General features: G+C 38.5%; 1 protein-coding gene across 6 annotated transcripts; it reads right to left on the bottom strand.

The window, feature by feature from the left end:
• Nucleotides 1-20,134: 20,134 nt before the first annotated feature.
• On the bottom strand, nt 20,135-71,886 carry C3H1orf141 (chromosome 3 C1orf141 homolog). Of its 6 annotated transcripts, none has more exons than XM_019957301.2 (8): nt 71,636-71,886; nt 57,767-57,858; nt 53,873-54,030; nt 42,433-42,545; nt 31,140-31,207; nt 28,326-28,462; nt 23,389-23,542; nt 20,135-21,164 (listed from the first exon to the last, which is right to left on the bottom strand). In XM_019957301.2, the coding sequence occupies exons 2-8, from the start codon at nt 57,839-57,841 to the stop codon at nt 20,577-20,579; spliced, it is 1,293 nt and encodes a 430-aa protein (XP_019812860.2). In that variant the 5' UTR covers nt 57,842-57,858; nt 71,636-71,886; the 3' UTR covers nt 20,135-20,576. The 6 variants fall into 6 exon arrangements, with proteins under 6 accessions (XP_019812860.2, XP_070642452.1, XP_070642453.1 ...); XM_070786351.1 differs by lacking the exon at nt 71,636-71,886 and adding an exon at nt 65,015-65,326; XM_070786352.1 differs by lacking the exon at nt 71,636-71,886 and adding an exon at nt 58,960-59,237.
• Between the last annotated feature and the right edge of the window lie 203 nt (nt 71,887-72,089).

Below are 72,089 nucleotides of genomic sequence, written 5' to 3'. Positions count from 1 at the left end.
AGAAGGCTTTCTTATATCTCCTTGCTATTCTCTGGAACTCTGCATTCAGTTGGGCCAATATTTCCTTTTTTCTTTGCCTTTTGCTTCTCTTATTTTCTCAGCTATTTGTAAGGCTTCCTCAGATAACCACTTTGCCTTCTTGTGTTTCTTTTTCTTTGCAATTGTTTTGGTCACTGCCTTGTGTACAATGTTACGAACGTCTGTCCACAGTTCTTCAGACATTCTGTCTACCAGATCTAATCCTTTGAATCTATTCATCATCTCCACTGTATAATCATAAGGGATTTGATTTAGGTCATACCTGAATGGTCTAGTGGTTTTCCCTACTTTCTTCAATTTAAGCCTAAATTTTGTGATTAGGAGCTGATGATCTGAGCCACAGTCAGCTCCAAGTCTTGGTTTTGCTGACTGTATAGAGCTTCTCCATTTTCTCCTGCAAAGAATATAATCAGTCTGATTTCAGTGTTGACCATTGGGTGATCACATGGATCACAGCCTTGTGTAACTCAGTGAAGCTATGAATAATGCCATGCAGGTCCACCCAAGATGGACAGGTCATTGTAGAGAGTTCTAACAAAACGTGGTCCACTGGAGAAGGGAATGGCAAACCACTCCAGTATTCTTGCCTCAAGAACTCCATGAAAAGTATGAAAAAGCAAAAAGATATGATACTGGAAGGTGAGACCGTAGATTGATAGGTGCCCAATATGCTACTGGGGAAGAGCAGAGAAACAGTTCCAGGAAGAATAGAGGTGAGGCCAAAGTGGAAATGATGCTCAGTTGTGGATGTGTCTGGTGGTGAAAGTTGTCTGAAGCTGTAAAGAACAATATTGCATAGAAACCTGGAATATTAGGTTCATGAATCAAGGTAAATTGGACATGACCAAGCAGGATCTGGCCAAGAGTGAATATCGACATTTTAGCAAGCAGTGAACTAAAATGGGCAGGAATGGGCAAATTTAATTCAGATGACCATTGTATCTGCTACTGTTGTTGCAGAAACTAGTACTCAAGAAACCAAGCACCACACTCAGAGAGTTGGAGAACTCAGGTTTATTATGCCAGCGGGCCCAGAGGAATTAACACTCCAACCTCCGAGCCCTGAACAAAGGGGTTACAGAGCTTTTATACATGGACAGGCATCATTATGTGGGTTTGCAGGGGCTAGGGTTATTGCAAAGAGTAGGACAAGGGTAAGTGAGATAAGCTCCAGTTTTGAGTATCGTGAGTCCCCACTTTCTGAGACCTACGTGATCTAGACTTTGCAAGGAGCAAGCTGAGTTACAGAGGCAGAAAGAGCAGGAGGTTATTTAAAAATTTTAACTTTTCCTCTTCACTGTGGGCAAGAATCCCTTAGAAGAAATGGAGTAGCCATCATAGTCAACAAAAGAGTCCGAAATGCAGTAGTTGGATGCAATCTCGAAAACCGACAGAATGATCTTGGTTCATTTCCAAACAAACCATTCAACATCACAGTAGTCCAAGTTTATGCCCCAATCACTAATGCCAAAGCTGAAGTTGAACGGTTCTATGAAGACCTACAAGACTTTCTAGAGCTAACACAAAGAAAATATGTCCTTTTCATCATAAGGGATTGGAATGCAAAAGTTAAGAGATACCTGGAGTAACAGGCAAGTTTGGCCTTGGAGTACAAAATGAAGTAGGGCAAAGGCTAATCGAGTTTTGCCAAGAGAATACACTAGTCATAGCAAACACCCTCTTCCAACAACACAAGAGACAACTCTACACATGAACATCAACAGATGGTCAATACCAAAACCAGTCGGTTTTTATAGGGGTGGGTAATTTCATACTAATGATTGGGAGGACTATTCCAGCTATTTTGGGGAAGGGGTAGGGATTGCCAGTAATTGGGCCACTGGCCACTTTTTGACCTTTATGGTAGGACTTGGAACTCTCACGGAGCCTGTGAGTGTGTCACTTAGCTTGCTGGTGTGTTACAAAGAGCATACACTGAGGCTCAGGGTCTGGTGGAAGTTGACTCATCTGCCATCTTGGACCTATTTGGTTTGAATCAGTTTACGTTGTGTCCTCAGGCCATTCCATTCTTTTAAACATTGTGCCCTGCCCCCTTCCCTCCTGTTTCAGAGTTGCTCACCCAATGGAATGATTGAGTCGGCAGAATGCACACATTCACCCAATTTATTGCTCAGTTCCCTAGTGTTCACAGTCTTTTAACAGATTGGTTCTATGCAGCCAAGACACTTGAACTAATTGCTAATACCTCTAATGAGGCTTCTCATTCCTCCTCAGTAGAGAAAAGTGGGGTAGTGGGTAGGGCAGGAAACCGTGGGTATTACCAGAGAGAAGTCCCCAAGGGAACAAGAAGAGCAGGGAAACAAGTGTTCCTGTCTAACTTTCCCTTGCCTTTTGAATTTAATCATTAAGTTGTGTTTAATCAGGGGTGTGTCTAGCACCCTTTAGAGAGGATTCAGCTATCAGTGAAGTCCTGCTCCTATATTTATGAGATTGCTCCAACAGTATACTTTTTTTTGGATTCTCCTGGGAATATCTCTTAATAGTGTTAATTTTGTGTTCAGAAGGCTCTAAAATATACAGTAATCATTACATAACAGAGAAGAACAAACTGATTCAATATTGGATCTCTTCCTTTAGCTCCAACCTTTGCTCTCTGTTGCCTGTGCTTAGTCATGCTGGCTCTGCACCTTTGAACAGGTTATATATAACCTGTTACCTATAACCTGAAGTATACAGGATAACCCATTCTCAAGGCTCTGCCCCCTTGACCTTTAAAGGTGTAACACCTTTCATTCATATAAAGTTGCAAAACAGAGAATAGCAGTTGTCTTGTTGGAGGTTTATAGGAACTTCATGACCAGACCTGCCCAGACAGCTGCAAGAGCAAAGGTTTATCACATCTTCTCAGTTTGCAACAAGCAGTCACATCTCCTCCCTTTTTAGTATAAAAGAAACCTGAGTTCTAACTCAGATAAGAAGCAGTTTGGGACATTAGTCTGCCACCTTCTCAGCCTGCTGACTTTCAGAATAAAGTCATTATTCATTGCCCCAACACTTTGTTTCTCAGTTTATTGACCTGTCATGCAGTGAGCAATACAAGCTTGGACTCAGTAACAACTACATTCCTTAAATTAATTCCGAGACCATGATGTGTCAAGATTAAAATTTTCATTTTCTATTTTATTTCCCATCTCAAATTATGGCCAGCCCACTGCCCAGTATAAGTCAACAGAGGTACTGTTATGAGAGTAATACACTTTACTAAGGAAATACTAACACAGAAATCCCCAATTTTGAATACATCACCCCCACTCTAAAATTTCTTCTGAGAAATTAAATTCAAAGATTAAAGTCCCAAAGAGACTGCAATAGCTTGACCTTGTTATAGAAACAATTTTACCTTGTGTTTAATCAGGTGACCAACAATATCAAAAACTTATTTCTTGATCATGTTACATGAGGGCTATGGGTTGGCTGAGGCTCTTCTGGCCTTTGTAGGATTCAACTTGCCTTGTTTCCAGATGTCTTCTCATAGTGGACCCAGATTCAAGGCGTGACCACTACTTGAGATATGCTGTTCTCATGGTGGAGGACAGGAGCAAGAAGAGCAAAGCTGAATTTTCTGAGTCACATCTGCTAACATTCTACTGGTTAAAGTAAGTCCCACGACCAAGCCCACATCAGTGGAGTAGGGAAATACACTTCAACTACGGTAATCCAAGTTATGCCCTGATCAGTAATGCTGAAGAAGCTGAATTTGAATGGTTATACGAAGAACTACAAGACCTTCTAGAAATAACACCCCAAAAAGATGTCCTTTTCATTATAGGGGACTGGAATGCAAAAGTAGGAAGTCAAGAGACACCTGGAGTAACAGGCAAATTTGGCCTTGGAGTACAGAATGAAGCAGGGCAAAGGCTAAGAGAGTTCTGCCAAGAGAACACACTGGTCATAGCAAACACCCTCTTCCAACAACAAAGAGAAGACTCTACACATGGACATCACCAGATGGTCAACACCGAAATCAGACTGATTATATTCTTTGCAGCCAAAGATAGAGAAGCTCTATACAGTTAGCAAAAACAAGACCAGGAGGTGACTGTGGCTCAGATCATGAACTCTTTATTGCCAAATTCAGATTGAAATTGAAGAAAGTGGATAAAACTATTAGGCCATTCAGATATGACCTAAATCAAATCCTTTATGACTATACAGTAGAAGTGAGAAATAGATTTAAGGGACTAGATCTGATAGACAGAGTGCCTGATGAACTATGGATGGAAGTTCATGACATTGGATAGGAGACAGGAATCAAGACCATCCCCAAGAAAAAGACGCAAAAAACAAAATGGCTGTCTGGGGAGGCCTTACAAATAGCTGTGAAAAGACAGGAAGCAAAAAGCAAAGGAGAAAAGGAAAGATACACCCATTTGAATGCAGAGTTCCAAAGAACAGCAAGGAGAGATAAGAAAACCTTCCTCAGCGATCAATGCAAAGAAATAGAGGAAAACAATAGAATGGGAAAGACTAGAAATCTATTCAAGAAAATTAGATGCCAAGGGAACATTTCATGCAAAGATGGGCTCAATAAAGGACAGAAATGGTAGGGACCTAACAGAAGCAGAAGATATTAAGAAGAGGTGACAAGAATACACAGAAGAACTGTACAAAAAAGATCTTCATGACCCAGATAATCACAATGGTGTGATCACTCACCTAGAGCCAGACATCATGGAATGAATTCAAGTGGGCCTTAGGAAGCATCACTATGAACAAAGCTAGTGGAGGTGATGGAATTCCAGTTAAGCTATTTCAAATCCTGAAAGATGACGCTGTGAAAGTGCTGCACTCAATATGCCAACAAATTTGGAAAACTCAGCAGTGGCCACAGGACTGGAAAAGGTCAGTTTTCATTCCAATCCCAAAGAAAGGCAATGCCAAAGAATGCTCAAACTATCTCTCAGTTGCACTCATCTCACACGCTAGTAAAGTAATGCTCAAAATTCTCCAAGCCAGGCTTCAGCAATTTGTGAACCGTGAACTTCCAGATGTTCAAGCTGGTTTTAGAAAAGGCAGAGGAACCAGAGATCAAATTGCCAACATCCGCTGGATCATGGAAAAAGCAAGAGAGTTCCAGAAAAACATCTCTTTCTGCTTTATTGACTATGCCAAAGCCTTTGACTGTGTGGATCACAATAAACTGTGGAAAATTCTTCAAGAGATGGGAATACCAGACCACCTGATCTGCCTCTTGAGAAACCTGTATGCAGGCCAGGAAGCAACAGTTAGAACTGGACATGGAACAACAGACTAGTTCCAAATAGGAAAAGGAATACGTCAAGGTTGTGTATTGTCACCCTGCTTATTTAACTTATGTGCAGAGTACATCATGAGAAACGCTGGGCTGGAGGAAGCACAAGCTGGAATCAGGATTGCTGGGAGAAATATCAATAACCTCAGATAATGCAGACGACACCACCCTTATGGCAGAAAGTGAAGAAGAACTAAGAACCTCTTGATGAAAGTGAAAGAGGAGAGTGAAAAAGTTGGCTTAAAGCTCAACATTCAGAAAACTAAGAAAATGGCATCCGGTCCCATCACTTCATGGCAAATAGATGGGGAAACAGTGGACACAGTGGCTGACTTTATTTTTCTGGGATCCAAAATCACTGCAGATGGTGATTGCAGCCATGAAATTAAAAGATGCTTACTCCTTGGAAGGAAAGTTATGACCAACCTAGACAGCATATTAAATAGCAGAGACGTTACTTTGCCAACAAAAGTCCATCTAGTCAAGGCTATGGTTTTTCCAGTGGTCATGTATGGATGTGAGAGTTGGACTATAAAGAAGGCTGAGTGCCGAATAATTGATGCTTTTGAACTGTGGTGTTGGAGAAGACTCTTGAGAGTCCCTTGGACTGCAAGGAGATCCAACCAGTCCATCCTAAAGGAGACCAGTCCTGGGTGTTCTTTGGAAGGACTCATGTTGAAGCTGAAGCTCCAATACTTTGGCCACTTGATGAGAAGAGGTGACTCATTTGCAAAGACTGTGATGCTGGGAAAGATTGAGGGCAAGAGGAGAAGGGGATGACAGAGGATGAGATGGTTGGATGGCATCACTGACTCGATGTACATGGGTTTGAGTGGGCTCCAGGAGGTGGTGATGGACAGGGAGGCCTGGTGTGCTGTGGTTCATGGGGTCGCAAAGAGTCAGACATGACTGAGCGACTGAACTGAACTGATGAAGATATATGGGAAAAGTTAGGAGGAAATCAATAACTGTGAACCAATTGGAAATATTGTAAACAAGTGTTTAAAATTTTTGCCTTTATGAATTAAAATCTCCAAGCTCTACTTCTCTCCCATCTTTCTTACCTTCTCTTCTGCCCCATCTCTCTGACTTCTGCACTCCTCTGCTTTTAAGGGATCATGTGATTATATTAAGCCCACCAATAATTCTAAATAATCTCCATATTTGAGGTCAGATGGTTAATAACCTTAAATCTGCCTTCAAAGTCCTTTCACAGTTGTATCTAGTTAGTGTTTGAAAAACATAGGTTGGGAATCTTGGGGAGACATGTTTGAAATTCTACTTACCACACTGGCTTCAATAGTGAAGTAAGAAAAGTTATTTGTGAACTCATCTAGTCCTGGGGCATGTCACTGCCTTCTAGGAAATTAGTGTATTCAAATTATCCATTTCTAGAGGTCAATTCTGAGCATTTCTTTTTTGATAGGAAATCAATCCACTTTTATTTTTTAGATTTTCAAATGTGTTGGCATAAATCTGCATGTACTATTTCTTATAATTCTTTTGCTTGCTCCTATATTTATGGTTATAGGATCATAAACTAATCAGACTGATCACATGGGCCACAGCCTTGTCTAACTCAATGAAGCTATGAGCCATTCTCTGTACGGCCACCCAAGACAGACGGGTCATGGTGGAGAGTTCTGATAAAACAAGGTCCACTGGTGAAGGGAATGGCAAACCACTTCAGTATTCTTGCCTTGAGAACCCCATGAACAGCATGAAAAGGCAAAAAGAAAGGACACTTAAAGATGAACTCCCCAGGTCGGTAGAGGCCCAATATGCTACTGGAGAAGACTGGAGAAACAATTCCACTTATTTCTGGAGAAAGAATGAAGAGATGTAGCCAAAATGAAAACAACACCCAGTTGTTGATGTGACTGGTGATGGAAGTAGAGTCTGATGCTGTAAAGAACAATATTGCATAGGAACCTGGAATATTAGGTCTACGCATCAAGGTAAACTGGAAGTGGTCAAACAGGAGATGGTAAGAGCGGACATCAACATTTTAGGAATCAGTGAATTAAAATGGAATGGAATTGGCAAATTTAATTCAGATGACCATTATATCTACTACTGTGGGCAAGAATCCTTTAGAAGAAATGGATTAGCCCTCATAGTCAACAAAAGAGTCCTAAATGCAGTACTTGGGTGCAGTCTCAAAAATGGCAAAATGATCTCTGTTTCCAAGGCAAAGCATTCAATATCACAGTAACCCAAGTCTATGCTCCAACCACTAATATCAAAGAAGCTGAAACTGAACGGTTCTATGAAGACCTACAAGACCTTCCAGAAGTAACACCCAAAAAAGATGTTCTTTTCATCATAGGGGACTGGAAAGTAAAAATAGGAAGTCAAGAGATACCTGGACAGGCAAGTTTGGGCCTTGGAGTACAAAATGAAGCAGGGCAAAAGCTAACAGAGTTTTGCCAAGAGAATACACTGGTCATGGAAAACACTCTCTTCCAGCAATACCAGAGATGACTCTACAGATGGACATAACCAGATGGTCAATACAGAAATCAGATTGATTATATTCTTTGCAGCCAAAGATGGAGAAGCTCTAAACAGTCAGCAAAAACAAGACCGGGAGCTGACTACGGCTCAGATGAACTCCTTATTGCAAAATTCAGACTTAAATTGAAGAAAGTATGGAAAACCCCTAGACCATCCAGGTATGACTTAAATCAAATTCCTTATGATTACACAGTGGAAGTGACAAATAGACTCAAGGGTTTAGATCTGATAGAGTGCCTGAAGAGCTATGGATGGAGGTTCATGGCATTCATTGTACAGGAGGCAGTGATCAAGACCATCCCAAGAAAAAAAATGCAAAAAGGCAAAATGGTTATCTGAGGAGGCCTTACAAATAGCTGAGAAAAGAAGAAAAGCAAAAGGCAAAGGATAAAAGGAAAGATATATCCATTTGAATGCAGAGTTTCAAAGAATAGCAAGGAGAGATAAGGAAGCCTTCCTCAGTGATCAATGCAAAGTAGAGGAAAACAATAGAATGGGAAAGACTAGCAGTCTCTTTAAGAAAATTAGAGATACCAAGGGAATATTTCATGCAAAGGACAGAAATGGTATGGACCTTTCAGAATCAGAAGATATTGAGAAAAGATGGTAAGCATACACAAAAGAACTATACAAAAAAGATCTTCATGACCCAGATAACCACAATGGTGTGATCACTCACCTAGAGCCAGAAAAACTGGAATGCAAAGTCAAGTGGGCCTTACAAAGCATCACTACAAATAATGCTAGTGGTAGTGATGGAATTCCAGCTGAGCTATTTCAAATCCTAAAAGATGGTGCTGTGAAAGTGCTGCACTCAATATGCCAGCAAATTTGGAAAACTCAGCAGTGGCCACGGGACTGGAAAAGGTCAGTTTTCATTCCAATCCCAAAGAAAGGCAATGCCAAAGAGTGTTCAAACTACCACACAATTGCACTCATCTCACAAGCTAACAAAGTAATTCTCAAAATTCTCCAAGTCAGGCCTCAATGGTATGTGAACCAAGACCTTCCAGATGTTCAATCTGGTTTTAGAAAAGGCAGAGGAACCAGAGATCAAATTGCCAACATCCATTGGATCATAGAAAAAGCAAGAGAGTTCCAGAAAAACATCTATTCTGCTTTACCAAATATGCCAAAGCCTTTGGCTGTGTGGATCACAACAAACTGTGAAAAATTCTTAAAGTGATGATTCCCATCACTTTAAGAGGTCCCATACCAGACCTCCTGACCTGCCTCCTGAGAAATCTGTATGCAGGCCAAGAAGCAACAGTTAGAACTGGACATCAAACAATGGACTGGTTCCAAAATGGGAAGGGAGTTTGTCAAGGATGTATATTCTCATCCTACTTATTTAACCTATACACAGATTACATCAAGTGAAATGCCTGGCTGGATGAGGCACAAGCCGGAATCTATATTGAAGGGAGAAATATCAAAATAACCTCAGATATGCAGATGACACCACCCTTATGTAAGAAAGCAAAGAGGAACTGAAGAGCCTCTTGATGAAAGTGAAAGTGGAGAGTGAAAAAGGTGGCTTAAAACTCAAGATTCAAAAAACTAAGATTGTTGAGGTCCTTTAATAGACCAGAACCTGGTGGTCTGGAGTCGATGATAAGAAAGTAAAAGAGAGAGCGAAAGAGGCTGATATTCCTTGGTTTACACAGAAAACCAATAAAGCCCTTTGACACGGGGCTTGCACTGCTACACGTAGGCATTAGGTGCCCTCTCGAGGTGGGTGAAGGCAGAGTGTGCCTTCCGAGAGGGTCTTAGAAGCCTGGGCAAGAAAGTGAGCTCAGTGGGCCTCTGTGCTCCAAAGAGTTAGCCTGAAAGAGCAGAGAAAGAAAGAAAGACACAGGGACCCAAGCTCTGGTGGAGTGAAGGTGTTTTATTCAACATAGTGTGGGTATATATACTGTCTTGCTGCTGCTACTGCTAAGTTGCTTCAGTCATGTCCAAGTCTGTGCGACCCCATAGACAGCACCCCACCAGGCTGCCCTGTCCCTGGGATTCTCCAGGCACGAACACTGGAGTGGGTTGCCATTTCCTTCTCCAGTGCATGAAAGCGAAAAGTGAAAGTGAAGTCGCTTAGTCATGTCTGACTCTTAGCGACCCCATGGACTGCAGCCCACCAGGCTCCTCCGTCCATGGGATTTTCCAGGCAAGAGTACTGGAGTGGGGTGCCATTGCCTTCTCCATATACTGTCTTACAAGTTAGCTATTTTCAGCAGAGATAAAAATCAAAAGTCCAGACTTACAAATTATCATAAGGCAATCCATATCAAAGAGAGAGTTGTAAATAATCACTTTTACCATATGGTTCATAAAAAGCAAGAGGGTTGTAAATAGTTATTTATCACTGTATGCAAAAACTAACGAAGGAAATGCATACATTCTTCCGCTCCTGGGAGTAGTTTGCTACTCCACTTAATTCCTGAATATTCAGGAATTAATAAGGGACAGAGGATTCACGACAGATCCAAAACAGCACACAGGAAGCCTCCTGTTAAATGCTTCCTCACATAAGATCATGGCATCCAGTCCCATCACTTTATGCAAATAGATGGGGAAACATGAAAACTGTGGCAGACTTAGTTTTCTTGGGCTCCAAAATCACTGCAGATAGTGACTGTAGCCATGAAAGTAAAAGATGCTTGCTCCTTGGAAGAAAAGCTATGACCAACCTAGACAGCATATTAAAAAGCAGAGACTTTACTTTGCCAACAAAGGTCTGTCTAGTCAAAGCTGTGGTTTTTCCAGTAGTCATGTATGGATGTGAGAGTTGGACCGTAAGGAAAGCTGAGCGCCAAAGAATTGATGCTTTTGAACTGTGGTGTTGGAGAAGACTCTTGAGAGTCCCTTGCTCTGCAAGGAGATCCAACCAGTCCATCCTAAAGGAGATCAGTCCTGGGTGTTCACTGGAAGGACTGATGAAGCTGAAGCTCCAACACTTTGACCACCTGATGTGAAGAACTGACTCATTTGAAAAGACCCTGATGCTGGGAAAGATTGAAGGCAGGAGGAGAAGGGGACGACAGAGGATGAGGTAGCTGGATGGCATCACCAACTTGTTGGACATGAGTTTGAGCAAGCTCCAGGAGTTCATAATGAACAGGGAGGCCTGGTGTGCTGCATTCCATAGGGTCACAAAGAGTCGGACATGTCTGAGTGACTGAACTGAATCTCTATCGTTATTTCTTTTCTCATTCATAATTATATTCCTTTTTTTGCTCCTTTCTCTTAAATCAGGTTTGAGAATAGCTTATCTGTTTTAGTGTATTTTATTTTTTAAAACAGTAGAAATTATTTATTTATGTATCCTTCATTTACGGCTGTGCTGGCTTTTCGTTGCTGTGTGGGCTTTCCCTAGTTGTGGTAAAGGGGGATACTCTCTAGTTGTGGTGCAGAGGCATTTCATCGCAGTGGCTTCTCTTGTGAAGTACGGGCTCTGGGCACTCAGGCTCAGGAGTCGCCACTCCCTCATAGCCTCAGTAGTTGTGGTACAGGGGCTTAGCTTCTCCATGGCAGGCACAATCCTCCTGGATCAGGGATGGAACCCATGTCTCCTGTATTAGCAGGCAGATTCTTTACCGCTGAGTCACCAGAAAAGTCTCATTTTAGTGTATTTTAAAAACAAACACACAAAACAATAACTTTTGCTCTTATTTACCCTTTTATATATATATATATATATATATATTTTTTTTAATGTGTTTTCTATTTTCCAAAATAAGAACCTTGGGATCCTTTTCATTGAAATCTTTTCATTAAGAAAAAGGATGTAAAAAGGAAGAAAGAAGAAAAATAATAAAAGGAAGAAGAAGAAAGGAGGAGATGAGAGAGGAAAGAAAAACAAGAAATGTAACTTTTGTTTTAAGCTATTCTGCCATAAAGTTTGAAAGGAAGTGGCTTCTTTTTCATTATTTTTTACTTTATAGTTTGAGTTTTGTTTTCTTCTTTTTCCTTTATTTTTAAAGCAGTTAATATATTTGGATTCTGTTTCATTTTGATTGTTTTTTATTGAGTTTTTTTTTTTTAAGTTCTCTACATTCATTAAAAAGAAAAAAAAAAAAGTGTTTCTGTGTAGCCCTGCACATAATCATTTTCTATGGACAAGCTCAAAAATTTCTCTGTTTCAGAAAAACAAAGAAACCAGAGTCTATATACATTACATTAATTTTATTAATTGCATTATATAATTACTCTGTATCCATACTTTTTTTGTTTTACCTGTTTAACTCTTAAAGAAGTGAATTTATGTCTTCCACAATAATTTTATTTTTATTACATTCTCCTGAGATTTCTAATAGCTTTTGTTTTCTATAACTAGCTGTTTTGTCGTTTAGTACATATATAGTGCACCAAAGATGCTGTTATATCTTTTACAGATAGTGTGTTTCTATTATTACATAAGGTATAAGGTCCTTCTTTGTCACATTTATCATTTCTAATCTTAAATTTTAACGTGATATTAATAATTCCACTGCAGCTTCTCTTTGTTTCATTAGTCTGGTATCTCTGTCTCCATTCCTTTATTTTAAAGCTTCTTTTTATTGCTTTAACTATATTTCTTATAAACAGAATATATTCATCCCTTTGTATCAAGGGGATTAGTTTCAGGACCTCCTATGGATACCAAAACCTATGGATGCTCAACTTCCTTATATAAAATGGGGTAGTATTTGTGTAAAACCTATGTACATCCTCTCATACACATTAAATCATCTCTAGATTACTTACAAAGAGAAGGCAATGGCACCCCACTCCAGTACTCTTGCCTGGAAAATCCCATGGACAGAGGAGCCTGGTGGGCTGCAGTGCATGGGGTCACTAACGGTCGGACACGACTGAGCGACTTCACTTTCACTTTTCACTTTCATACTTTGGAGAAGGCAATGGCAACCCACTCCAGTATTCTTGCCTGGAGAATCCCAGGGACGGGGGAGCCTGGTGGGCTACCATCTATGGGGTTGCACAGAGTCGGACACGACTGAAGCGACTTAGCAGCAGCAGCAGCAGCAGATTACTTACAATACCTAATACAATGTAAATGCTTTGAAAATATTTGTAAGTAAATATTTGTAAGTATAATGTAAATGCTGTGTAAATAGCTGCTAATGCTAGGCAAATTCAAGTTTTGATTTTTGGAACTTTTCAGAATTTTTTTAAAATAAGACTTTCTACTTGTGGTTGGTTGAATTCACATATGTAGAACCCATGTATACATAGAGCTGATTGTATAATTAAGTGTTATTTTTTTATTTTTTATTTTTTATTTTTTTATGAAATATTTTAATCAACTAAAGGTTATCCCATTTATGCATGAAGTCACTATAAGGGCTGCAGGGACATGTGGAGGTCTCTTGAACATGAGAACAAATATTTCTTTTTTTTTTTTTTTTCAGTATTCATCCCACTTGCATAATATCTAAGACAGAACTATGTCATACCATATTCTTTTTTTTTTTTTCTGAAAAATTTCACAATATAATGTTGATAGTTTACCATGAAGAAATTAAGAAAAGAGAATAGTTTCTAATGTTTATCCATGTATTGACTGTTCATAGTGCTCTTTACTCCTTCCTGTATTTCCAAGTTTTGTTTTGATATTATCATCATTCATAAAGGACTTTATCATTTTTTATAGCTCGTGCATGCTTCCTTAGCTTTCATTTCTCTGAAGGTGTTTTCACCCCCATTTCAAAAGATACTTTCAATGAATATCTATTACAGAATTGACAGCTTTAATTTTTCAGCACTTTATTATTTTTTTTATTTGATAAATTTAACGCCTTTTATTGCCATACCTCATTTTACTGTGCTTTGCTTTAGTGAACTTTATAGATACATGTTTGTTTTTTTTTTTTTTCCTTGTTAATTTTCTGTTTAGTTGATCTATCCATAAGTGTGAGTGGGGTATTAAAGTCTCCCACTATTATTGTGTTATTGTTAATTTCTCCTTTCATACTTGTTAGGATTTGTCTTACATACTGCGGTGCTCCCATGTTGGGTGGATATATATTTATAATTGTTATATCTTCTTCTTGGATTGATCCTTTGATCATTATGTAGTGACCTTCTTTGTCTCTTTTCACAGCCTTTGTTTTAAAGTCTAATTTATCTGATACGAGTATTGTGACTCCTGCTTTCTTTTGGTCCCAATTTGCATGGAAAATCTTTTTCCAGCCCTTCACTTTCAGTCTGTATGTGTCCCCTGTTTTGAGGTGGGTCTCTTGTAGACAACATATGTAGGGGTCTTGTTTTTGTATCCATTCAGCCAGTCTTTGTCTTTTGGTTGGGGCATTCAACCCATTTACGTTTAAGGTAATTACTAATAAGTATGATCCCGTTGCCATTTACTTTATTGTTTTGGGTTCGAGTTTATACACCATTTTTGTGTTTCCTGTCTAGAGAATATCCTTTAGTATTTGTTGGAGAGCTGGTTTGGTGGTGCAGAATTCTCTCAGCTTTTGCTTGTCTGAAAAGCTTTTGATTTCTCCTTCATACTTGAATGAGATCCTTGCTGGGTACAATAATCTGGGCTGTAGGTTATTTTCTTTCATCATTTTAAGTATGTCTTGCCATTCCCTCCTGGCTTGAAGAGTTTCTATTGAAAGATCAGCTGTTATCCTTATGGGAATTCCCTTGTGTGTTATTTGTTGTTTTTCCCTTGCTGCTTTTAATATTTGTTCTTTGTGTTTGATCTTTGTTAATTTGATTAATATGTGTCTTGGGGTATTTCTCCTTGGGTTTATCCTGTTTGGGACTCTCTGGGTTTCTTGGACTTGGGTGATTATTTCCTTCCCCATTTTAGGGAAGTTTTCAACTATTATCTCCTCAAGTATTTTCTCGGTCTTTCTTTTTGTCTTCTTCTTCTGGAACCCCTATGATTCGAATGTTGTAGCGTTTAATATTGTCCTGGAGGTCTCTGAGATTGTCCTCATTTCTTTTAATTCGTTTTTCTTTTATCCTCTCTGATTCATTTATTTCTACCATTCTATCTTCTAATTCACTAATCCTATCTTCTGCCTCTGTTATTCTACTATTTGTTGCCTCCAGAGTGTTTTTAATTTCATTTATTGCATTATTCATTATATATTGACTCTTTTTTATTTCTTCTAGGTCCTTGTTAAACCTTTCTTGCATCTTCTCAATCCTTGTCTCCAGGCTATTTATCTGTGATTCCATCTTAATTTCAAGATTTTGGATCAATTTCACTATCATTATTTGGAATTCTTTATCAGGTAGATTCCCTATCTCTTCCTCTTTTGTTTGGTTTGGTGGGCATTTATCCTGTTCCTTTATCTGCTGGGTATTCCTCTGTCTCTTCATCTTGTTTAAATTGCTGAGTTTGGGAGTCCTTTCTGTATTCTGGCAGTTTGTGGAGTTCTCTTTATTGTGGCGTTTCCTCGCTGTGTGTGGGTATGTAGAGGTGGCTTGTCAAGGTTTCCTGGTTAGGGAAGCTTGTGTCGGTGTTCTGGTGGGTGGAGCTGTATTTCTCCTCTTTGTTCAGTCGCGCTATGGGGAGGGAGGGAGGGATGCTGCAAACAAATGACACTGGCGTGCACTCGCAGTGCCTCAGCCACACTGGGTCTGCCCCCGCTCACGGCGCGTGTAGCCTCCCTGCCCACACTGCTCAGGCTCTAGGTTGTTCCGCCGGGAACAATCCGAGGCTGGCCCTGGGTTGCATGCACCTCCCAGGTCCAAGCCGCTCAGGTTCAGGCACTCAGGTAGTCCTCAGAGGCGCAGACTCAGTTGGGGCTGCGTTTTGTGCTCTTCCCAGGTCCGAGCAGCTCAGGTGATGAGGTGTTTGGCGAGCGCCAATGCTGCGACTTATCGCCTCCCCGCCACTTGGTTATCTGGGTGTAAAACCGGCGCACCTTCTCAGGCAGATGTTGACCGTCCAGACCCCCAATATGTTTTAGTTAGCAAAGAAGCCAGTTTTATAGATAATGTCTCTCTGGGGCTGCGATTGCCCCCTTCCGGCTCTGGCTGCCTGTCACCGGAGGGGGAAGGTTTGCAGCCGGCTACCTCTGTTTAGTCCTTTGTTCCGTGCGCGGGCTGGCGGTGTCTTAGGTTAGGGCTGGCTTTTCGCATGGTAGATATCCCACAGTCTGGTTTGCTAGCCCAAATTATTTCGCTCAGATAGTGCTCAGGGTATTCAGGCCAGATTCTTACTCTCAGCGATGCAGCCCGTGCCGCGCCTCCCTGCCCAGCCCCCGCTTGCTAATGGCGGATGCAGGCGTCTGCGCTGCTTCTCCGCTGGAGGAGTTACCGTAGGGCTCGCAATCTGCGAGTTTTAATTGTTTATTTATTTTTTCTCCCTGTTATGTTGTCCTCTGTGCTTCCAAAGCTCGGCACAGATTCGGCAGTGAGAAGGTTTCCTGGTGTTTGGAAACTTCTCTCTTTTTAAGACTCCCTTCCCGGGACAGAACTCCGTCCCTCCCTCTTTTGTCTCTTTTATTGTTTTTAATATTTTTTCCTACCTCCTTTCGAGGAGTTGGGTTGCTTTTCTGGGTGCCTGATGTCCTCTGCCGGCATTCAGAAGTTGTTTTGTGGAATTTACTCGACGTTTAAATGCTCTTTTGATGAATTTGTGGGGGAGAAAGTGTTTTCCCCGTCCTACTCCTCCGCCATCTTGGCGCCTTCCCCTAAGTGTTATTTTTTTAAACTCAGTCTGAGAGTCTCTGTTTTTTAAAGGGAAAATTCAGGCATTCCCCTGGTGGTACAGTGGATAAGAATCTGTCTGCCAATGCAGGGGACATGGGTTCGATCCCTGTTCTGGGAAGATTCCACGTGCTTCAGAGCAACTAAGCCCATGTGCCACAACTACTGAGCCCACACAGAGCAACTACAGAAATCTGAGTGCCTAGAGTTAGGGCTCCACAACAAGAGAAGCCAACCGCAGTGAAGCCTTCACACCTCAATGAAGAGTAGCCCCTGCTCGCTGCAACTAGTGTAGCCAAAAATAAAAGAGTAAATTTTTAAAAAATAAAGGGAAAATTCAAGCAATTCAAATGTAGTATGACAGATATTTGATACCAATATTTTATGATTTTATATCATGTTCTTTTTCATTTTTCTTATATTTTATAAATTGCATTTCCCCTTATTTTGGAAGCTTTCTTATATTTTCTACTCAATTAATAGTTACCTATTCTATCAATTCAGATTGTGATTGAGAGTCATACACACAACCAGTATTTTGTGTGTGTGTGTGATATACTTGAATCTTCTTTAGTGCTTTTTATTATTTTTTTAAATCAAGTTATCCCTGTCTCCTCCAGAATCTTAATCTGTTCTACTTATTTTATAGCTGATTGCTAAATGAGCTAGACTTGGCAGGATAAGCAAACAGGAAAAAAACTTCTTTTTTTTCAAATTTTTTCTCACTGCTAATCCCACAAAATTACTATGTTTGTTTAATACTCTCCATCCCTAGGTTAAACCTCTGTCAGTTCTCAGGCCCTTTTCCGTGTTATGTCCTGCCTGGATGGCCACTATCTGCTTGCTGTGACCCTTTAGATGGGTTGCTATTTTTCTTATATGGCTCTCAGAAGCTTAAGTCTGTTTATGGCAGCATTTAGTGACCACAACTGTGTAAATGGTAGAAGGTAAAGTCCTTCTTATTATGTGCTGGTACTATAAAAGCAAGCAGAATATGGTCCTCTGCTGAGGCATCTCAAGGAAAAATTCTCTGAGTTCCAGATTTTTTCATAGGTTTAGTGTTTTCTTCTTAGTCTCCTGGGGACCAACGAGACCAGGAACACTTACAGAGAACCAGAGACAATCTTTCCCTGGGGTAATCTACAGATTTCAACTGCCAGCCAGTCCCTAGACACAGCACAATTTCCATTATTGCCTTCTAACTCAGAGACTGGTCTCCAGAGCCATATTCAGATCTCAGCATTAGAACAGAAACCTTGTCTAAACTTGCACCCCACTTCTTGCAGATCCCAGCATCTGTTTGGCTAAGGAGATAATAGATTAAAGCTGAGAGTAGAAGAGAAAGGTGGTGAGCTTATATCACCATCTTCCCACAACCCACTGCTCCCAGCTGTCTAGCTATTTCAATGGCCAATGCTCGGTGAGATGGAATTTTTAAATTAAGTTAGTGCCCTTCTAAAAAATAAAACTCACATGCTGCGGCAGAAACTTCCAAAAATAACATACAAAATCCTCAGTTCTAATTTAAGTCTACTTTGGGCTAAAGTCTGAAGACTGACTGTAGTTAGGTTTAGCCTCTAATTTAGAAAAGGTTGTAGTAAGAGACCGTTGGGAATATCTTTTAAGAAGTTATTCTTAAATTAAGAGCAGGGGAAAGGATGAGCTTCCCTGGTGGCTCAGATGGTAAAGAATCTGCCTGCAATGCAGGAGACCAGGGTTTGATCCCTGGGTTGGGAAGATCCGCTGGAGAAGGGAATGGCAATTCACTCCAGTATTCTTGCCTGGAAAATTCTAAGGATAGAGGAGCCTGGTGGGCCATGGTCCACGGGGTCACAAAGATTCGGGCACAACTGAGCAACTAGCACACACACTTACATTAAGAATAGGAGAAAGGATGGGAATAAAAGGGGAATTATAAATAAATGTTTACCATACTCAAGAGACTCCACATTGTTTATTTAATCTTTAAAACGAAAGTGAAAGTGAAAGTCATTTTTTGGTATCTGACTCTTTGTGATCCCGTGGACCATACAGTTCATCGAATTCTCCAGGCCAGAATGCTAGAGTGGATAGCCTTTCTCTTCTCCGGGGGATCTTCCCAACCCAGTGATCAAACCCAGGTGGATTCTTTACCAGCCGAGCCACAAGGGAAGCCCAGTCTTTAAAATAATCATACTGTAAATCAAGGTATTGTTGTCCTCATCTTAAGGCAGGAATATAGAAAAGTGAGACTCAGATAGTTGACATTATTTGTCCAAGTTGACTCATAACTGCCCAGATTCAGGGTCTACACCTGTTTCTCTCGTACTGAATATCAGGAAACCCTACCATCATTACTTGTGCTATTACTAGGTATATTTTCTATTTCTTGTCATTTTTACTGTTAGTGGCTAAGAGTCTGTGTTTTCTCTTCTGAGACCGCAGGGTAATTAGGGAAACTATTTTGCTTTGCTGTAAGCCGTCGGGATTACTTCAGTGACTATGGTGGTGGGGTGGAGATAGGAGAAGAATGGATAAAGCAAGCAAAGAGATTAAGGTCAATCTCTGTTTTCTGAAAAGAAAGGTGACTTAATGACTTTGAGCTGCAGCTGCTGCTGCTTCTCCTCTCCACCAGTAATCAAAAGAAAGGTAATTAGCCAAAAAAATTTGTGTGTTCCCACTCTATTACTACCCACTCCAGTGTTCTTGCCTGGAGAATCCCAGGGATGGGGGAGGCTGGTGGGCTGTGGGTCTATGGGGTCGCACAGAGTCGGACACAACTGAAGCGACTTAGCAGCAGCAGCAGCAGCAGCTCTATTACTTCTTACATAACTGAACCCACCACCTTATCTTGAATCTTTATTCTCTTGTTCTTCTCTCATTTACAGAGTCTCCAGTTAACATTCTCTTTCCTCCATCTTCATTTTCTCTCCTTGTCATCCTATTTGAGAACCAAAATCTGCTTCTACTCATGAAGAGATGCCCAAGAGTAGCATTGATGCCACACAATACAGTGGAAACAGAGGCAGTACAGTGGAAACCCGCACAAGTTCACTTCCTCATTCTTGAAAGTTTCCGCTGCTTCTGCTGCTGCTGCTCAGTCGCTTCAGTTGTGTCCGACTCTATGCGACCCCATAGACGGCAGCCCACCAGGCTCCTCTGTCCCTGGGATTCTCCAGGCAAGAGTACTGGAGTGGGGTGCCGTTGCCTTCTCCGGAAAGTTTCCGAAAGACCTCCAAAACCTTCCTTTAACTGAAATGCTTCTAATTAACCCACTTCTCCTCCAGTGCTAACAGTTAGGACTTTAAAAAAGAAAAGTCCTTAAACAAGTAGATTACCAATGAACTCCTGAAATGCGACTTGTTTCTGAGTTCTGCTTTTTTACTGTTTGAGTTAATGAGAAGTTAATGAATAAATAGAATAGCAACTGATTTAAAATTTTCAATCTTTCATAGGATTTACTACCAAAATTATTTAGTTACTAAGGATCAGTTGTGCTTTTAAATTGTTTAACAATTCAGAAAAAAGTCAAAGTCACACTTGATAAAGGCATTATATATAGTAAAGAAGTTTCAACATTTACTAACAAAAAGATATTTGAAATTTTGAAAAGCCTTTTAATTTCATGAATTGCTAATATAATATTGTAATAGTTTCCATCAATTATCTAAAATGCTTTTATACAATTAATTCCACATCTATCAAGTTAATGGTATATTGTTTTATTTGATATCCAGTTATGGAACAAAGTTTTTGATGTTATTTGGCTTCCAATAGCAAATATCCAGAGTCAGTCTATACCATTCTTGGTCTTGAATCATACTTAACTGTAGGAATGCTGATGACTGAGTAATCTAATTGAGATAAGAGAAATTTCAGAACTAGTTCCTCTTGGTGATCATTATTTCCTAATTTTATCCTCTTATTTACTAAAAATATTATATCACTGTTGGTTTGTAATTTCAACTTCTACGCTTTGTTCTCTTCTACCATCCACTAGAATATTACCATTTAGACAAGAATTTCTTCTGTGATCTTCTAACTTTGTTATTTGCTTCTTGTTACCCCCAAAATGCGGAATAAACAATATTTTATGAGGTGCTTATTTTTTACTTGACAAGTTTAACAAATCATCCAATGGTGTTACATTATTTATTTTATGGACTTTGAGTATATTTCTTGAAGGCTTTGAGTAATATTTGAAAGGTGAGGCACTGAATTCGCTCACTGGTTTTACTGTAGAAAACATTTTTTCAAATTTTCCAGTTTTAGCACTCATTTCTTGAATAACAGTTTTATCAAGGAAACCCACAAATTTTTTTGTTAAGCTAGAAAATGTCTGTGAAAAATTATAGAGTTTATCCCAAGATATGTTTTCGAATGTCTGCTTCCTAGTTTTCTTCCTTAGTTTATCATCTACAACCCTATCGCTGACTTTAAAAGATATTGCTGGTATGTCTTTCTTCTGTGTTGTAGGCAGAGTTCTTTGGGTTTTGGAAGGAGTAATAGATTGATCTCTAGCTACAGATTTAAGCATTTCACAATTTCTTTGTAAAACAACATTTGATCTTTCATATGGGCTGCCATTTCCATTTTTCATAAAATGGGGAGGAAGCCTATTTTTTGTCAAAAGTAACATTTGTACATATCCAGCCTCATGGAACATTATGGGATTTGTATCATTTTTCCCCTGTGGATTAAGGAAAAGAGTCTTTGTTATCTGTCTATTGAGGCAAGAAGGCTAAGTAGTTTAAAACATAAAATAAAATGGCAAAATATTCTAAAAGTAACTACATAGAAGTTTTTACTATAAGCAATAATAGTATTTAAACCTAACAAAAAGATGTCCTTGTGTGTTATACACTTCCTTCTCTTAGTACTCTGTTGCAATGTTAGGGGTAAAATCTGAACTTATGGCCTCCTAAAATTCTTTCTGAAATAGCATGAGATGTAAAGAAATGTTTGGTGCTGTCACTGGGTAATATGACATTTGGTAGCATGGAACATTGTCCTGGCATTTCTTAGGTTTCCATGCCCAGAAATAAGCAGCATACCAAACAATAGATTGAGTCAAAGATCAAAAGAAACTGATTACATAACTGATTATAAGCCAAAATTACAAAGTCTGAATATTCTAATAAATTCAGAAAGTGTAAAATTTTCTTTAAAAGACTTACATTCGTTATTGTATCCCAACATATAGCACAATTTAACACAATAAAAAGTGCTCAATATATTACATCTGTGAAATAAAAGAGCCAAAGTAGTAGATTGACTTAAAAATAGACTATTTTTATCACACAGTAGTAGCAAAATCTGTATGTATGATCTACTCACTGAACTCTCTTACACATTTCCATTGTAAGATAAAAAAATTAAATCCACAGATTACTCATCAAATATAAATATTACCAGTATTTAGTTTGTAAACTTTAAGTCAATGATTGCTACTTTTCTTTTAGAAATATAATTAACAAAGTAAGAAATTAATGATCATCTAATTGTATATTAATGACCTAAGTGTGAAAGGCATATTAATACTTATGATTACTGAAAAAAATGACAAAAGATCTAGTTTTTTAATCCACCAGTGATGCCAATGTTACCTATTTAGCCACAGTAGTAGAGGTTTGTCAAATTTTTGGTCTGTCCAGTACCTTAGGGAATGTACCCTTGCATACATGTTCAGTCCCTGAGTCTGTCTGACTCTTTGTGACCCCAAGGACTGCAATCTGCCAGGTTCCTCTGTCCATGGGATTTCCGGGGGAAGAATATTGGAGTGGGTTGCCATTTCCTTCTCCAGGGGATCTTCCTGACCCAGGGATCGAACTCTCATTTCCTGTATTGCAGGCAGATTCTTTACCACTGAGCCACCAGGGAAGCCCAATGTACCCTTGCTGCTGCTGCTAAGTCGCTTCAGTCGTGTCCGACTCTGTGCTACTCCTTAGACGGAAGCCCACCAGGCTCCCCCGTCCCTGGGATTCTCCAGGCAAGAATACTGGAGTGGGTTGCCATTTCCTTCTTCAATGCATGAAAGTGAAAAGTGAAAGGGAAGTCTCTCAGTCGTGTCCGACTCTTAGCGACCCCATGGACTACAGCCCACCAGGCTCCTCCATCCATGGGATTTTCCAGGCAAGAGTACTGGAGTGGGGTGCCATTGCCTTCTCCGAATGTACCCTTAGGTAGAGGCAAAAACTCGCTTTATCAGCTTCCCTTAAGATTAGGGCATAGGCATGTGGCCTAGGCTCTGCCACTTGGATACACTTAAGACAGTCTTCAGTTCAGAAAAAGCAAGCACTGTGAAAAGCAGGCATTGCGAAAACTGTTCTAGTGAGGCTGGTGATAGATACAGCTAGCTGAAAGGCAGCAGTGGGCAAAGTTCTTAGAAGCAGTGTCTACTGCCCAGCATCAGAATTGTAAACTTCTTTTGTCTGTGACAAGAGCATGGGCCCCAGTAGAGCAAGCTGTGGCTGTAATAGGGTGAGTCCTGATTGAATAGCTTTCCAGCCATATTGTCTGTCCAGCATTCCTAGAGACTCTGAGCTACCAAATCACCTTTAATAAAAGCTTCTTCTGGTTGAAATAGAATAGATTGATAGAGAAGTGAAACATAATCAACTCATTAAAAAAAAAACACCATCTTTGTTTTATATTTCTTTTATAATCAAGAAAATTTGATAAATCCTTCATAAAAGGAAAACACAAATTTTTCAGCTGGTGCCAAGGAATCCTCTGGTTGGGAATGGAGGTTCTAAAAAGAATATTAAGAATCCATGTTGTTGTCACTTCAGAATATGAAGCCAAAAGGTAAGAAGAATTTATCAAAGATTCTGGTCACTAGGATACGATATGCCTACAAGTAGTAATAATACATAAGTTTACTGAACAGTAGTATAAATAGATGTTTTTATTACCGTGTGAGAAGTTACTGTCTTTACCAGACCAATGTCGATTATCTTGGCATCTGGCTTTATCAGTTCATCCTCAAAGCACAATGGGAGCAGGCTTTTCTGTCTTACTGAATACTCATTTAGTTGATCATTTCTGATGGATTCATTTTCTTTTGTACTAAAATAATTGAAATCAGAAGATTTTATTCTGTAAATGAGTAGAAGTTCAGCATAAATGTTTATAGGACTGGTTTCAGCGTATCCCTTCTTGTCTATCTAATCCATTCCTCAAAATAACTGCTGCTAATATCTCCCTCAGATCCCCTGCCATACTTTCAACCTGATAAGACCATCATTTGCTGCTTGGTTTGTGTTAGAAAAAAGCAAAAGCAGGGGTGGAAGCAAGGCAGTAATACGTGTGTCTGTTTGGTTTTTGAGTGGGGAGGAAGTACATTATGTAGGTTGAGGAGACCAGCAAAGGAAGACAGGTATATGTGCCACATCTTGTTGAGATTCTGGGACAATAGTTCTTTTCCGGGAGCTTCCTGCCAACACAGGGTCACCTTAGCTTTATTATCAGGATGAAATGATGTGGTCAGGCAGAATAGCTTTCATTCCAGATCTCCATGGGTCCAGAAGTGACATGAACACCCGGATTAGGCTTGCCAACAAGCTTACTATCACAGGGGTAAGCCGCAGCAAAGGCTTCCCTTGGGTGAGGTATAAACAGACAGTCTAAGAACAGATGAAGACACAACAGGAACTCACTGAGTTCTACTGTTCTAATGATACCTGAGAGTGGACCCTATCCAAGTTCAGAGAGAATAGGCTGTAAGTTCATGAACCACAAGTGTCAGTAGCCACAGAACATCTAGAAATGAGGCCAGCAGTCCAAAGGCACTGACCAAGATCGTTGGCCAAATACCTTTTTCTCAATGTCACAAAGTCCAGTGAGTCCCTCGCTCAGATACCATCATAGAAAGAAACAGAAGAGCTGTTTTAAACCTAAAGTGGCTGTGAATTTTTGCTCCAATAACATAATCTTCTGAGTGACCAAACAATTCAAGTGATTCCCTAGGTTTTTTGTTTTTTTTTTTCCCAGTTTGAGCTGAAATTTTAAAAGATTTTCATAAGAGGTACATATGTATTATGGTATTTACAAAATATTTTGTATAAAATATTTTACATTGAAAAATAACATACAAAGTACTTGGTTTCATGCTTGATCTGTAGCAGCTGTTTAGTAAAAACAAATAAACAAAATAGAACTGGAAAAGACTGAGATCAAGAATCTAATGTTTGGCTAAGACAGATCAAACATAAAACAGGTCTTGGAGATTTTTGTTGCAGAAAGGCATTCCCAAATTTGCAAATCTCTCTAATATGTAAACTCATCATTAGTCAGTGAAAGTGAAAGCTGCTCAGTCGGGTCCAACTCTTTGCGACCCCATGGACTATACAGTCCATGGAATTCTCCAGGCCAGAATACTGGAGTGGGTAGCCGTTCCTTTCCTCAGGGGATCTTCCCAATGCAGGGATTGAACCCAGGTATCCCTCATTGCAGGCTGATTCTTTACCAGTTGAGCCACCAGGGAAAGCCCAGTAGGAAGCCTCAGATGGTTAAATACTTGGCACAGAGAGAGGTCATTTAGCATATGCAAATGGTCAGTTAGGTCTTGCCACTTGGCATGAATAAAGTGTCCAAGATTGAACTCTTCCAAATATGACTGCTGGCCACTCCAGCATTTCTCTACTTTCTTAAATATGTTCCCAGACACACATGTTGTAAGCAGTAAATTCAGCTTTTTCTCTTGCTCTCAAGTAGTTTGTATTCTATGCAATGTTTCCCTTTTTCCCACATAGTGACATTTTAGTTAGTATTCTTTGTTCAGTATACCAGGATAAACACTTGAGGACACTCATAGCCTGGCTACCATACAGCCGCCTGAGCAATCTTTAAGTGCCTAAAAGATTTCAGCACACCTATAACTCTCTGAGCACAACAAATTGCCACGGTATATTAAAGTCAGTTCATTCAGTCTGTTCTGTTTTCTTCTTTACACCAATTATCTCCATGTTGGATATCTTTTCTCTTCTGTTAATATACTATCTTGTCTAATCCAATCATATTTTTATCCTTTCATATTGCATTGCATGCGATTTTCCTAAACTTGCTCTTTAGATCCTCAGTTTGGCTTACTCCATGTTTATTCTACTCCACTACTTTTAATATATCTGTCAGTTCTGCATCATCACTACTTACTTCCTTAAAAATATTGTTAACTCTGATAGCACCATTTCATCCTCAGCAATTATCTTTTGTATTTTCAAATCTTATTTCATAGGATCTTTATTTTCTTTGATTTCTTGAGCACATGAAGCAATTATTGTCTAACTTTTCTCCTATTTCATGGGTTACACATTTAGTCAAAATGTAGCCATTAGCCATATTTTAAATTATTTCCTTTGTTGTAGAATTGTTGATAGGGGCCATGTTTTGTTTTTATTTTTTTCATCTACTTACCTTTGAATCAGGACACGTTAATCTGGCCTTGATATTATCCCCCAAATAATAGGGGTATATTTTCTTGGGATGTTCTCTCTGTTTACCTGAATATTATTAAATTCTCTCCTTAAAAATTAACAGGTAAATCCAGATATTTTTACTTTACATTATCAGTGTGGGCATTCAGCTATCTGAGTTAACTGGTAAAGGAGGTGGAGCCCTGAAAAATCATGAGGAAATTTTCCTGTGCACTGAATGTTTTGTGAAACCTCTTCAATGACTCTAATTTGGTAGTAGTGGTGGGTTCTCTGTCCATTTACAGGTGAGTTGCCACTGAGATCCAGTTTTTTACCTCTCTCTTGGGGTAAGCAACTCAGTCTGGTGAGGAATTCAATCAAAGAATGACTGCATGGCTCTTGGACTGTTGGATGGGGGCATTTTTTTTTTTTTTTTTAAACAGTATCTAGGTGGCTATTACTCACACTTGCAAAGATGATTCCTAAAAAATTGCATCTGGTCTCTTCTGTTACCAATTCTCCTTTTAAGACCTTGTTCCTCCAAGTTAGGAGGTTTTCTCCCTAACTGAGAACATCCAAAGCAATCTTAAAAATATTGCTAACACAGACTTGGAATGCTGTGATTTACAGTGAGGAAAGGGATCCCAAAGGGGAAGATTTTCCATATTCATATGATTCATCATTGTTTATAAACCTTTTTCTTTGAGTGTGTGAGTGTGTTTGTGGTGGGAGTCGGGGCTGGGTAGGGAAATGGTGCTTAACAGAAGTATTTTCAGAATATTTTCTACTGGCTCCTTCAATATTCCCCCCCTCCTTTTTTATAGAACAGGAATTGTGCATTGACTTCTGTAGTCTTTTCAGACTTTCATATGTAATACATAGCAGATTTTCTTTGAGTTTGAGATAAACTGTTCTAGTTTCAAGTAAATGAATTTTTCTTCTCTATTTTTCTTCTTTTTGTTACTTACTTTAGCCAGGATAAACCTGTATGCAGGTTGTCAACTTTCCCAAAAGTCTTAATTTGGAACTTTGATAAAAGAATACAACACTTCTTCTGTAGAGAGACTCAAGAAATTTTATAAAGAGAAATTTGCTTTCCTGAAAGAGTAGAACAGTTTGCCACTGCTGTTAAGGAATACTTCAGAGAGAATGTGATATCTCAGTAGAATCTTAAAGGATAAGTGGTAAACAGAGGGTTGCCTACTTAAGACTCCCCCCACCCACTTTTTTTTTTTTTGCTAACAGAACTCTGATCCTATTCATTTTTCTCCAAGGGAGGTTGGGCTCCTTCCTAAATCAAGGGACTGAATCTTGAATGCGCTAAGGCTGTGCTTTTCAAAATGTGACCTACAACCCATCAGTTCAGATACTAAATCAATTTAGCATCTCCTGACCAACATCTTAAAAAGCAGAAGAGAGTGTGTCACATAGATCCTTAGTAGTAACTATTCAAAGCACTAAAATACTGCAATCAATTTCAACTAGTAGAAAGACAAATAGTTAGGGATCTATGAATCTGAATCTTCTGCTCCATAGATAAAGACATCAATCTTTGTAATATAAAAAGTATTAATATTTCATACTGTGGATCATATTAAAAGCAGATAATCATTTATTGGTTTTTAATTTTTATTTTTAAAACCTTTTTATTTTGTATTGGGGTATAGCTAATTAACTATGTTGTGATGGTTTCAGGTGAGCAGTGAAGGGGCTCAGCCACACATATACATGTATCCATTCTCCCTCAAACTCCCTCATTTTAGGTATGGGTGCATGAAGCTTTTCTAGCCAAGGAGACACCAGAGGAGGTCTTTAGATGGCGTTGGAGAGCATTTTCCTCATTTTTACCAAAGAGTCAAAGAGCTTATCTCTTTTTCATTGGGTGTTTCCAGTTTTGTTGAATAGTAGTCACCATCTTATATGGCAAGGCTGTAGGACATTTTATAAGATAAAGACACCTTATCTAGCAAGGCTAGAAGGACAAACTACTTGGTGAGACAGTTGAGGAGGACTGAGAAGCTGCATATGCGATGACATCACTAAATACCTGAGTTAACCTGGAGCTGCCTTACTGATGGACTTCTTGCTATCTGAGACGATTCAAGATAAATAGGAATCTATCAGGTGGAGAAGTATGTTCTAAGCATAGAGAATAGATTGGGTCAAATCACATAGCCATTGGAACAGACTATTTATTCATTGTGATTAGAATCAGTAAAGGACAGAATACACGGCCGGAAAGATATTATATGCCATACTCAGGAATCTAGACTTTACCATTTTTGGAATAGAGTCTTCAGATGTTATTAAGCAGCAAAATAACATGTCATATGATTAGACACTGCTATTTCTTGGTTAAAGGTTTCTGAATGTTTATATCTTAAAGTTAGATGCAGTTAAGTTTCAGTTATTTCAATATAAACACACAATATCTATACCTGTAAATAGAGTCTTCTTTCTTGTATGCATGAGACTGATTGCTGGGTACAGAAGAAAAGACCGTAGAACACAATGTTCTTCTACATTGGTGTCTATGCTGTGAATATAATTCCTGGAAGGGCTTAGCATATTCTGTCTACACATGAAGAAAAGGAGAAACTATTTTAGAAATTATTTTTCCATGTCTATATTGATAAATACTTTTTACTTGAGTATTCACATTTGGTATATCTAACTATGATAACAAATAGCTGTATGCACTAAGTTGCTTCAGTCTGTCCAACTCTTTGTAACCCCACGGACTGTAGCCAGCCATGCTCCTCTGTCTATGGAGTTTTTCAGGCAAGAACACTGGAGTGGGTTGCCATTTCCTACTCCAGGGGATGTTCCCGACTCAGAGATCAAACTTGTGTCTTCTAAGTCTTCTGCATTAGCAGGCGGATTCTTTATCACTGAGCCACCTGGGATATATATACATATTTGAATAGTGCTGGGCACTCTCAAGTACTATATAGATTTTTACTATTATTATCATTTGCCACAAGAAAAAAGAAAGGCAACTAGGAATTCCAGAAAAAGTACACAAGACAGTCAAGGTCTAAACATGAAGGAAACTAATGGCATTATTTTTTAGTAACTTATGGAGAATAATGTACCCAATGAGAAGAAACACAATTCTAGCACATTACTTTATTCTACAATAAACAGTTTAAAAAATATAATAATAAGTTCTGATTATAGTATTTTTAGTTTTAGAATTAACCTACAGGCAAAATATAAAGGCTTAATCAGAGTTGAAAAATGAATATAATCATTAACCTCAAAATATAAGAATAAATATACACTTGACCTAGGGAAGATGATGTGGAGGAAAGGCTAAACGTGCTAAGATCTTTCATGTGATGTACAAGAGAAATCAGGAGTTATTGGTTACAGTTAATAGGAAAGAAGAACGTATTTAGATATACTATTTCAAGGTACAAAAGTTAAAATAGAAGAAGCAGAAAAGCAACTATCATAGATCCAGAAGAGGAAAGAGGGAGAGAGGTGAGATGTAGAGCAGTATAAACAAGCTAATTCAAATTTTTGTCTTTGATTATGTAGTAAACACTGCTTAAAGTGAAGTTGCTCAGTCGTGTCTGACTCTTTGTGACCCCATGGACTGTAGCCTACCAGGCTTCTCCATCCATGGGATTTTCCAGGCAAGGGTACTGGAGTGGATTGCCATTTCCTTCTCCAGGGGATCTTTCCGACACAGGAATCGGACCCAGGTCTCCTGCATTGCAGGCAGATGCTTTACCCTCTGAGCCACCAGGGAAGCCCCAATACTGCTTAAAATTGATAAATAAAAAAAATAGCAGTAGAAGCTCATTCTTTAGAATCATAGTTAATCATAAAAGGAATTGAAACTGCCAAAGATTAAACTTGATTGCTTCTGCAAAGAGGAAATTAGAACAGGAAGAATGGGTGGAAGGACTTAGTGCTCTTATTAGCCACATGTCAATAGGATAAAACTAATAATCCAGACACTGTATTTTATCAATATTTTTTAAAATTATAAAAAGCAGTAACTATCCAACAAAATGATAATTTGTTATTAATTATGGTGCAAAGTATGTATTTCTTCATGTTTCATTCTCCATATTTGCAATAAACTGTGTTAATAATAATTAACACCTAAGAGACTCTTTTTGAATTTCCTTTGATGATTCTCTGTATTAATTTCTTTTTCTAATAAAACCTGAATGATTTCCAGTCATGTTCAATGGTCAATGCTGGTTGGGCACTTTACAGGATGCCTGTGTACCTCTGCTCAAGCAGTCAGCGAGAGTCAGTAGTGTTGTTACTACAGACATAGAGAACACACTTGGGGCTGCGTAGAGGGAGAGGTGTTGGGGAGGGATGAATTGGGAGTTTGGGCTTAGCAGATGCAAACTATTATATGTAGAATAGGGCTTCCTAGGTGGTTCAGGGGGTAAAGAATCTGTCTGCGATACAGGAGAGGTGGGTTCCATCCCTGGATCAGGAAGATCCCCTTGAAGAGGGAATGGCAACCCACTCCAGTATTCTTGCCTGGAGAATCCCGTGGACAGAGGAGCCTGGCAGGCTACAGTGCATAGGGTCACAAAGTGTCAGCCACAACTGAAGCAAATAAGCATGCAAGCACCACATATGTAGAATGGATGAACACCAAGGTCCTACTGTGTGGCAAGAGAACCATATTCAATATCTGTGGTAAACCATAATGCAAAAGAATATGAAAAAGAATGTATATGTATGTATAACTGAATCACTTGGTTATACAGCACCAATTAACACAACATTGAAAACAAGCTATACTTCAGTAAAACAAATTAAAAAAAAAATTTCCCAATAGAATTGTTTCTAAACCTAATATAATCATCATTATTGTAATTCTACGAGCTAAATAACTATAACAAAAATGGTCTTGGCTACATATCAAAAGATTAACAAATGGATGCATATTTTCATATTCTAAATTAAAATAAAATAGTTAAGTTATGTATGTAGTTTTCTATGAGGCCTGTCTTAACAGACTTTATGAGAAATGCTAGTGCTTCACACATTCAATAAATAATTTTTACTGTATTGCCTGTAAAACAAATATATTATTTTCTTTATTATTTCCATATTTAAAGTTTTACATAATATAAGAGGTGAAATCATTTAAAATTTTGTCCTTCTGAATCTTAAAATTCATTTGAATTTCAGATTTAGAGAAAAATGCATAAAACTATTAGAGATAATCTGTATTTCTATTAAATAACTGTAAGTATACAAATTAAACCTACCTCAGGTATATCCTTAAGATAATGAAAAGATCTAATAGATCTTGATTTTAGATATTCTTCTACTGGCTCTAAAGAAACAAATCCAAACATAAATGATATTTCTATATTATTAGATTACTTCTAATTTAACTCAATAAACCATTTTCTCTACTTGTAAATATTTTTGGAAATGCAGCTTGTTAGAACTAAATATATTCTAGAATAATTTTCTTTTAAAACAAATTTCTATTAACAGAATATAACTTTCAGTTACTTACTGTTACATAATAATAAAGCTCTATTTTCTTAGAAAAAAACTGATTTCTAAATAGAATCATACTTGATAGTCAAATCAATCTCTTCATTAATTTCTTTGAAAAGAGAATTATTGCCTTCAACATGAATCCCCCAACTCCAATTAGGAATTTTCCTAATTTGGATTATCATTTAACAGATTTTTTAAAAAGTAGGTATAATGTAGGGTCAAGCATACAGACTTTGGAGGAAGATAGCCTGGGACTTCTTGGGTTTGCAGGAGACACAGAATCAATCCCTGAGTCAGGAAGATATTCTGGAGGAGAGCATGGCAACACACTACAATATTCTTGCCTGGAGAATCCCATGGACAGAGGAGCCTGGTCAGCTGTGGTCCATGGGATTGCAAGGAGTTGGACATGATGAAGAGATCAAGCAGCAGAGAGTCCCAGACCTGAAGCTTGCTTCTGTCAGCAGCAACAGCAGCAGAGCCTGGGACCAGAAACTACTTTCCTGTTTGTGAGTTAATTAGTTTCAGAAAAATCATTTCCCTCTGAGTCTTAGTTTCCCCTTCTGTTAAGTGGAAGCAATAGTACTTATGTAACAGGGATGCTGTGAGGATTAAATAAGATAACAGATGTAACAAACTTATATCTGCTATTCCTTCGATCAACAATTATTTGTAGATCACCTCAATGTGCCAGAAACTGGTGTTGGACTCTGAAATTGTGATTTCTGCCTAATGATGCACACATTTTAGTGGATAATGCCGAAAAGAATTAAATAAAGAAAAGAGTGAACAATTGAGATGCATGCTGTGACATAGATTTTGGTGAGAAATAGCATTAGGGGGAGGTATAATTTATCAATAGATAGAGTAGTTGCCATGGATTGAATGTTTGCGTTCCTCCCAAAATTCATATGTTGAAGTTATAGTTCTCAATGTGTTAGTTTGGGGAAGTGGGCCTTTGGGAGGTAATTAAGGTTTAGATGAGGAGATAAGTTAAATAAGCAGGGTGACAATATACAGCCTTGATGTACTCCTTTTCCTATTAGGAACCAGTCTATTGTTCCATGTCCAGTTCTAACTGTTGCTTCCTGACCTGCATATAGGTTTCTCAAGAGGCAGGTCAGGTGGTCTGGTATTCCCATCTCTTTTAGAATTTTCCACAGTTTATTGTGATCCACACAGTCAAAGGCTTTGGCATAGTCAATAAGCAAAAATAGATGTTCTTCTGGAACTCTCTTGCTTTTTCCATGATCCAGCAGATGTTGGCAATTTGATCTCTGGCTTCTCTGCCTTTTCTAAAACCAGCTTGAACATCTGGAAGTTCACGGTTCACGTATTGCTGAAGCCTGGCTTGGAGAATTTTGAGCATTACTTTACTAGCATGTGAGATGAGTGCAATTGTGCGGTAGTTTGAGCATTCTTTGGCATTGCCTTTCTTTGGGATTGGAATGAAAACTGACCTTTTCCAGTCCTGTGGCCACTGCTGAGTTTTCCAAATTTGTTGGCATATTAAGTGCAGCACTTTCACAGCATTATCTTTCAGGATTTGAAATAGCTCCACTGGAATTCCATCACCTCCACTAGCTTTGTTCATAGTGATGCTTTCTAAGGCCCACTTGACTTCACATTCCAGGATGTCTGGCTCCAGGTGAGTGATCACACCATTGTGATTATCTGGGTCATGAAGATCTTTTTTGTACAGTTCTTCTGTGTATTCTTGCCACCTTTTCTTAATATCTTCTGCTTCTGTTAGGTCCCTACCATTTCTGTCCTTTATTGAGCCCATCTTTGCATGAAATGTTCCCTTTGTATCTCTAGTTTTCTTGAAGAGATCTCTAGTCTTTCCCATTCTATTGTTTTCCTCTATTTCTTTGCATTGATCGCTGGAGAAGGCTTTCTTATCTCTCCTTGCTATTCTTTGGAACTCTGCATTCAATTGAGTACATCTTTCCTTTCTCCTTTGCTTTTTGCTTCCTGTCTTTTCACAGCTATTTGTAAGGCCTCCCCAGACATCCATTTTGCTTTTTTGCATTTCTTTTCCATGGGGATGGACTTGATTCCTGTCTCCTGTACAATGTCGTGAACCTCTGTCCATAGTTCATCAGGTACTCTGTCCATCAGGTCTAGTCCCTTAAATCTATGTGTCACTTCCACTGTATAATCATAAGGGATTTGATTTAGGTCATACCTGAAAGTCTAATGGTTTTCCCTGCTTTCTTCAATTTCAGTCTGAACTTGGCAATAAGGAGTTCATGATCTGAGCCACAGTCAGCTCCCGGTCTTGTTTTTGCTAACTGTATAGAACTTCTCCATCTTTGGCTGCAAAGAATATAATCAACCTGATTTCAGTGTTGACCATCTGGTGATGTCCATCTGTAGAGTCTTCTCTTGTGTTGTTGGAAGAGGGTGTTTGCTATGACCAGTGCATTCTCTTGGCAAAATTCTATTAGCCTTTGCCCTGCTTCATTCTATATTCCAAGGCCAAATTTGCCCATTACTCCAGGTGTTTCTTGACTTCCTACTTTTGCATTCCAGTCCCCTATAATGAAAAGGACATCTTTGGGGGGTATTAGTTCTAGAAGGTCTTGTAGGTCTTCATATAACTGTTCAGCTTCTTCAGCTTTACTGGTTGGGGCATAGGCTTGGATCACCGTGATATTGAATGAATGGTTTGCCTTGGAAACAAACAGAGATCATTCTGTCATTTTTGAGATTGCATCCAAGTACTGCATTTCGGACTCTTTTGTTGACCATGATGGCTACTCCATTTCTTCTGAGGGATTCCTGCCTGCAGTAGTAGATGTAATGGTCATCTGAGTTAAATTCACCCATTCCAGTCCATTTGAGTTCACTGATTCCTAGAATGTCGACGTTCACTCTTGCCATCTCCTGTTGACCACTTCCAATTTGCCTGATTCATGGACCTAACATTTCAGGTTCCTATGCAATATTGTTCTTTACAGCATTGGACCTTGCTTCTATCACCAGTCACATCCACAACTGGGTGTTCTTTTTGCTTTTGCTCCATCTCTTCATTCTTTCTGGAGTTATTTCTCCACTGATCTCCTGTAGCATATTGGGCACCTACTGACCTGGGGAGTTTCTCTTTCAGGATCCTATCATTTTGCCTTTTCATACTGTTCATGGGGTTCTCAAGGCAAGAATACTGAAGTGGTTTGCCATTCCCTTCTCCAGTGGACCACATTCTGTCAGACCTCTCCACCATGATTTGGCCGTCTTGGGTGGCCCCACATGGCATGGCTTATTTAACTTATATGCAGAGTACATCATGAGAAATGCTGGGCTGGAGGGAGCACAAGCTGGAATCAAGATTGCAGGGAGAAATATCAATAACCTCAGATATGCAAATGACCCCACCCTTATGGCAGAAAGTGAAGAGGAACTAAAAAGCCTCTTGATGAAAATGAAAGAGGAGAGTGAAAAAGTTGGCTTAAAGCTCAACATTCAGAAAATGAAAATCATGGCATCTGGTCCCATCACTTCATGGGAAATAGATGGGGAAACAGTGTCAGACTTTATTTTGGGGGGCTCCAAAATCACTGCAGATGGTGATTGCAGCCATGAAATTAAAAGACGCTTACTCCTTGGAAGGAAAGTTATGACCAACCTAGATAGCATATTCAAAAGCAGAGACATTACTTTGCCAACAAATGTCCATCTAGTCAAGGCTATGGTTTTTCCAATGGTCATAAATGGATATGAGAGTTGGACTGTGAAGAAAGCTGAGCATCGAAGAATTGACGCTTTTGAACTGTGGTGTTGGAGAAGACTCTTGAGAGTCCCTTGGACTGCAAGGAGATCCAACCAGTTCATCCTAAAGGAGATCAGTCCTGCATGTTCATTGGAAGGACTGATGCTGAGGTTGAAACTCCAGTACTTTGGCCACCTCATGCGAAGAGTTGACTCATTGGAAAAGGCCCTGAGGCTGGGAGAGATTGAGGGCAGGAGGAGAAGGGGACGACAGAGGATGAGATGGCTGGATGGCATCACCGACTCGATGCACATGAGTTTGAGTGAACTCTGGGAGTTGGTGATGGACAGGGAGGCCTGGCGTGCTGCAATTCATGGGGTTGCAAAGAGTCGGACATGACTGAGTGACTGAACTGAACTGAACTGAGGAGATAAGGGTAGAATGCCCGTGGTGAGATTAATGTTCTCTCTCCACCACGTGAGAATAAAGCAAGAAGGTGATTATCTGCAAACCAAAAAGGCTCTTACCAGAACCGGACTCTACTGGCACCCTGATCTGAAACTTCCATCCTCCAGAACTGTGAGAAATAAACATTTGTTGTTTTAAGTCTCTCACTTTACAGTAGTCTGCTATAGTAGCCTAATTAAAGAGAGAACTGGGGACTGAGAGATACTGTAACAAATACCAAAAAATATAAAAGGACCTTTGGAATTGGCTAGTGGAGTAGAGGTAGAAACAGCTCTGAGGTGCATCCTAGAAGAAGCCAATACAGCCATGAAGAGATTTTAGAGGCAATTCTGGTAAGAAATCAGAAAGAGAGAAGAGAGCTGTAGAGAAGACTTCCATTTTTAATAGAAAATACATGAATTACCAAACGCAGAAATATGGACGGTAAAGGCCATCCTGATGGGGTCTTAGACAGAAATGAGGAGCACTGGAGAAAAGGTAATCTTTGTTAAAAAGTGGCAAAGAACTTGGTTGAATTGTGTTTATATTGTAGTTTTTTGTGGAAAGTAGAGCTTGTGAGTGATGAAATTTGATAGCTGAGATATCTAAGCAAAGTGTTAAATAAGAGTCTTGGTTTCTCCTGGCTGCCTGAAGTAAAATGCAAGACAAGAGAAATGAACTGAAGGCAAAATCGTTAAGCAAAAGGAATCAGAACTTACAAATTTAGAAAATTCTCATATTACAAAAATGAGAAAACATGCTCAAAAGAGAACTTTAAGGATGTGGTGCACATCTGATAGTTAAGGAGATTAGCATGGGGGTGAAACATGGACCTAATCAGACATCCCAGCAAAGACACTGCCAGTTTGAAATGAAAGGGATAAAGATAGGATAAAATGAAGGAAGGCTGTCAGACTTCTTGGCTTTTACAGGATAGGACCACAGAGCAATCCACTGCAAATATATGTTATTCCTTAAAACAAGGGAAGAAAGATTATGAAGGTGACTCAGAGATCGTCAGGCCAGCCTCAGTTTCTGCCTGCCAAACCCTTGGGAGGAGGCCAACACTACACTCCCACTAGATGAAGTCCTGGGGATGGAATTCTGGCCTACCAGGGTCCCAGGGGGGTGGTGGGAGAGATGTGACCCTCCTCTACCCAGCAGTTTTGAGAGCAGGACCTTTGCCCTGGTTGCTCAGGGAAGCAGAGCATGAAGCCAAACAGGATTATTCTTGAGCCTTAGTATCTCAAAGTTTGTCTTGCTGCTGCTAAGTCACTTCAGTTGTGTCCGACTCTGTGAGACCCCATAGACGGCAGCCCACCAGGCTCTCCCATCCCTGGGATTCTCCAGGCAAGAACACTGGAGTGGGTTGCCAACGTTTTTCGGATCTAACACTCCTTTCTTCTTTCCTATTTCTCCCTTTAGGAATGAGAATGTCTGTCCCATTCCTGTCCCGTCTTGTATTTTGGAAGCACATAATTTGTTTGATTCCACAGGTTCAAGCTGGAGACGAATTTTACCTTAGGAGCAATCATACTGAGTCTCCCCACAGCTGATTTAGAAGATATTTAGGTGAGACTTTGGACTTCAGTAATAACACAAAACTCAGTATGGCAGTAAAATAATTAACATGTTCTAAGATTATTTTATTGTTCAGAAGGAGGGTAACACTATAGCTTGAAAGGATGAACACTGTAATTTCTAGGATAATCATTTACAGTATAGAAAAAGAGTACCTAACTTCCAAATTAGTAAAGGAGAAAAGTTTAAATTTAAAAAACTCAGTCCTAAATAAGACATAAGAGGACTGAAAAAGAATCAACAAGAGAGACAGAAAGAACAAAATAAGATGGCAGATTTAAATCCAAAGATATGAGTAGTTACATTAAGTTCAAATAGACTAAGTGCTCCATTTCAAAAACAAAGATTACAGAGTAGATTTTAAAATCTAACAATTTGATGTTTACAAGAGATGTCTCTTATATCAGAGATAGAACATAACGTTACAGAAATCATGGTAACAAGATGATGGAAAAGGTATATCATGTAAATGTTAGCCAAAAGAAAGCAGGGGTAACTATAGCAATTTCTGATAATAAGATAATCACTTCATAATTTAAAAAGATTCAATACACTAGAAATATGTAATAATTCTAAAATTTTATACAATTAATAAGACAGCCAAAATAATATTAAAGATCTTTAAGGCAAAATTTGATAAAATAATATTAAAGATCTTTAAAGCAAAATTCGATACAAGGAAAAGTCAATAAGTCTGAAATTTCTTGGCAATTGACAGAACAAGCAAGCAGAAAAATCATTAAGGATATAGAAGAGTTGAAAAACACAATGAATAAATTTGACCTAAAAGATATATATAGAAAACTGCACCCAATAGCTGCAGAATATACATTATTTTCAAGCACATACTGAGCATTTCCAACAATTGACCACGTACTGGGTGAAAATGCAAGTGTTAACTAATTACACAGGACTGAAATTCTATGGAGTATATCCTCAAACTGCAGTGTAATTGTGCTAAAAACTTATAACCAAATGATAATTAGAAAAGCCTCTTATTTTTGAATTAAGATATAACTTCTAAATAACTAATGGGCCAGAAGAAGAAATCATAATGGAAAACAGAAAAAAATCATGATACTATTGAAGAACAAGGTGGGAAGACTTGCTTTACCAGATATCAAGGGTTATTTTAAGCTATAGAAATTAATGTTGTATGGTATTTATATTGAAATGGATAAATAATTTAATGAAACAGAATAAGAGCTCCAGAACAGAGTCCAGAGCATTAGGGAAAGAAAATCCTTTTTAATATCATTCTGGAATAGCTGGGTATTCACAAGAACAAAAACTAAATTTGACCCTTGGGATGTGTGTGCATGCTCAGTTGTATCTGACTCTTTGCAACCCCCTGGACTGTAGCCCGCCAGGCTCCTTGGTCTATGGGATTTCCCAGGCAAGAATACTGGAGTGGGTTGCCATTTCCTCTTCCAGGGTATCTTCTTGACCCAGTGACTGGGCCCAGTGATTAAACCTGTGTCTCCTGCATCTCCTGCATTGGCAGACATATTCTTTACCACTGCACCACCTGGGAATCCAGATTTGACCTTTACTTCACTCAAAATGTAATTCCAGGTAGACTTTAGACTTAAAGGTAAAAAGAAGAACTAAAATCTTTTGCAAGATCATATCAGTTGCTCAGTCGTGTCCGAATCTTTGCGACCCCATGAATCGCAGCACGCCAGGCCTCCCTGTCCATCACCAACTCCCGGAGTTCACTCAGACTCACGTCCATCGAGTCAGTGATGCCATCCAGCCATCTCATCCTTTGTCGTCCTCTTCTCCTCCTGCCCCCAATCCCTCCCAGCATCAGAGTCTTTTCCAATGAGTCAACTCTTCGCATGAGGTGGCCAAAGTACTGGAGTTTCAGCTTTAGCATCTTTCCTTCTAAAGAAATCCCAGGGCTGATCTCCTTCAGAATGGACTGGTTGGATCTCCTTGCAGTCCAAGGGACTCTCAAGAGTCTTCTCCAACACCACAGTTCAAAAGCATCAATTCTTCGGCGCTCAGCCTTCTTCACAGTCCAACTCTCACATCCATACATGACCACAGGAAAAACCATAGCCTTGACTAGACGAACCTTTGTTGGCAAACTAATGTCTCAGCTTTTGAATATGCTATCTAGGTTAGTCATAACTTTCCTTCCAAGGAGTAAGCGTCTTTTAATTTTATGATTGCAGTCACCATCTGTAGTGATTTTGGAGCCCAGAAAAATAAAGTCTGACACTGTTTCCACTGTTTCCCCATCTATTTCCCATGAAGTGGTGGGACTGGATGCCATGATCTTTGTTTTCTGAATGTTGAGCTTTAAGCCAACTTTTTCACTCTCCACTTTCACTTTCATCAAGAGGCTTTTGAGTTCCTCTTCACTTTCTGCCATAAGGGTGGTGTCATCTGCATATCTGAGGTTATTGATAGGTAAGTAGCAAAAGATATTCAGGACCACAAAGTAGGAAAAGATTTATTTGATATGGAACAAAAAGTACTTATCAAACAGGGAAAGATTTTGTATTTTTGACCTTATTAAAGTAGAAGAATTCCCATTCATGAAAAAGATAACATAAAGAGAAAGAAAAGAAAACTCACAGAAAAGATGAATATATTCACAATACACAAAACCAACATATTTTCTATATTCTCAAATCTTCTATAAAGAAATTTTATTATGTTCAAAAAAAAAAACAAAACAACAAAGAATGAGTAAAAAGAATATATTTAACAATCAAGGAGAAAAGAGCAAAAAACTAAATTTAAAATAAGGTAAAACTTGGATGGTTTCCAAAAGTATAAATCCAATTTGTCAATAGTTTATGAAAAAATTTTCAAACTTACTAGTAGTCACAGAAATGCAAATAAACCATAATGGTATACTATTAAATACCTAGTAGATTGCTAAAATGAAAAATTGGCAATTTCAAGTGTTAGAAAGCAGAACAAAAAGAACCCTCACAAATCTGATGAGAGCATAAGTTGGTTAAAACACTTTTACCATCATCCAATATATGATGAAAGTAGTCATCATCTATTGTTGAAGATAAGCATTCCCGGTAATGTAAATTCTGGATATACGCTCTCAAGACACTTTTACACAAATGCAGCAGGCTGCATAAAAAAACATTCATTTCAGCATAGCAATGACAAAGTAAATCCCCAAATTTCAAGAGTGGCATGGATAAACGGTGATATAGTCGTGCAATGGAATACTTAACAACAAGGAAAATGAAAGAAGTATACCTCCACACAACAATGTGAGTGGATGCTACAAGCAAGGCTAAGAAGAAAGAAAGAGAAAATACAAATGAATGCATGTGGCATGATTACATTCATGTACAGTAAAAACAAAGCCAACTATGTTTTGTAGAGATTCAAAAAATAGATGGTAAAAATGTAAAGAAAAGGAAGTGATGACTACAGAAATCAAGACAGTAGTAACCCCCAAGGACAAGGAAGGGAAAAGTGATTTGGAAAAGGTCAAATGGTTTTATGGGATGTTGGCAATGGTCTATTTCTTGACTTGCAATATGGTTACATAGGTGTTTATTTTTATAATTGATTGTTACACTGCATATTTTATGCTATATTCAGTTTTTATAATGTATGCTATTTCATAACTTAAAATGGTTTAACAAAAAAAAGAAGGAAATTGATTAGAAAGAAGGCAAGAATGAAAGAAGAAATACCTGTCAGCAATCCACTATAGTGGACACACAAAAATGATGATTTGGATTACAGTGGTGATAGCAGAAACAGTGAAAATAGATTAATTCAAGATGAGTTAGAATGAAAATAACTTGTCGATGTATTGAACTTTGGAGAGGAAGGAAAGGGGAGATGAAGGATGGCTTCTAGGGCTTTATTATTTTATTATTTTTAAAAGATTTTTTATGTGGATCATTTTTTAAAAGCATTTATTGAATGTGTTACAATATTGTTTTTGTTCTATGTTTTGGTTTTTTGGCTGTGAGGCATGTGTCTTAGCTCCCCGACCAGGTATCAGACTTTCACCCCCTGCACTGGAAGGCGAAGTCTTAACCACTGAACATCCACAGAGGGCCTGGCTTCTAGGTTTTAGACTGGAGTAACCTGCTGCACTTTGATCAAAGTACTGAGAATGGAATGCTGTTGAGGGGCAGGGGGAATGGGAGAAAGTTTTCAAGGGCAGTTAGGATAAGGAGTCATGAGACCAATTCTGGATATTAGATTTAAGATGTAGTGAGAAGTTTAAGTGGAGATATCAAATATGCAGTTCAGTATGGGCATCTGTTCTTCAGAGGATTAGTCTGGACTGAGATACAAATGAAGGATTTAATGGTATTTCTATGGTATTTTAAACTATAAGACTGGATTAGATTGCCTAAGAGGAGACAGTGTAGAAACAGAGGCAGGCTCAAGATTGCGCTTTCAGCAAATACAGTACCTTAAGGATGGAGAAGAGAAATTTAGAAGAGAGACTGAGAAGAGGTGAGATAGCAGAAAAACAGAGTTTTAAGAAGGAGGGAGTGACGAACTAACTACACTGGTATTGAGAAGTGGAAGAGAACGAAAACAAAAATGCTTTGGATTTAGCAACATGGAGATCATTGGTACCCTAATTCAGGGTAGCTTCAGTAGGATGGTAGAGGCAAAAAACAAATTGCAGCAGGTTGAAGTTTGACCAAAGTTGAAGGAGTAGAGGCAGCATATGTAAACAAATCTTCTGAGGAATCAGATTATGAAGAGTAACAGAAATGAGGCAAATGGACAACATGGAAGCAAGGCGTCTCAGTCAAGGTTGTTGATGAGAACGACACAATTAGACGTTTTTCTGACAATGTCAGAGAAAGAACAACAAAGATGACATGAAACACCCAAATTCTCTGAGGAACTAAAATGCTGGTTCCTAGCTTACAGATTCCTTAAGTTTTTAGGAAAGTGAATTATTTTACAGTCCCTATAAAGTAAGTTTCTACTAAACAAGATGTCCAGACTTGAGTGATTTTTTAAAAAATAATAAGAAAATTCAGGATTGAGTTGAAAGGAAATCCAAAGATTTTCTTTCTAGCAAAATAAACATAAAAATATGAATTTTTTGTGAATTGTACAAATTGCCTATTCTGATATTTATTATCTCTTTCCCCTAGGAAATCCTTCTGGATAGCTCACTGAAATCTTTCACAAGCCTTTTCAAGCAAATGCTTTCAACAGAAGCATCAAATTGTAAGAACTTATAAGACAAATTATAAGAACTATAAGACAAACAAATAATAAAGTAGTAAATAAAAGCATTCAATACATCAAAAGAGAGCCAAATATGTTACACAAAACATTACCTATTGACTTGATTTCCTGAGTTTTTATATTTGTTGGCAAAAAGGGTGGTCTTAAATTTGAGTTTTGAAAATCACTTTTTTTAGGTTCAGGCATATTTTTGAAGGAGACATATCTGAAAGAAAGAAAATTAATCTAAATTAAAATAATCAGAAAACTTATAAAATAACTTAAAAAATACATCTGAAGAAATGTAGTCAAGTCCCAGTTATATAAATTTGAATGTTATTGTTTTAATATATTATAGTACAGTGTAAAAGATAGGGACTGATTAAGCAGAAACTGAAAATATTAGTAAGAAAGAAATAGAGAAAACTGCTGGTGTTACAGGATTGAGGGCACTCAGGAAACTACTGTTCAAAAGCTATATTGACCCTTTTAGAAAAATACCTTAGAAATGTGTTAAATTAAATATTAGGAACACTGCCAACTCTAGTCAAGCAGTGGGATATGGATTTAGGGTCAGTTCAGGTTCCAGAACAGTATACCAGATAGGATCATGACATCTGTTTATTGTGAACAAAAACTTTATCCTCTAAATTCTTTGACTATTGATGGTATGTAAGGAAGTTAATACTACCATATAATTCATGGTAATTCTGACCTTTAAATACTATGACTTAGACCTCAGACACTCATCTCTAATTAATATCATCTAGCCCTCCACCTTTAAATATTATCTATAGATTGCTATTTTACAGATTTTAGTACAGACCCCAAACTCTTCCCTGAATTCCAGATTTATGACTTCTTCAGTTAGATGTATAATGGGAATTTCAAACCTATATTCAAAACCAATGTTTGCTTTCACTTCCTTCCCAATCTCTTTCTCAGCCAGGTTTTCTCAATTCCATTCAACCAGAAGGTTAGGCCCAAATTCTGCACTCAAGTCCATTTCTGTCTGTTTTAAAGTTTTTATTGGAGTATCCTGCTGCCAAGTCACTCAGTCATGTTTGACTCTGTGCGACCCCATGGACTGCAGCCTACCAGGCTTCTCCGTCCCTGGGATTCTCCAGGCAAGAACACTGGAGTGGTTTGCCATTTCCTTCTCCAATGCATGAAAGTGGAAAGTGAAAGTGAAGTCACTCAGTCGTGTCTGACTCTGCAACCCCATGAACTGCAGCCCACCAGGCTCCTCCATCCACGGGATTTTCCAGGCAACAGTACTGGAGTGGGGTGCCAGGGCCTTCTCCCTTTATTGGAATATAGTTGCTTTACAGTTTTGTGTTAGTTTCTATTGTACAGCAAAGTGGATCAGCCACACACATACTTGTGTGTGCCTACTCAATTGCTTCAGTCATGTCTGATTCTTTGCAACCCCATGGACCACAGCCCGCCAGGCTCCTCTGTCCATGGGATTTTTCCTGACAAGAATACTGGAGTGGGTTGCCATGCCCTCCTCCAGGGGATCTTCCTGACTGAGTGACTGAACCCTCGTCTCCTGTGTCTCCTGCCTTTCAGGCGGATTCTTTACCACTGAACCACTGGGGAAGCCTGCATATACATATATCCACTCTTTTTTTGGATTTACTTCCCATTTAGGTCACCAAAGACCATTGAGTAGAGTTCCATATGCTATACAGTATGTTCTCACTAGTTATCCACATCATACACAGGATCAATAGTGTATATAATCCCAACCTCTCAATTCTTCCCACCACCCCTCCTTCCCCCTTGGTGTCCGTATATTTGTTTTCTACATCTGTGACTCTGTTTCTGCTTCATAAATAAGATGGTCTATACCAATTCTTTCAGATTTCAAGTGTGTTCTGCAGTCATCTTTGACTTCTGTTTCTCTCATTTCCCATTCCTGATATCTCAACAAATCTCACTGGATCTTTCTTTGAAACACATTCCAAATTGAACAGCTTCTTTCCTCATCACGTCTGTCCTAGTTCCAAGGCCCCTTCATGTCTCATCTGAACTACTCCACATCTCTAGCCTTCTTCTGTCTGCTCTGTCTGCTATCTCTCTTGCACCCAATGGTCCCAATACAACCCATGATGACACTCATAAAATGTAAATGAGATTGTCATTTCCTCCTACCATTTCCCGTCACACCGAATAAAATTCAAAATTCTCATTGAAAGACAGAAACTTTCCTCAATTCTTATATTTCTAAGTAGATGAGTTTCCATTGAATGCCCCTTCCAGGCCTCTCTGTGCATCCCTTCACTCCTCCCCTCAACATGGAAGCAGAGTGAGTTTTCTGGCTGTTTGGTTTAAGAAAAGGAACTTGAGCTCCTACTTCAGGACCTTGGCCCTTGCTCTGTCCTCTGCTTGTAGTATTCTCCCCCTATATATTGAGAGGCTTACTCACCCAAATCATAAGTGATCTATTTCATAAGTCTCTACTCAAATTTCCACCTTTCCAGAAAGGTCTTTTTTCATCCTCTCCCATCTAAAGTAATCCCTATCAATCCTAATTCCATTAATTTACTGTATTTTTCTTCATAGCATTTGTCACTAGTAAATTTACATTATATGTTGATTTATTTATTTAGTTTGGGAACCTTATCCTAGAATGTGAATTGAGAGTAGGGTCTTTGTTTAGGTCACTGTTGCATTCCTAGCACCCAGGAGAGTGACTGGCACATAGTACCTGTGTAATAAGTATTTGTTGAATGTATAAATTGTTTTGGTAAATTTTCATTGAACTTTCTTAAAATCTTATAACCTGCAGTGAGTTTTCAGTTTATTCTCTTTAGGATTTTCAGTAAACAATCATTTAATCTTTATAAAATAATTCATCTGTTCTTTGCAAAACATTTAAATTTGTATCTCATGTTCTTATGTAAAAATATCATTAACAAATAATTCCACAATAGTTAGGTATACTAGTATGGACAAATAACATGTATTTACATAAGAACATGTATCTCATGTTAGGTATAATAATTAAAATTTTATTTACCTAATAATATAATAAACAGATTATATTTATTATAAATAATATAATAAATATAAATATTAAAATATTTATTAATTAATTAAATATTATTATTTAATTAGTATAATTACTAAGAATTAATTATTTATTAAATAAATAAATATAATTGATAAATATAATATTATTATAATATAATAAATATAAATGTTTATATTATTTTAATATTATATTATTACCTAATATTATATTATTAGGTAAATATTTATACCTAACATGTATCTCATGCTAGATATAATAAACATGTATTTACATAAGAACATGTATCTCATGTTCTTATGTAAAAACATCATTGACAAATAATTCCACAATAGTTAGGTATACTAGTATGGACAAATAACATGTATTTACATAAGAACATGTATCTCATGTTAGGTATAATAATTTATTATATTATTAGGTAAATATTTATTTATATTTACCTAATAAATATTTATTGGAGAAGGCAATGGCACCCCACTCCAGTACTCTTGCCTAGAAAATCCCATGGACGGAGGAGCCTGGTAGGCTGCAGTCCATGGGGTCGCTAAGAATCGGGCACGACTGTGTGACTTCATTTTGACTTTTCACTTTCATGCATTGGAGAAGGAAATGGCAACCCACTCCAGTGTTCTTGCCTGGAGAATCCCAGGGACAGAGGAGCCTAGTGGGCTGCTGTCTATGGGGTCCCACAGAGTCGGACACAACTGAAGCGACTTATCAGCAGCAATAAATATTTATAATAGATAAATATTTATTATATCATTTTAATATTATATTATTACCTAATATTACATTATTAGGTAAAATTTTATTTACCTAATAATATAATAAATTTATTATATTTATTATAAATAATATAATAAATATATTTATATAAAATAAACATTAAAATATTTATTAATTAAACATTATTGTTTAATTAATGTAATTACTAAGAATTGTTTATTAAATAAATAAATATTAAATAAATATAATATTATTATAAATAATATAATAAATATAAATATTTATATTATTTTAATATTACATTATTACCTAATATTATGTTATTAGGTAAATATTTATACCTAACATGTATCCCATGTTAGGTATAATAAACATACATTTACATAAGAACATGTAACATGTATCTCATGTTCTTATGTAAAAATATCATTGATGAATAATTCCACAATAGTTAGGTATACTAGAATGGGCATCCTATTTCTAATTTAAATGGAATGTGTCAAGTATTCCACCCTAATGGTGTTGACTGTCTTGTTAAGGAGATGATTTTTTTTATCCTTATCTAAAAAAGGTATTTTTTCAAATACATTTGCAGAATATATTGTTTACTTGCTAAGTCGTGTCCAATTCTTTGTGATCCATGAACTGTAGTACAACAGACCTCCCTGTCAGGAAGGGAGGAAGGGAGGAAAGAGAAGGTGATGAATTCCAGACTCTGTCATTCACCCCCACGCAGTAGTTCTGGGAAGACCCATCTGTGATAGTGGATGTGGCTATTTTTTCCCTTTTCCTGCTCTCTCCCAGCTCTAATTCCCAGTGTCTGATCCCTTGCACAAATAGACCTTCTGTTGGATGAAATAAAAGCAAACTAAAGGACTTCAAAAAAATAGATAATAATAAAATATAAGAAAATAATGAGGAAATGATGCATTTTCAGTATTTGTTTTAATATGTCATTGAATTTTTAGTTTACATATTTAATTTAAATAATGACTGTATTTAACAATGATCTCACAAAATCCCTGCAAATTCAACACTCAGCTCTAAGGAATTGGTGGGAGCTGGCTCTATCACAACAGTGTTCCCCTAACAGAAGGAGAAAAAAAAGATTAAAAGAGGGAAGAGGAGGAGATGTGCTGGAGGAAAGACCACCCCCACCCCCACTTACAGGTTAGGACAGAAAGAATCAAATTGCTGGCCATACCCTTTTCATTTCAGGTCCTCCAATGTCACTAGACTTACATATGGGGAAGGGAAAGCCTTGACTAATATGTAGGATCAAAATACTAAACTGCACAAGCTTTTAATAACCAAAAATGGGCAGAATGAAATGGAGACATATAAAACTGCTTTATATGGTCCTGAGTTGAGAACAGACAATGAAACGGGTAATATTTTATTTTAGATTTTTAAAAAATCTATAAGTGAAATACTGTAATGGTTTTATATTCTTATGGTCAGACTTGAGGATCAAAGTTATCTTTATGAGAAAAATTGGAAGTATTTCATCTTTGTCTATGCTCAGAAATCATTTAAATAGTTCTTTGAAGAAACTCACCCTTGACACAACTTCAGGGTGGTGCTTTGGTAAAAGATAGTTTTCTGACAGCTTTCTCAAATTTTTCTAGCTATTGATTTATTTATGTTTTCTTCTTGTTGTTAATTTTATTTTCACCATTTATAGTTTCCCAGATCATCCATTACCAGACCCACGCTTCAAAGCAGCATAGTTATACGTGTGCTCAATTGCTTCAGTCATGTCCGACTCTTTGCATCCAACATGGATTGTAGCCCGTCAGGCTCCTCTGTCCATGGGATTCTCCAGGCAAGAATATTGGAGTGGGTTGCCATGCCCTCCTCCAGGGGATCTTCTGGACCCACGAATCAAACCTGTGTCTCCTGCATCTCCTGCATTGCAGGCAGATTCTTTACCCACTGAGCCACTGGGAAGCAATGTACTCATAATTATCTTAATTTCTTCTACATCCATGTTTATAGCTCTTCCTTTCCCATTACTAGTACTGTGCCTTTCAATTTCTCAAATTATGGTCATTTTAACATTCTTTGGGGAGGTCTTAAACATGCTAATTTTGCAAAATACTCTTAAAGATTCAAAGTGCTTGTGAGAGGAAAGCAAAGTTTGGTGGAATTCCTGGGAGATGACAGCTTTATTTACTTATTTATTTATTGGTCCTTTAGTAAATGCACACTTAATTTATAAAATAAAAAAAAAAACTGAACTAAGTGCTAGGTACGTGTAAAATAAACTTTACATAAACTCTGTCCTCAATTAATCACTTCATTTTTAGCTTACATAGTCCCTTATCATGTTGTTCTCCTTCTTACTTAAAATTTTATTATATGGATTAATTTTGTGGACTTAGTTTAGGTATAACTAAATTATAAATCCTGCTACCTAGAAGCAGGTAGACTTATAGGATAAATATAATAGCTGTGATATAGGTTCCTTCTAAGCTCAGAGGCACCTGGACAAGAATACTCTATTAGTCACTGAGGAATGAGCCACAATTTTGTGTACCACTCAGTTTAAGAGAAGCAACAAGGTTTCTGTCATTCTACCCCTAGCTCCTACCCTCCAACTAGGTGTGGAGAGCTGTGAAAAGTCAGAGATTTGACCCTACTTACAAAGTAACAAGTTGGCCTGATACAATTTCATCTCTTTTGGAAGACACAAGACTGATGGTTCAGAGACAACCAACTATTTATAACACACAGCAATAGGAGTGGGATCTTCTGCATGAATTCTCTGAGCCCCAGTTCCACAGGGCAATAAGCAGAAGGCCAGATGACATCAGCACCCACACTGGGTTATGTTACAGGACTGGAACCTTGGGTTTAGGGAACCCAGATCTTTTTAATGGGCAGTAATATTCTTGCTCCGGAGAAGGCAATGGCACCCCACTCCAGTACTCTTGCCCGGAAAATCCCATGGACAGAGGAGCCTGGTAGGCTGCAGTCTATGGGGTTGCTAGGAGTCGAACACGACTGAGCGACTTCACTTTCACTTTCACTTTCATGCATTGGAGAAGGAAATGGCAACCCACTCCAGTGTCCTTGCCTGGAGAATCCCAGGGACGGGGGAGCCTGGTGGGCTGCCGTCTCTGGGGTCGCACAGAGTCGGACATGACTTAAGTGACTTAGCAGCAGCAGCAGCAATATTCCTGCTCTTGCTCAGAAGAGGGCACTTTCTTTGTCTTCCAAGGCTGTCTGCTATACAAATGTCCTAGAAAAGATGGGAACAAAGGCAGCCAGTGCTTTTGCTCACAAATGTACAGAAATACAAGACACCTGTGGAGAGTTTTCCCAACAGTAGAAAGAAGGAATGGAGGGGATAAGAGTCTAGGAATAAAACTTGTGTTCCTAGTACTGTGTTCTCAAAAAAAATATGAGGAATTGGACTTGGACTTATAAATTTGGTAGGTGACTTCACTAGCATTAAATCATAAATCTGTTTTTTGTAAGTTGTATTGGTTTGGGGCTATGTGGATTTGTAAAAGATTCAACTCTTCCCCTCCCCCTTTTTGTCTTATAGTTAGAAAAATCCCCTGTGAAATTATATCCTGTTGCAGTTGAGTTAAAGGGGACACAGGGAAAGGCCTTGATTTGTGCTGCATGGGCTGGAATTAAAGGAAGGCTGTTGCAGGGGCCTGGAATGGACCATGCGAGTGGCACTGGCACACAAAAGAAAACCAGAGAAAGTACCGTTCAGGTGGAAGCATGGCAGCTGAGCTAAGGCTGCCTCTTCTCAACTGGAAATCTCTTAGGGAACACTGCCTGGTAATTCTTTGGAATGCTTTATATTTTTATAGAGTAGCCATTTTGAGATGGAAATCCAGAGTTTCATTCAGGCACCATGGGAAAATTTCAAATACATTTTTGTGTAGTAAAGATACTCAGTTTGGATCTTTATTTTATTCATATTTAATTTAAATTTGGATAAAAATATTTCTCCAAGTAGGTTCCTCAGGGAGAATAAATAAGCAGATTACATTCTAAAGTCTTTCAAGTCCAAAAACTTGTCTCTGTTTTCTTCTCAAATATAAATGATGACTCAGCCAAATAGCAGATTTCTGGATTGCCATTCTGTTTAAAAGTTGGAAAGGTTTTACCGTTTTCTAGCCTCAGAGATACAGATGAGACAGGAATCTTATTTGCTATCTTTTCCTTTGTAATTAACTGCTGTTTTCTCCCCTGTCTGAAATTGAGTAATTTTACCATAAGTCTAGTACTTGCTAAAGCTTTAGATCTGAAAATTCAAGTTTGTCTTAAATGACACTTTTTTCTTATAATTCTTTTATTTCCTCATCATCTGTTTCTTGCTCTCCTGATTTCATTATTAAATGTATATTTTCATATTGAGTATCCTAAAACTGTACCTACATGTTTCTTTTTAACCTTATTTTCATTTTGTGGCAGGGGGTGGGGGGGTGGTATTTTTATAAGATTGTGTCTTTATTTGATCGTCTAGATTATTGATGCAGTCTTCATCTGTATTCTATTTTTAATTTCTCTACTCAGTTTTTGATTTAAAAAGTCTTTTTTTCTAAATCCCCTTTCCCCCTGTTTGAGAGAGATTTTGTAAAGTTTCCTCTGTTTCCTCCCTTAAATGTGTTTCATTAGGAGTCACCTGTTAATGAGAGTTTAGTTTTATCTCCCTCCTTCATATGAGTCCCCTTAAATGGCCTGTGGTTCTTTACTCATTTCAGTGAGTGTGGGTTCCTGCAGCAACTATGAAGGTCAAGCTATTTGGGACTCAGGTAGCACCAGGCAGTGACAAAGAAGATTCTTTTGCAGTGAACCAGTGGCAAACAATCCCCATCTTCTTAATCTCTATGCCAGGCTAATGTCACACAGAGTAGAAGACATGCATATTGAATTAAGGAAGACAGAATTTGACTGATTAAATTTCATTATAGGCTGTAATCATATTCTCTGTTCATATTTCATTATCTTTCCTGTATGCAAGTTTATCCTTCTATCATGAAAATACTTCTAAAAGGAATATTCTTTTGGATTTATTTTTAGGAAAGTGATTTTTCTAATGAGAAGCCCCTATTAATCTAAAGAAAAAGTATTCTTAATATGTCTACTTACCCTTAACTTGTTTCCTAGATCTCACCACTTAATAAGTGGTAAATTTGCCATTTTCACTTGAGAATCCAGTATGGAAGAGATCACTTTTTTCTCTTTTAAAACTTATGTTCAAGGTAATTTTTTAAAAAGACTTTTGTTAAAGTGAGTATGGCTCTTTTGTAAAAGGTCCAATTATGAAAAGTTGCAAAGAAGAGTAGCTTTGGTGTTTGCTGACAAGTTTTAAAGACCATGGACAAATGAAAGGCAAAAGACTGAGAGAGATTTTCAAATGATTATAAAACTCTCTGCCTATCAGTAAAATAATCCCAGGAATGTCCTTCCAGCAAATTTTGGGTGTTTGTGGCCATCACCTTTATCAGTTCCCACCTATACAAGAAAAATGCAGAAATCTTGAGCTAATAGTAACATGGAAAAGATCTCTCTGGGAGTAAGAGTAACTGAGAAAGCAGCCCTATGAATTTTAATGATTCTCAATCCTAGCTTTTCTCAGAATCATCTGAGAAACCTTAAAAATAGTAATGCCTGGGCCCTACTCCAAACTAATTAAAGTTGAATCCAATTATTTTAAAGCTCTCTGGCTAACATGCAGATGGGTTAAAAACCACTGTTCTGAAAACAAAACTCAACTACAGTTCAACCCTAGGTATGTTTCATCTAGGTGATCATAACACCAAGTTGAGTGTTGCTATGATATCCATATATTCAAGAAGAAGCATGGAGCTTCTTGACCAGCATGATTACAGTGGGGGCACAGCTAGAGCAGGGTGGTCCCTGTGCCAACAGCATCAGTGTCTCCTGGAGACTTAACCAGACATGCAAATTATCAGGCCCCAGCCCAGACCTACAGAATCAAAAACTCTGCCAGTGGGGCCCCACAATCTGTATTTAATGATTCCTCCATGTTTGAAAGGCTAGAGTAGTACTTCTCAATTGATAGTGTCCACAGAAATTACCTGGGGGATCTTGTTAACTACAGCTTTGGTTTGGGATGAGGTCAGAAAATTCTGTATTTCAAACAAGCTGCCAAGTGATACCAATGTTGCCAGATGGAAGATAACACTTTGAATAGCAGTAGACTAGAGATCAAAAATGAAAAAGGCATGCAGTTGGTAGGAGTTACTCTGGTACTGGTGGGTCATGATTATGATGTAAGTTTTAGGCTGAGCTGAAATCTGTGTGAATCAGATCTGACATGTTGGCTCATGTAGGAGTGGGGCCCAACTTCTATTTTATGCAACTTGTTCTATGTATTATTAAAATATTCTATTTTAACATGGATAGATCTATAAATGATTTTGAAGTAAAAGTATTGGCCATATCTACAGAAAAACAAAGTAGTAGTGAAAGAAGTTTGTGATAAAGCTAAAGTATGTAAACCATTAATATTTATTTGTGCTAGAAACAAACTCCTTTTCTGCACAATGGAAACATGTTCTGACATGTTTCCTGGTAAATCATAAATAACAAAAATACAGTTGAGTAAGCTGTATTTTGAGTCTAAATGGTCTTGTTTTACTTTATATTCAGACATGTTTGTTCAACTGTCTTTTAGATACCACCACCTGGATGTCCCAAAGCTCAGCATTTCTTGTTCTAATCTCTTACCCACCCCAATCTGCTTTTCAACCTATGATCCCTACCTAAGTACAAAACACCAAAATACATCTAGTCACCAAGACCAAAAGCTGGAAATCAGTCTGTAGAAAGTGGTAATGATAAGAATGTAGGCTCTGAAATTTAAATCTAGCTAGTATTTAAATCTAGCGTCTGCCCCTTGCTAGCTGTGTGACTCTGGGCAGATCATTTTAGCTCACCAAGACTTGGGTTTGTCATCTGTGAAACTGCCCTTAATACATTGAGTTGTTTTTGCTGTTTATTTGCTAAGTCATGTCTTACTATTTTGTGACCCCATGGACTATAGCCCCCCAGGTTACTCTTTCAGTGCGATTTCCCAGGCAAGAATACTGGAGTGGGTTGCCATTTCCTTCACCAGGGGATCTTCCCGACCCATGGATCACACCCAGGTCTCCTGCATGGCAGGCAGATTCTTTACCACTGAGCCACTGGGGAAGCCCACCAGAAAGTTGAGTTACTACAGAATAAAAATAAATAAGGTAACAGCAGTATTGATACTACCACAAATGCCCAATTGATTTGAAGTCTTATTGATTCTACATTTTACTATTTCTTTTGTCTTGGATCTCCTCCACATTTCTAGTGCCTAAAAAAATATACCTCATTACATACATGCATAGTGCCAGTGAGAGACCAATTATTACATATTCAGGCTACCCCTTGTAAGTACACAGAGAAACTGCCTTACTTAGTTTTCTAGGAATATCTTTTTTTTTTTTTTGCAATATATTGGTTGAAGCTTGAAATAAATCCTGATATTAACTTGGATTGATATAATAAAGCTCAAGAAGTCTTTCTTTAAACATTTAGAATTATAACTACTATGTACAATTATCATCTACAATGGTGAAATATTATAATAAATATTTTATAAACCAGTATTCAGAATATTAATCTAGCATACTGTAACTCATAACCATTATGAAATATACCTATGTTGACAAAGCTTACATTTAATATAGATTGCACAATCTAAGTCAATAAAAATAATGCTTTAAAACTTCAGACTGACAGTTGCAGGTAGTTATAGTGATAACCTTTTTGGTTTTTTAGTGCCATATGATCTGTCTTTTGTGATCTTTGAGTTTGTCTTAGATATGGAGGTAGCAATATCCTTTTCAAGTTCCAACTGGAAATCAAACGTCAGGGGTATCACTGAAATCTTTCTCTTTACTTGACTCTGAAGGCAGTTTTTCTGCAACAAATCCAAAATATAACACAGTGAAAAAAAGGAGTACATTTCATATGAGGAAAACCCTGTATGGAAAGGGCAAAATTAATCTCACTTTATACATGCACCCTCATGCACAGAATTTATGTGGCAGGCAACAATGGAAAAATAATGCAGACTGAAAATTGGAGGCCTTGTGTACAGACTCTTCCCATTTATTAAGTGAGGGTGTTGGACTAGATGCTCATGAAGGTTTCCTCTGAAGTTTAGAATTCTAAAGTTCTGAATTTAAGAATGACCTATATATTCAGCAAAGACAATTATTAATTTGTAGAGTTATTGGAGCCATAGCAGGCAGGTCCCTCCAACCCACTTCTCTTCCTGGAGCCGCATACATGGTGGAGCCAGAGCCAGAAATTGAGTTAAGAAAGCAATCAGAAGATAATTCCGTTCAAGTATTTATACAGATGGACTGAAGAGCAAAAAGGGTAAAGCTAAAGAGTGAGTTAAGGAGCTGAAAATCTCTAAAAAGCTCTCTCAGAGAACTGCACAGAGGAATAAAGAAATAATAACTTGAAAAGGAAATCATAGGATATGAGCACTTCTGTTTCTGCCAGTGAGGGATTAAGTGCTATAGGAATCGCCCTTCTGCTATAAACAACTAGAAAACCAGACAGAGTATATGAAAACTACAATCAGGCATTAGGAAACAGGCAGAGCGGGACCGTGATCCCTGAGGAAAGAGAAACAAATGAAGTCAACCCTACAATAGCCTAGCTTATTCTTGAAGGGCATTTCCAGACTGAGGCACAGGGAGGGGGAACTCAAACCAAACCCTGTGGCTCTAACCTGGTTGATTCTGAGAGACAGACATTGAACTGGCACACACTCTTGGGCATTCACCCCAAAGAAATAAAACTTTCATTCATACAAAATCCTGTACATAAATATTCATAGCAGCTTTACTTCAGCTTATTTTTTTTAGCAGCCTTATTTTTAAAAGCAAAATACTGAAAACAATGAAATATCCTTCAGTGGGTAAGCAATTGAAACTCTGTACATTCATATAATGGAATACTACTCAGCAGTAAATTTTACATATTATTTACCATAAAAAAAACCCCACTATTACTTCATGCAAAAACTTAATGGACCTCAAGAGCATAGTGAAATAGTCAATCTCAAAATTTTACACACTGAATAATTTCATTTATATAACATTCTCAAGATTATAAAACTATAGATATGAAGAATAGATTAGTCATTGCTGGGGATAGAGACAGAATTGGGATGGGGGAATGGGCTTTCCTGGTGGCTCAGTGGTAAAGAATCTGCCTACAATGCAGGAGATGCAAAAGATGTGGGTTCAGTCCCTAGGTTGGGAAGATTCCTTAGAGGAGGAAATCGCAACCCGTTCCAGTACTCTTGCCTGGAAGATTCCATGGACAGAGGAGCCTGGCAGGCTACAGTCCATGGGGTCACAAAGAGTCGGACACAACTTAGTGATTAAACAATAACAACAAGTGGATCCAAATGCAAAGAAGTAACATGAGGGAGTACTTTTATAGGATGGAGGTGTAATATGCTTTGATTATGGTAGTTTCCACAATCTGTAATGTGATAAAATTGCATAAAACTACAGATACAAATGAATAAAGGTCAAAAAATGGAGATGACTGGGTAAAGTCTGTAGTCTGGTTAACAGTAATACACCAGTATCAGTGCTGGATGTGACTCATGCTGGTTTGGGCTAGTGAACTACAACTATGTAAGATGTCACTTTGGGGGTCAACTGAGGAAAGGTACATGGAACTATTTGTACTATTTCTGTAACATCTTGTCTGTATGTGTGTTAGTTGCTTAGTCATGTCCAATTCTTTGCAACCCCATAGGCTGCAGCCCACCAGGCCCCTCCGTCCATGTGATTCTCCAGGCAAGAACACTGGAGTGCGTTGCCATTTTCTTCTCCAAAAGGAACAATAGAAAGAAAGAAAGTGACGTCACTCAGTCATGTCCGATTCTTGGCAACCCCATGGACTGCAGCCCACCAGGCTCCTCCACCCATGGAATTGAGTCTACGATTATGAATGTATGATTGTATACATACATTTGTCTTTACTTAACCTCAACTGCTAAAAGGAGTCTGCCTCAGAGGAAAGGATTAGAGGGAAGAGGCGCAAAACTATTAATATTTCTTTATATAATTTTCCTTATGTACAATTTTCTTTATATATATCTATATATATTGCTTAACTTGTTTCCAAAAATATAACTTGAAAACTAAGAAAATATTTTTTAAATGACTTTATATACTTTTAAAAGAACTTCAAGAGAATTTTCTGTCAGTAACATGAATTAAGCATAGTTATACAAAATGAGAAAATACATGGAAATGCTTTGTGCAAAGGAGGCTCCTGGAAAAGTAAGAATTATTATTACCAATTATAACTTAACCTTTTATGTATAAAGAAATTTTGTGACAAATTTAATAGATTTATCTCTGATTATACTTTTAAAGTAAATTACAATTCATTTAAAATAAAAAAATTAAAAAGCAATAAACTTTGGGGTGTCAAAGTCTAACAGGTTTGCTTTAGTTAAGTTATGCTTAGTTTGGTATTTCAAAATTTTGATAGCTATAACAGAACAAATGTATTCCATTTTTCCATATTCCTCTACTTTATTTTCTGAATGAAAGGAGATAATTATGAAATATTAAAAAACCAAATTACTATTCAAACATTAATGCTTTCATTTTCAGGTTTGCAAATATGTTCATTCACTTAAGAGTTTCTCTCTGTGGTGTCCTCCTTGATTTCTCAAACTCCATTGCTCTTTATATATACTTCATTTATCCACATTATTATATTATCTTACAAGTCTTTTTGTAATCAAATTAAATTGCTCACATGTAAAAAATCTGGTGTTTCAGAACTGTATTATTTATTAATATCTTATATTTAATTTTATAATAGTCACATTCTTTTGAGTCTTCCCTGTTGGCTCAGTGGTAAAGAATCCACCTGCAATGCAGGAGACATTGAATCCCTGGATAGGGAAGATCCCCTGGAGAAGGAAATGGCCACTTACTCCAGTATTCTTGCCTGGGAAATCCTATAGACAGAGGAGCCTGGCAGGCTACAGTCCATAGGGTTCCAAAAGAGTCAGACATGACTTAGCAGTTAAACAACAAACACTTTTCAGTTTATTTTCTAAGAACTTTATTTCTAACTTGGTAGCTATATCAAATATTTTCTTCCTTTTAATGAACCAAATAAACAAGTTTTTACATTTAACATATAATTAAAAACTATAGTAGTCACATTAAAAAAAATTTATTTGTCTGCACTGGGTCTTAGTCGTGGCATGTGGGGTCTTTAGTTGTGACACGTGAACACTTAGTTGTAGCGTGTGGGATCTAGTTCCCTGATCAGGGATTGAACCCATGGTCCCTGCATTGGGAGCATAGAGTCTTAGTCACTAAACCACCTGGGAAGTCCCAGGAGTAGTCACGTTTACTATTTGACTGCTTAGGATTAAAAAAAAAAACAAAAACAGGTTAGATGCATCATAACCAAACATTACAGCTGGCTGGAAGTTACCTCGTATATTTAATCAATTCTTTATAGTATTTCATAAATGACTCTTTTAACTAATACAATTATTACCTTTTTAAAAATTAGCCTGTAGCCCACTCACATTTGAAATGATAACCTTTTAATGATCAAAGTTAGTGAATTTTAGCTCATATTTTACAAACCTTTGCTCTTGTGGCCAAGAGGGTCTTTGCTTGCTCATCAAGAATATCCAACTTATCTAAGACTCTTTCTGCCATTGTCAGTCAGTAAATTCCTATTTAAAAGGAAGAGGGGGAGGAATAAATCTCCAAAACAAAATTAAACATATAATTAATTATTTAGGCATAAATTAAGAGACACACATTTCCAACACTGTTTTAGGTAAAGAAAAGAATACAGTTCTTTTCTAGATCGTGGAACAAATCACAGAAATGTAGAAGTACTCAAATGTTTTAGACAGAAGCTCATATGATCAGAATTCCCAGAAGCATGTGGGCCCCAGGAATTCTTAAAAGCATGATTAAAGGTGAGTTGAAGAAAGTTCAAGATTACTGTATGGAAACCAGATGTGACTCATACCTGAAGCAAGGGCATGCAGTTTGATATATATCTTCTTTTTGTCATGATTTAATTTTAATGAAAGTAAATAAAGAGAGCTCACATTTATAGAATTAATTACATTCAAATTAAATTGGTCGATGATCCAAGACTGTTAATACAGCACTTAGCAGGCAATCAGTCACAAGGAGCAGCAGCCAAGCTGGGAAGGATCTGTTGCCATAATAGTTCATATTTCCAGTTGATTAATTTGCTACAAATCTCATCTGGGCTCAGATGGTCCACATTAGTTTTAGGGACTTGAATATTAGCAACTAGAACCTGGTATAATTTATTTCCATTTTCAGATGAGAAAATTAAAAGCCACAAAGTACCTTACAATGCAATATACATATCTAGGGGCAGAGTGGAGGCAAGGATCAGGAATACCAATCCCAAACTCCCTCGACTTTATTTATTTATTTTAAAAATTTGAGTAGACATTCATGCATTCAACATATTTTTGTTCACTGAATTAAATGGGCTCCAGTGACATTTATTTAAAGGTCTGTAAAACTTCACAGAAAGTATTGAATTCATCAATATTTCTAGTGAACATCAATGTCTACACTAAGATTCTTTTTAGCTCAAAAACTTTTTATGCATTGTCTCTTATATTGTATATTATTCAGTCAACATCACACAGAGGCAATAAAGCATGAAAAGACAAGAATTAAGAACCCTATGCCAAAAGCTCAAATTATTTTGTATTTGGTTTCTTTTAGCTATCGTTTCTATTTTCTTTCCTTTACTATCATTTCTATTTTCTTTCCTTTACCATCTATTGTGCTGAATTCCTGATGCTCTGCTGGTGTCTTACCATCCCAGCAAGCCCTCTGACATTTTGCTATATCTAAATACTCCACCTCCATCCCATGATGTATGTAGTCCTATGTGACAAAGGACTTTTGTGAGCTATGCAGATAGCCTGCCTTGGTATGAACCACGTAACCTTGTGTTGCAGCTTGGGAAAGAGAGACATAGGGTAATGGTGTTAGCACACTGTGAATGCCTCAGATTCTCTGGGTCTCCTACAGGAGAGTAGGGGAGAAATTAGAGATTATCTGGACACTGTATACTGTCTTCTCAGATTTAGAAACCACCCCTCTCATATATCCTAAAAACAACTACAGGAATTTTAGCTTCTGTGTTACTCTTAAACATAATATGACTTCAAATATGGGGAAGGATACTCTAATTCTCACCAAAATTTATTTTAGTGGGGACAAGGATTTCTATTTCTAAATAAAACACACAGAGGTAAATAACTAGAAGAACAAAAGGAATGCATTTCCCAGTTTGAGGAAGATGTGAATTATATGAGGGCATGGAGACTTGCTGCTTACAGTGGGAGGGACAGAAAGCAGGGCTTTTAAAGGGTAAAATGTCTTATGCCTTTTACAATCCCTTGTCTTCAACATCACATCACATATTTTAAGCTACGCCACATCATTCTAATTTTTATAAACACACATAGAAAGCTAATTTGAAGGAAATTTTTATGTTTTTGGTTTAAAATTATTTTTCTATGAGCAAATTATTCAGCTATGATATGATTTCTGGCAAATCACTGTGCTTATGAGTTTTTCTGAAGTGAAGAATATGAAGTTTGACAATGAAACTGACAGAATGTTATTAGTTTCAGTTTTGCAGTCTTATTTTCATATTTTGGAGGCAAAATTCCCTTTTTTAGCTTGCAAATGTTTTCATAGCCCTTTGGCAACGTGCCAGTGGTTACCAGTGAATGAAGGGCGCTGGGGGAAAGTGCAGGGCAGGTAACACCACAGACTAACCTGCTTGCTTTCATCATCACCCTGGGGGTATCAAGAACCTAGTTGTGTCTCCTCAAGTAAATGCTGAGAGCAAAGGACCACCAGGTCTAATATGATGATGCATCCCAGCTGCTTTTGCATGAAGTAAAAACTAACCTTTTAATCAAGAGCATCCAGATTATATTAAATGTCCCTCAATTTGACCATCTGTCCTTTCTTGATTTAATCTTTAATTTTAATGTCTATTTTAAACCAGCATACTGGCTTCATACTTCAGTTTCATATTCATACTTCTATGGGCATAAATTCTACTTCATTATTCTATTTCTATCAGCATACAATTTCATTTAATGATAGACATTTCGTTTGGCTTCTAGCCACTAATTCCATTACATGAAACATACTGTGCTAGGTATTCTATCACAGTAAGTTGTCTCTTGGCAGACGTTTTTCTTGTGACACCCATCTTCCTAGGCAAGGCAAATAGTCTCTCATACGTCACCAAAAAGAATAGAGACCATCAGGTAAGAACTTCTTTAACTTCCACTTCTCATACCAAAGTCTCATTGGCATCCATCCATTGCCATCTCGCTTGTATTTTAATTTTAATAGAAGTGTTGCCTCTCCCATCCAAAGCTAATTCCTCCCATATATCCTAGACTCTACTATCTTTAGCCTCCTAAAAGAATTATTTCCATTTTTTAATTTCCTCGTCCCTTTATCTTTTATTGTTTTTCTTCACCAATTCCTTTTCCTTAGCATGCTCAGGGCTCTTCTATTTGAAAAAAGGGAAAAAATTCCTCCATTCTCCCTACTAGCCATCACTTTCTCTCTCATCTTCCCTTGATTGCCAAATTCTTAAGATAATTGTTTATACTGAGGTTTTCTAATTTTTTACATCCCTTTTCCTTCTCAGTCGGTCATCATTTGACTTCTTAACCTATTCCTCTAAATCTGCCCCCATAAGTTACCAGGGTCACCATTTTATAAATAGGTGGATACTTTTCTGCTCGTATTTATCTTATTTGAGTTTTTTAAACTTTTGCTAATGTTAACCACTGCTTTCTACTGGTCTCCCTTCTCTTGGTTTCTATGACAACAGTCCTGTCATCTTATCTTCTCTAAACATTCCTTGCCAATATCTTCAGTTTGCTGTTCTTTCTCACACTACGTCCTAAATACTAGTGTTCTTAAATGTTCAGCCATTTTCCCACTACTCCATATATTCTTTCAGGATGACGTCCCAAACTCAGGGCTTCATCTGCTGCTGCTAAGTCGCTTCAGTCGTGTCCGACTCTGTGTGACCCCATAGATGGCAGCCCACCAGGCTCTCCCGTCCCTGGGATTCTCCAGGCAAGTACACTGGAGTCGGTTGCCATTTTCTTCTCTGATGCGTGACAGTGAAAAGTGAAAGTGAAGTTGTTCAGTCATGTCCGACCCTCAGTGACCTCATGGACTGCAGCCTACCAGGCTCCTGCGTCCATGCGATTTTCCAGGGAAGAGTACTGGAGGGGGGTTCCATTGCCTTCTCCCAGGGCTTCATCTCCCACCATCTATTTCCAAACAAAATCTCTCTTCTCAATTCCAAACTATATACCTCACTCAGTCCAGATTTCCCACAGGTGGCCCAAATGTAGGACTAAAAGTAAATCCATTCTTCTGCTCCCTTAGCCAAAAACCTCTTCCAACTTTTATTATCACATAGATTATATCTTAGGCATCCAGCCCATAAACTTAGGAGTTGTAATGGTTTTCAACAAAGGTCCATCTTTGTTGAAAGATGGTTTGCCAACAAAGGTCCATCTAGTCAATCCTAGTTATACTGCAGAATGAACTCAAAAGTTTTCAAGAAGTACAAATTCCCAGTTACCTCCACAGACCCACTAAGTTAGGATTTACAGAGGTAAAGACCAGGAATATATTTTTTAAAGCCCTTCTAATGCAACAGTTCCCCAAACCAGAATTTGGTCACCACTCTCTAGGAATAGCCATAGTAAAATAGCTGTACCCAGCTAAAAAGGTGGCTGGGACTCGCAGTCCCTTTATCTCTGTGATACAGTCAGGTGAAAATCAGGATTTTCTTACTAAGAGACAAATGGAAAATAAATATCAGAAGTTCTGTCATATTCATTTTGTCTTCTCTCCTGATTGCTTCTCAAATTCTCTGCTAGGTAAATGGCTCCCATTACTTTAAAATGTTTTCCTATTTTGAGTACAACAGAGTAGAAGATAGGTATCTCTCACAAGAAATTAAAATTTAAAAAAAGGATAATGGCAAATTTTCTGTTTTGGTTTATAGATAAAGTAAAAGCTTACATCACTAGAATTTTGGCTAAGAGATGGGAACCAAACTAGGGAATAATTTGGGCTTAAAAATAGAGGTATTTACAATTAATCAGGGCTTCCCTGTGCTTCAGATGGTAAAGAATATGGCAGAAATAAGAATTTCTGCCAGTGCAGAAAACTCGGGGTCAATCCCTGGGATGGGGAGATCCTGTGAAGAAGGGAATGGCAACCCACTCCAGTATTCTTGCCTGGAGAATTTCATGGACAGAGAAGCCTGGTGGGCTACAGTCCATGGGATCACAAAGAGTCAGACACGACTGAGTGACTAACACTAACACACTCCAGGAAAACTCCTTCCTACCCTTTCTCTAAATATACAATAATCACTTTCTCTTGTATATTCTACATCCTACATATCTTTTCAGTTTTTTTCCTCTTATCCATTCACATTGCTATTTGTCTCAGTGTAAGATTCCATAACTTGTCCGGGTTAATGCAACAGTTTCAAAATATCTTTGTACATTTGTTCCATCCCATCTGTTTTATTCTTACTTTTGCCTGAATTATTTTTTCAAGAAAAATACAATCACATGCCTCCCTGATTACACTCCAACCCCTCCCTATAGATTTCAAGACAAAGTCAAACTCCTTGATTTATCCTAAGAGGCTCAAGGTTTGGCCTCTGACTAAGTCTTGAACCTCACCTGCCTCCTTCTCATGTATCCTTGATATCCCAGTCCTGATGAACAACTTGCAGTCCTTGAATGCATTGTACTTTCCTTCACTAGTTGCTTTGTCTTTGCTATTTCCTCTGCCTACAATGCTGTTATCCATTCTCTGTATTTCTAAGTCCAATGCATCCCTCAAGATCCAATAGAAATAACACCTCTGCTGGGAGGAATTCCTGATAAACTGTGATTTAGATGTCCAATGTCTACATTCACATGATAGTCTATGTATACTGCTGTCCTAGTTCTTTAATCACACTCTCTTAAAGCATTTTATATACTTTGTCCCTGCTCTATACTGTTTATTGAAGGCCAGAGGCAGATCTAACTCATCCTTACATCCCAAATACCTAACAACCTGAATAAATGAATTAACCACCAGCCATTGAGGAAATGGAAAATGGTAAATGAAAGGCAGAAGAACCAGAGATCAAATTGTCAACATCCAATGGATCATCAAAAAAGCAAGAAAGTTCCAGAAAAACATCTATTTCTGCTTTATTGACTATGCCAACACCTTTGACTGTGTGGATCACAATAAACTGTGGAAATTTCTTAAAGAGATGGGAATACCAGACCACCTGACCTGCCTCCTGAGAAATCTGTATGCAGGTCAAGAAGCAACAGTTAGAAGTGGACATGGAACAACAGACTGGTTCCAAATAGGAAAAGGAGTATATCAAGGCTGTATATTGTCACCCTGCTTATTTAACTTATATGCAGAGTACATCATGAGAAACGCTGGGCTGGAGGAAGCACAAGCTGGAATCAAGATTGCTGGGAGAAATATCAATAACCTCAGATATGCAGATGACACCATCCTTATGGCAGAAAGTGAAGAAGAACTAAAGAGCCTCTTGATGAAAGTGAAAGGAAAGTGAAAACGTTGGCTTAAAGCTCAACATTCAGAAAACTAAGATCATGGCATCCAGTCCCAACACTTCATGGCAAATAGATGGGGAAACAGTGTCAGATTTTATTTTTCTGGGCTCCAAAAACATTGCAGATGGTGACTGCCACCATGAAATTAAAAGACGCTTACTCCTTGGAAGAAAAGTTATGACCAACCTAAATAGTATATTAAAAAGCAGAGACATTACTTTGCCAACAAAGGTCCATCTAGTCATGGCTATGGTTTTTCCAGTGGTCATGTATGGATGTGAGAGTTGGACTATAAAGAAAGCTGAGCACCAAAGAATTGATGCTTTCGAACTGTGGTGTTGGAGAAGACTCTTGAGAGTCCCTTGGACTGCAAGGAGATCCAACCAGTCCACCCTAAAGGAGATCAGTCCTGGGTGTTCATTGGAAGGACTGATGTTGAAGCTGAAACTCCAATACTTTGGCCACCTGATGTAAAGAGCTGACTCATTGGAGAAGACCCTGAAGCTGGGAAAGATTGAGGGCAGGAGAAGAAGGGGACAACAGAGGATTTGATGGTTGGATGGCATCATTGACTCAATGGACATGAGTTTGGGTGACTCCGGGAGTTGGTGCTAGACAGGGAGGCCTGATGTTCTGTGGTCCAAGGGGTCACAAAGAGTCGGACACAACTGAGTAACTGAACTGAGCTGATGCTTGCCTTTAGTCTGCCTTTACATTTATGAGTATGTATAAATCTTTCACAGAGTCCTATTGAGGTTCTCCTAGATAAAGCCATAACATTAAAAAACACTGCTTTCTCTCCCACCTTCAAACTTAGAAAGGCAACATAGTATACTGGTTAAGAACATGAAATCTAAAATTGGGCTGCTTGGGTTTGAATCCTTGGCTCTGCTACTTACCAGCTGTGTGACTGTGGGCTAGTTGCCTACCCTCTTTGTATTGTCCCATTCATAAAAACGGAATAATAGAAGAACCCACTTCATTTGGGCTGTTATGAGGTTTAACTGAGTGAATGCAAGTGACACATAAAGTGTTTGATAAATGAAAGAAGTAAATATAAGTAATGATACACTTACTGGTTAGGGATAAAATGTATGAGGTTATCTGTAAATTCTGGAAAATGCAAGTTCCACATATGCATATCATTTTGTTTTTTTCTGCATACCTGTCACCGTGCAACCACCAATGGTCTCCATATGTCTGATGGCCTACTTCAGAAGATATTTCTTCAATTATACCCAAACTAAATGCTTGGAACTTGGGAAACAAAGAGAATTTATTCAGCAAGTCAGTGTCTTCTATTTAATCCAGTAATTCAGTATATTCTATTTTAATTCAGAAATTTAATATCTTCTGTACCATGTCATCTATTATCTTTTTTCCTTTTCTTCTCTAATTTTCTCATAGTTTTACTTCTCAATTTTTCATTCAATTCTTTTTTCTGCGTTCAGTCAACAAAAACTAAAACTCATTGTCTCATAAGGCGTTAGTGTAGGTCTTGAATATATAGTAAGTGTTTAGGGAGACAGTTTGATGCTACTTGGATAAGCATTATGATGTTGCCACACTAGAAAGTGAAAGTGAAGTTGCTCAGCCATGTCCAGCTCTTTGCAACCCCATGGACTGTAGCCTACCAGGCTAATCTGTCCATGGGATTTCCCCCCAGCAAGAGTACTGGAGTGGGTTGTCATTTGGACAGTCATCAAAAAACAAAATTAGTTTGTGTTCAAGTAAATAGATCTAATCATCTGCCTTTCAATAATATATTAACTAGGGGTGAAAGAGATGATCTTATTTCTTAAATATGCATAGATATACCTGAAGCAATCTTGTATACACTTACAGTTGCTGGGAAATGCTCCTTTCTGGAATGGAGAGTTCTTATGTGGTCACAGAAACCTAACCCATAGAATCTTGGGGTTAAAATGGACCAATAGTCTTTCACATAATTCCATGTACAGTGAGGCTACATTGACCCTAACTGGACAAGCCCTTTCTGTTCAGTTCAGTTCAGTCACTCAGTCATGTCCGACTCTTTGTGACCCCATGAACCGCAGCATGCCAGGCCTCCTTGTCCATCACCAACTCCCAGAGTCCACCCAAACCCATGTCCACCGAGTTGGTGATGCCATCCAACCATCTCATCCTCTGTCGTCCCCTTTTCCTCCTTCCCCCAATCTTTTCCAACATCAGGGTCTTTTCAAATGAGTCAGCTCTTCCCATTAGGTGGCCAAAGCATTGGAGTTTCAGCTTCAACATCAGTCCTTCCAATGAACACCCTAGACTGATCTCCTTTAGGGTGGACTAGTTGGATCTTCTTGCAATCCAATGGACTCTCAAGAGTCTTCTCCAACACCACAGTTCAAAGGCATCAATTCTTTGGCACTCAGCTTTCTTCTTAGTCCAACTCTCACATCCATACGTGGCTACTGGAAAAACAATAGCCTTGACTAGATGGACCTTTGTTGACAAAGTAATGTCTCTGCTTTTTAATATGCTGTCTAGGTTGGTCATAATTTTCTTCAGAGGAGTAAGTGTCTTTTAATTTCATGGTGGCAATCACCATCTGCAGTGATTTTGGAGCCCCCCAAAATAAAGTCTGCCACTGTTTCCACTGTTTCCCCATCTATTTGCCATGAAGTGATGGGACCAGATGCCATGATCTTCGTTTTCTGAATGTTGAGCTTTAAGCCAACTTTTTCACTCTCCTCTGTCACTTTCATCAAGAGGCTGTTTAGTTCCTCTTCACTTTCTGCCATAAGGATGGTGTCATCTGCATATCTGAGGTTATTGATATTTCTCCCGGCAATCTTGATTCCAGCTTGTGCTTCCTCCAGCCCAGCGTTTCTCATGATGTACTCTGCATATAAGTTAAATAAGCAGGGTGACAATATACAGCCTTGACGGACTCCTTTTCCTATTTGGAACCAGTCTGTTCTTTCATGTCCAGTTCTAACTGTTGCTTCCTGACCTGCATACAGGTTTCTCAAGAGGCAGATCAGGTGGTCTGGTATTCCCATCTCTTGAAGAATTTTCCACAGTTTATTGTGATCCGCATAGTCAATAAAGCAGAAATAGATGTTTTTCTGGAACTCTCTTGCTTTTTCGATGATCCAGTGGATGTTGGCAATTTGATCTCTGGTTACTCTGCCTTTTCTAAAACCAGCTTGAACATCTGGAAGTTCATGGTTCACGTATTGCTGAAGCCTGGCTTGGAGAATTTTAAGCATTACTTTACTAGCTTGTGAGATGAATGCAATTGTGCAGTAGTTTGAGCATTCTTTGGCATTGCCTTTCTTTGGGATTGGAATGAAAACTGACCTTTTCCGGTCCTGTGGCCACTGCTGAGTTTTCCAAATTTGCTGGCATATTGAGTGCAGCACTTTCACAGCATCATCTTTCAGGATTTGAAATAGCTCAACTGGAATTCTATCACCTCCACTAGCTTTGTTCGTAGTGATACTTCCTAAGGCCCACTTGATTTCACATTCCAGGATGTCTAGCTCTAGGTGAGTCATGATCCTGGCTTTTACATTCAATGCTATTGTCTTCCTTAAGACCTTAAGATGTTCATTTTCTCTTCTCTCAGTTACTGCACTCTAATCTCCCTAATTTGCCAGACCCTAACTTTCCTCCTCATTCCTCAAATATTGGTCCTTCAAAATGCCATCAGAGCTGGCTTAATTAAACAGGACACTGATCGGGTCCAGTTCCAGCCCTCAAACCTTAGTTTGCTCCCCAATATCTGCAGAGTAACACACAAGCTCTGCAGATGACATACAGGACAGTTGAAGAAAACAGTCCAGGATCTGGCTCACTCCACCTTCCAGTTAACCTCCGCCATAACCCATCTTCTTCCATGCTTTACCATTTCTTTTCCCAGGACACATCCTGCACCTTTCCAAGCATGTCCTTCACTCCTGCTTTTTTTTCTTTCTTTTTAAAACATTTATTTGTTTGCATGTGCTGGGTCTTAGTGGCAGCATACAGGATCTTCAGTCTTCATTGCAACATGAAAACTAGACATGTGGGATCATAGTTCCTTGACTAGGGATTGAACCCAGGCCCCCTGCACTGGGAGCTCAAAGTCTTAGCCTCTGAACCACTAGAGAAGTCCCATTCCTGCTTTTCATTTCATTGGGATGTTCTTTCCTAATGTCTTCTAGTCAAAAGCCTATCCTTTCTCAACTCCTAATATAAAGGTGGGCTTGCCAGGTGGCGCAGTGGTAAAGAATCCACTTGCCAAGGCAGAAGACACAAGAGACATGGATTCAACGCCTGGGTCGGGAATATCCCTTGGAGTAGGAAATGGCAACCTGCTCCAGTATTCTTGCCTGGAAAATTCCATGGGCAGAGGAGCCTGGCAGGCTACAGTCCATGAAGTCATAAAAAATCAGACACAAATGAGCACACAGCACAGCAATGTAAAGGCAAGCTCTTTTGCAAGACTCTCCTTGACAGTCTCTCATTCTTTGTCCCACTGACAGTTACATTTTATTATGTGCTATTGTATTTTGTCCTTCATGATAGAACTTGGCACATTGTACTACAGAGACTTATCATTTGACAAATCTCTTCCTCACTGTGTTAAATCTCATTTAAAGCAAGAATTGATTTACCTGCTTTGAATCTCAGCACCAGAAAAGGATTTTACACCTAATTGGGATCTGAAAATTATCATTTAGTTTGAATGAATAAAGCATTTTATTCATTTATTTATTCTCTGAATAAAGCATTTTATGGGGAACAATCCCAGTTTATCTGTGATGGATGATATTAATTCAAGATGATTTACTGGGGATGAAATATGAAGTTGAGTGAATTATAAGATTTGGTTCTTGCCAGATCTAAACTTGGTAAAATTATTTTCAAAGGCAACTGAGATTTATGTTCTTAATTACTGGCTCAGTAATGACAGGTTTTTGAAAAAGAACCTAATGAAATGGAAAACTTGCCAACTAGGGCAGAATAAAATTCCCAGTCACTCTCAAAGTAAATCACCCCCTGGCTTCACTGCAAAGACTTGGCTACATCAACAAACAATTTCAAGGCTGTAAGGCCAACATTATAAGCAGTCAGAGACTGAGTCATTACTAAAAATAACAATATCAAACTAAAAAGTTACTTTTAAAAAAGCATTAATTCATTTTAACAGTACTTTTGAACTGGAAAAAAGTCAAAAATCAAACAAAAAGCCCAATGCTGCCAATATTATAGGCTCTGCTAAGAAGTCTTCTTCAGCAAGTTGCAAACATCTCCTATCAAAGGAAAATCTAAAGAAAACTGAAAGTGGCTTAAACTCATAAACTAAAGAGCTGGACTGAGCAACTATCCAGAAAATGGAGGCTCACATTAACGTTTACTCCTTTATCTGGCTTCATCAGGTCATATGTTCACTCCTTGCAGGAAAAGACCTCTTATACTTGTACCTGACACAGACCACTAAACACTGCATGCATGCTAAGTTGCTTCAGTCGTGTCTGGCTCTTTGTGACCCCATGGTCTGTAGCCCGCCAGGCTCCTCTGACCATGGGACTCTCCAGGCAATAATACTGGAGTGGGTTGCCATGCCCTCCTCCAGGGGCTATTCCTGACCTGAGGATCGAACCCACGCCTCTTAAGTTTTTTGCATTGGCAGACAGGTTCTTTACCACTAGCGATACCTGGGAAGCCCCACCAAATACTGTACTGAGCACTAGAAAGCACTTGTTTTAAGTGATTATGTTTTGCTCCATTTGAGATAACTGGCTAAATTTCTTTACCTCACATTCCAAGTACAGACACAAGAGAATTCTTTTTTTTTTTTTTTAGTCTAAAATGTTGACTTATATTACAGGCTGAATTATGTCACCTTCAAATCTGCGTGTTGAAATCCTAATCCCAAGTATCTCAGAGTGTGGCTGTTTTTGGAGGGAGGGCCTTTATTTTTAAAAATGTAACTAAGTTAAAATAGCTGAAATGAGGTCATTAGAGTGGGCCTTGACCCACTGTGCCTGGTGGCATACAGGAAGAGGAGATTAGGACACAGACAATATGCACAAAGGGAAGATCAGGTGAGACACAGGGAAAAGGGCTCCATCTGCAAGCCAAGGACAGAAGCTTAAGAAGAAACCAATCCTGCACACACCTTGATCTTGAACTTTTAGTCTCCAGAATTGTGAGGAATAAATTACTGTTCTTCAAGTCATACTGTCTGTGGTGTGGTGACCCAAGGACAAAGGAGCAGATAACCAAGGAGGGTCTTGGAATGCAGGAATGGAAAAACCAGACCCTTATCGTCCTTCCCTCCCTCTTGTTGTAACTATTAATGGAACAGTATAACCTGTCTCCCCACCTACCCCATAGGGAGGAGGTATTTGCCTTACTCTTCCCCCCACCCAGTATACTTTCCTCATCCAATAAGCAAATAACCTGCAAGATCCCTATCCCACTTCTTGTGCCCTGGGTAGAAAGTGGACTAAGGACCCCTATTCAACACTGGTTCTCCCTTGAGCTGCCCCACTGTTCTAACAGCATCTCCCACTCTAATAAACTTTATTTCCCTCTCATTCTGCTTCATGTCTGGAAATTCTTTTCCAACCTGTGCATGGATCATGACATGTGCTATTGCAGTTGTGGCAGCTTTAGCAAACCAACACAGCCCACAAATCATGAGAACTAGCTTCAGTTCTGTTCAGTCGCTCAGTCGTGTCCGACTCTTTGTGACCCCATGAACTGCAGCACGCCAGGCCTCCCTGTCCATCAGCAACTCCCAGAGCTCACCCAAACTCGTCCATCGAGTTGGTGATGCCATCCAGCCATCTCATCCTCTGTCATCCCCTTCTCCTCCTGCCCCCAATCCCTCCCAGCATCAGTCTTTTCCAATGAGTCAACTCTTCGCATGAGGTGGCCAAAGTATTGGAGTTTCAGCTTTAGCATCAGTCCTTCCAAAGAACACCCAGGACTGATCTCCTTTAGAATGGACTGGTTGGATCTCCTTGCAGTCCAAGGGACTCTCAAGAGTCTTCTCCAACACCACAGTTCAAAAGCATCAATTCTTCAGCGCTCAGCTTTCTTCATAGTCCAACTCTCACATCCATACATTACCACTGGAAAAACCATAGCCTTGACTAGACGGACCTTGAGAACTAACTTAAAAAATCATTATTAGAAGATTTAAAGATCAATCCTGGCCTCTGTGCATAGATCCATACTATTTAATTTCTTGTCCCCTTTGTGTTATGAGAGCAGGGGAGAAAATTGACTCGATTTTCAAACATTACTAAAATTTGCCTGTCACCAATTTGAGGTTGGATGGTAAGCTTCTAACGAAAAATATCAAAGATGTTTTAAAAGTATGTGTACAAACTCTGGGGAGTGTCATTGTGAGCAACCAATGAGATTACGATAGGAAGACTTATTGGCAAATTTGAAACCGCATCACAATTATTGCTGAAGTGATCAACTCCAACCAGCCCCGTCCACAACCGTTCTGTTTGTTTCGGAAGTTTGAAAGGCACTGATTATGATGCCTGGAGCCGCCCACACTTCATGCCGGTCCTCCAGTTCACCTTCCCCGGGAGCCTCCATCTCAGGAGGGCCGCGCGAAGAGGCTCAGGGGTACCTGGAAATCAGGGAGCCCTTCGCAAATACCCTCTGCCTGTGGTCCTTTAATAGCAAACCAAAATATCAAGGATGTTGTGATTGAGGAAACTCCTTAAAATTAAGTATAGAAGAGGCAAAAGTCCTTTCAAGGAAGCTGGGAGAAGCCCCTTAGGCCTGCCTCCCACCTGTGTCCCACACTCACCTGGGAACTCCGCCACCCAGCGTGACAGGGACGCCTCGCGCCCAGTCCCTCCCCAGCCAGATCCCGGGGGGAGAAAGTTCTGTTATCGGCTGGGGAGGAAACGGGCCTAAGACTTAAAAGCATGCGTTTCTTATTTCGCTTTCTATCTCCATACAAATTTTAGCATTCAAACTTGCAACGCCTCCGCCTCCCCAAACCGCACCTACTTTCTTTTCTTTTCTGGCTCTGGTAACTGTTTTCTGCCGGATTCAGGCCCTTAGCTATGCGTCCTGTGTCCATAGAAACAGTTTCCTGAGGTTTCCTACCCTCGAAAAGGTCTCTGCCTCCAGGGGATTTTGCCCACATACTTTTGTAACTAAGATCCAAAGTGACTCACTAAATCCTTAAGGATATAAAAGCTATTATGCTGAACAGTGGAAGGAGAGAGAGGTTAAGAAAAGGAGAGAAGTACAAA

This window comes from Bos indicus, chromosome 3 (assembly GCF_029378745.1).
Source record: "Bos indicus isolate NIAB-ARS_2022 breed Sahiwal x Tharparkar chromosome 3, NIAB-ARS_B.indTharparkar_mat_pri_1.0, whole genome shotgun sequence".
NCBI lineage: Eukaryota > Metazoa > Chordata > Mammalia > Artiodactyla > Bovidae > Bos > Bos indicus.
The sequence above is the reverse complement of the archived record's forward strand: the minus strand, read 5'-3'. Positions and strand labels throughout refer to the sequence as shown.

Coding starts and splice junctions, on each gene's coding strand:
- C3H1orf141 (XM_019957301.2), bottom strand. CDS start 57,841: ATGGCAGAAAGAGTCTTAGATAAGTTGGATATTCTTGATGAGCAAGCA. Junction 54,031..57,766: donor TCTTGGCCACAAGAGCAAAG/GTTTGTAAAATA, acceptor GATTTGTTGCAG/AAAAACTGCCTTCAGAGTCA. Junction 23,543..28,325: donor AAAGAAGACTCTATTTACAG/GTATAGATATTG, acceptor CAATTATTTTAG/TACAAAAGAAAATGAATCCA.